Raw genomic sequence first — 60,948 nt, 5'->3', positions numbered from 1 at the left:
TAAGGCCTACTTGGGTCAGTGGGCGGGTCTTTATGAGGGCGTGATCTTTAAGTGGGCGTGGTCACGCGGGGGCGTGGCTTGTCCAGGGTTTGAACCCAAGGATGCAGCACACCCAGGCCACGGGTTGGGGGGCACGGGGGCGGGGCAAGCGGGCGGGCAGTTGGCTGGGGGCGGCGGGTAACGGAGGGCGTGGCCAAAGGGGGTGGAGTTACCGTTGTGGGCGGGATTGCGCAGGCGCACTGCGCCTGTGGTGCTCAGCGGTTTCCCCCCCCAACGGCGCGCCCGCGGTGGCCGGCGCGTCGTCTGCGGAGGCCGCGACCCCGCCTCGCCGCCCGCCCGCGTCTGCGTCGCCGTCCCCGCGCCCGCGCCCGCCGTTGGGCCGCGCCGCTCCGGCATGTCGGGCCCCGGGCCGCGGGAGCCGCCGCCTGAGGCGGGCGCGACGGGCGGCGAGGCGGGCCCCGAGGGCGCGGGCGGCGGGGACGCGGCGCTGGGAGAGCCGGGGCTGAGCTTCACGACCACCGACCTGAGCCTGGTGGAGATGACGGAAGTGGAGTACACGCAGCTGCAGCACATCCTCTACTCGCACATGGAGGCGGCGGACGGCGAGCTCGAGGCGCGCCTGGGCTCCGCGCTGCTGGCCGGCCCGGGCGCGGGCTCGGGCGCGGCAGGCTCGCTGGCGCCGGCGCCGCCTGTGTACCAGTGCTGTGCCCGCCGCTGGCGGCCGACGCGCCGTGCTTGGGCCACGTCGACTTCCAGGAGCTGCGTATGATGCTGCTGGGCGAGGCGGGCGCGGCGGAGAAGACGCCTGGCGGTGCGGACGGGACGCGGACGCGGGCGGACGGCGCGGCCAAAGAAGGCGCGGGCGGCGCGGGGCCCGACGGCGCACCTGAGGCCCGGGCCAAGCCGACCGTACGCGTCCGCCTGGAGGACCGCTTCAACAGTATGCCGGCCGAGCCGCCTGCGCCGCGCGGTGCTGAGCCCGCCGAGTCGGGCGTGGCGCTCAACAAGTGCGTGCGGGGCGCAGGCGCGGGGGCGTCGGGGAAGGAGGGGCCTGATTACAGACCTGGTGCCCGCTTGATGGGGTCCATCTGGGCACCTGCCGGATCTGGGTGGATACGTGAAGGGCTCCAGCAGGGACACCTGTTGGGCCGGGGAGGCTACCAGGACGGGGTCAGCAGGGCTATTTGCGGTGTCTGCGTGGACACAAGGGCCAGGGAAGGCCTTATACTTTCGAGGGCCAGTGTAAAGGGGCAGGCAGTCTGGGTACTTAGGTATAGCTCTCAGGCCAGTCTGCTCTGACTTACCTGAAGGTGATCTGGAAGATGCACTCTATACAAGTGCAGGGTGGCAATTCTAAGGAGTACCGTGGAGGTTGTGAACCTTCAGTCTGTCTCTGCACCCCAAAAAGGAGAGGAAGCATTCTGGGAACTGTTCCCTTTGCTCCTGTCTCCTTCCTGAATGACATGGGTAGCGGCTCTGGCCTCTCGTGCAAATTTGGGGTAGTGGCTTACAAATGTGGACTTGTGTCGAGGAAAGGAGAGAATTTTAAGATTAAGCTAAACTGTGGCAGCTCCTGGCCCACTTAAGTGTCCTCTCAGGTTGTTGAAATCACTGACTCCACAGTTTTCCACTCTGGCTGTCCTGGTCTTGCCCATCCTTGCAAGATTTTAAGGATGACAGATTGGTATCAAGGAGTCCTGCAGGCAGGGAGGAGGCAATGAACTTCACCAGCACCACTGGCCAGTGGATCGTTTGGCCATGTCTGGGACCATTGAGAAACAGGGCAGAGTCTAGCATGACTTGTTAGTGGTGGAATGGGTGATGGCAATGTTTTGGGAGCCTCTCTGCCACTTATTCCTCAGGTTTCTGGGTTTTCTTTTGTCTTGGCAGTTTGGTAACTCTTATTCGACATCCATCTGAATTAATGAATGTTCCTCTTCACCAGCAACAAAACAAATGTACGACCTTAGTGAAAAATAAAACTGCTGCTGCCACTACTGCTTTGCAGTTCACCTACCCACTGTTTACAAGTGCCTGCTCCACTGGTGGGAATGCCAGCCTTGCACAGACGCAGGTAGAGCTTCCTCATTTGTGTTAAAATGCAGAGCTCGTAAGTTAGTGTGATCTTGTCCCAGGATTTTTGTTTTTCAGTACCTCTCGGTGGCCTTTTTAAGTTGAAATGTTCATATTGTTAGGAGCAATTAAGAAACATAATAAAAGGGCTAGAGAGATAGCTCCATGGTTAAGAATGCGTTCTATTGTAGTATAAGATCCTAGGTCGGTTCCCGTCTCACAACTGCTGGTTAACTTCAGCTTTGTGGGGAGCACCTACAGTCATGAGAACAAACTCACACAGATACACAGTGAAAATCTCTTTGTTTTAAAGATGAAAGGAAAGTTTTTCAGAAGGTTTGAGCATAATTCTGTCGAGCATAATTTTACTTGTTCTGTAGAGAGCTGATATTGATAAAATTCCTATTACTTAATTTTTTCCAGAGTTCTAGTAACTCATGTTCTATACTGGAAGCTGCCAAGCACCAGGATATTGGACTGCCTAGAGCATTTTCTTTCTGTTACCAGCAAGAGATTGAGTCCACCAAACAAACAGGAGGTAGTCGAAACAAAGCCTTGCCGGAGCAGGTTTGGATTAAAGTGGGAGGTAAGTGTATTCCGGGTAAACTGTGGCTGCTGGGGGCTTTGGTGGGTGGAGCCGGGACTGGTAAGAAACCTTAGTGTTCTCAGTAATCTCTTTGAACTCTTCTGAGTTTTGAACATCAGAGTTGACCCAAATTTGGACATTTTGAATTTGGAAGATTTTTCTTAACAGTAGAACAAGGACAGACATCTTCCAGTGCCTTAGCCACTGAAAGCACTTTTGTCTGGTTTGTTTCACTTTGAGGGCAGGGTTTCTCTGTGTAGCCAGGCTGGCATGGAACTCTGAGACCCGCCTGCTTCTGCCGCTGGAGTTCTGGGATTAAAGACGTGCATAATTGCTGCCCACCGCTGCCTGGCTGCATCTTATTTTATTTCATACTTTGTGGGCGATGATGGGGTCTGAAATCACCTGAGAGCTCAGAAGAGAAAGAAATGCACTGTGTCATGGGAGTGGCAGGGCTTAGCAGAAGGTCTCTGGTGTACAGAAGCAGTGTAGGTAGACGAACATCGAGATGGGCCTGGTGCCTACTACGGTGGCCAAGGAGGAAAGCACCAGAGAGAGCTTCTGAGTTCTTCTCTGTCTCTCTTAAGATGTTATCTAGAATTGGTGTTAAGGGCCCTTGGCTTTTTGCAAAGTGTGGGAGAGGTTATCACCTGCCCTCTTTTTTGGTCTGATTGAATTTGACTTATTTCTGTACTATGTGCACAATAAAGTGTAAATAAAAGCTGTCTTTTCTTTTTCTTTTTTTCTTTTTTGTGGACTCACTTTAGCCTGAGAACATATTTAACTATGAACCACTTATGTTTTGTTCTCATGTGAGGTAAAGTATCAATTTTCATGTTAGAAAAATTCGATGTGAAGAAAATATTTTTTTTTTGCTGAAAATAATACACCTTTTCCATCCTAAGTTCTAGAAAAAGAAAACAATGTCTTTCTTTATATGTTCATGGGTAATAACAACTGTTGACTAAAACAGGGAGGAATGGGGGTTTTAGTGCAATGGTAGAGCACTTCAGTCCCTGAGCTCCAAATAAAAAAGAGGGAGAAGCTGGCATAGTTGTGTTGGTTGCACGGCACTCAGAAGGGGTGTTTTAATCAAAGTTTGCAGTGTGCTATAGGATTGGAGCTCACTGCCCAGAGTCTCTGTCAGAATATAGGATTGAAATGCAAAGCATGTGTGTGCATGAACAAGCATATACAGACACACAGGGAAAAAACCTAGAACAGAATGGCGCACACCTGTAGTCCCCGTGCTTAGAAGGATCAGGAATTCACAGACATCCTCAGCTACATTGTGAGTTAAGGCAAATTGGGCTTCATGAGACTCTGTCAGAAAAAACAAACCCAAACAAGATGCCAAAGATATTCAACATTAATGGGGATAAGTTAAGAATAAAAAAACTAAATGACCACTTTTTTCTTCTTTTGCAAAGAAGAAGCGCTATGTAAACAAGCAATCAATAAGAGGAATCGGAGTAGAATCCGCCAGCTGGACACAAGTGTGGAACGAAGAGCCCTCGGAGAGATTCAGAATGTGGGCGAAGGCTCTACAGCTTCACAGGGCACCTGGCAGTCTTCAGAGTCCTCACAGTCAAACCTGGGGGAGCAGACGCAGAGCGGGCCCCAGGGAGGAAGGTCTCAGCGTCGGGAGAGGCACAACCGAATGGAACGAGATAGAAGGTAATACAGCGATGGGCTGTCAGCTCCACGCACAGTTGTTTGAGATTTGCTGACCTTTGTATGAGTCATCCTCTGCTTGGAGGGAGGCTTAGGTGTCCCCTAGACTCTGGTGTCTGGTGGGCTCCTGCTCTGACTGACTGCAGTGGCAGAGGCCCTCCTGATTGATTACTCCGGTGGCATGCTCCGAGGCCATCAGACAGGAGGGCCCATCACATGGTGGTCCCTGTCACTGAACCAGGCTCCCAGTGTGAACCATGACCCTGAACAGTTGAGGTCCTCAGTGGGCTGCTGCTCACTAATCTCCCAAAGCCCCAGTTCCCAGACACTAGTAATGCCAGTGGTCAGCAGGCCCGGAAGGGGAGGGGATGGGGCCTTCAGGTTAGTTGGACAGTCGGTAACGTAGCCTTGTTTTGGTTGGGAAGAGTCAGGTGTGGTGGCACACATTTGTGCTGTAGTAGTCAGGAAGCACCACCATGCTGATGAAGTTGGAGAAGATGAAGCCTCGAGGTTGAGGACAGTCTGGGACACAGCGAATTCTACACCAGTCTTACGTAACAAAACCCTGCATTCAGAAAAGGGGGGTGGGGGAGGCGGGAGAAAAGAAAAAAGAATGTTGGGAAAGAGGAGGTTAAAACTGTTACTGAAGTAAGTTTGCTTGCATTTTATTTGTGCTCCTCAGGGTAGTATCAAGGCTGTAAATTTTCTCTGCTGAAGTCAGAGTTGTTTTGCTTGAGATGGGCTCCTTGTGCAGCCCTGGCTGTCATGGAACTAGCTCTGTAGACCAGGCTGGCCTCGAACCCACAGAAATCCACTTGCTTTTTCCTCCTGAGTGCTGGGAGGTGTGCACCACCACCACCCTGATGAAGTGGGGTTTTATTATGATGTTCAATAATAATCAGTTTGGTTACTTATTATTTCATGTCTGTTTTTAACTCAGGAATAATAGTATTTAATTTATTTATTTTTGTTTTATGTATATTGGTGTTCTTCCTGCATGTATGGCTGAATAAGGGTCAGATTCCTTGGAACAAGAGTTACAGACAGTTGTGAGCCACTATGTGGGTGCTGGTAATTGAACCCTGGTCTTCTGGAAGACACCGGGCCTTCTTTCTAGCTGTGTTCTCTCTCTCTTTTTAAATTTAAGATTTATTTATTTACTTTTTTATTTGTATGACTCCAGCCCTGAATAGTAATAGCATTTAATGAGATAGTATTAGGTATGGAAGTCCCATTATTGAATGTTGAGTCAAGATGACTTTTTTGCTTTTTAGAGGGATATATTAAAACTGGGTAGATCCTTTATTTTTATTTAAAATATTTTGACATAGTGTTTTGCCTGCATGTATGTCTGTATACTCCTTGTATGCCTGTGGAGGCCAGATGAGGGCACTGGATTCTAACTGAATCTAGAATTATGAATGTTGTAGGTGCTGGGAATTGAACCTGGGTCCTCTGGAAGAGCAACTAGCCCCTGAGCTTTTCTCCAGCTGGGTTCTCTCGCTCTCTTGCTCTCTCTCTCAGATTTATTTATTTACTTTTTTGTGTGTGTATGAGTGTTTTGCCTACATGTATGTACCTAGTGTACCATGTTGTATGTACCTGGTGCTGCTGTGAAGATCCTGGAACCATTATAAATGGTTGGGAGCCACTGTGGATGTGGTGACCACATCTGGGTCTTCTGCAAAGCATGCTCTTTACTGCTGTGCATCTCTCCAATCTCTCCAGCCCTGTTGTGGTCTCTTCTTTGAGGTAGGGTTTCCTTGTGCAGCCCAGGCATATCTATATGCAGGCCATGTTCTACCTGAGGGACTGACTTCCCTTATCCTGCTTCCTGCTGTGAAGGGTAAAGCAGGCTCTGCTCACCCTGCTGTACTGAGTGAGCACGAGCGAGCGACTGCTCCGTTGAGGTCTCCACAGCTCCTTGTTGAGTGGTTTCCAGTGAGTTCAGTGCTTCTTGAGGTTTCTCATCGGTAGGATAAGGTTGCTGCTACCTGTCGCACAGTCCTGGGGTCAGAACTACCTGATCTCATAGGAAAGGAGTTTGGACTCTCACCTAGAAGTCAGAGTGCATCCAGTGAGTGCCAGTTACCATTTGACTCTAGCTGTGTAGAATGAGCTGTGCTGTTTAACTGTTTGTGTCAGCCCAGTGAGGACTTTGCTTATTACTGGATGTGCTATCCAAAGCTTAAAACAGGGTGTGACAGTTCTCTCAAGAAGTTTCTTTTTGGTGATGGTGATGGAAGCCAGGACCCCAGGGTATAATAGGCAAGCAACCATCCTACCATTGATCAAATGTGTAGTTCATATGAAGGGAGTTCTCCCTGTTGATGTCACTTACTGAAGTCATAGTCACAACCCAGACTTGCTTATGAAATATATGATGGTCAACTCAAGCACTAAATTCTCTTTTTAAAAAAAGGACAAGTTTACTTTATGGGACAGAGTCTCATTACATAGCCCAGGCTGGCCTTGAATTTATGTTTCTTCCGCCTCACTCTGAGGTGCTGTATTAGAGGTGTGCATTATCATGTCCCACTCATTTTGAAAGCTATGTATGCATGTACCTGAGTAGGTGTTTCTAATATATTGTAAACAAGCCACGAGTCCTGAATAACAATATGGCTCTGAGTTCAGTGCCCAGCACTGCAAGAAAAGAAAAAACAATGAAAAAAAATTTATCCAGAAAACATTCACACAGAATTTTGATTCTGAGTTCAGGGATTTGCAGTCATTCCAGATGTAGAGAACTGGGCCATGAGAAGTAAATAGAGAAAGTATAGGGACCCAGAGGCCATCAGGGCTTGCAGGTGCCCTGGGGATCATGGGCAGCAGTAGCCTCAGTGCTTAGTGGCTGTGGCCTTCTGACTCACCCGAGGCTTCCGGACCTCAGAGGGCAGCTCCATGCTTTCTGCTTTATTTGAGTGAACTATGAGCTCTGATGCTCCTGCACTTCACCAGCTTCCCTGTATGATTACTGTGGATTTTGACTGCAGGCGCAGAATCCGCATTTGCTGTGATGAGCTGAATCTTTTAGTTCCATTCTGCAATGCGGAGACAGATAAAGCAACAACCCTTCAGTGGACCACAGCATTCCTGAAGTACATTCAGGAAAGACATGGGGATTCTCTTAAAAAGGTGAGTATTCATGAAGTGGACTTTGGTATTCCTAAGTTTGCTCAGTGAAGATGGGGATTCTCTTGATCTGGTGGCTGAGCAGTGCGCAGAGCTTGAGAATCTTCTGTGTTATTTGTCAGTGTTGCCTCTGATCCCTCCTCCCAGACTGCTCTGGGTATCCTGGGCTCTGAGGTCAAATGTGTAGTTCATATGAAGGGAGTTCTCCCTGTTGATGTCACTTACTGAAGTCATAGTCACAACCCAGAGTTGCTTATGAAATATATGACTGTCAAGTGTCAATTGTCAAATACCAAACTGTACCTATTGTTCACAGTCTGTTATGTTGGGTTTGAACAGCATTCAGGACATGGTTTGTCCTCTCAGGACTTAGTAAGAACAGCAGAAGTAGTTTAGTGGCAGAGTACTTGCCTAGTGTTTGTAAAGCTCTAGGGAAGCTTTCAAAAAAAAGCTCTGAAAGAAATGAAAGCAAGAATAGCAAAAAAGACATTGCGTTTGGGTGCAGATAAATGCCAAGTCAAGAGTCTGGACTTCTGGTTGAGAAAAAAAATTACTAGATTTTTGTAGTATATTTAACGAGGCCAGGCTGAGCCTTCGATGCCCACACGCTTCTGGTTCCTTAGGGACTGCTGACACCGTTCCTTTCTGTCCACACGTGGGGTGTAATAGCAGGCCAGCCCTCCTGGGTTTGCCAGGACAGCTTGGTTTGGGAGTTGGCTTAGCCCTGAGATGCAGTGGAAGAAAGGGAGCAGTCGTGGGTTGGTTCTGTGCTGTGATTAGGAGACCTCAGTGCCAGGTTTTGATCTCAGAATTCTGGTGGTTATAACCACCTTCAGGGATAATAAGGCCTTAGAGAAGTAAGTGAAGCCCTGGTATATTAAGGTTTACTGGAGGATCAGACTGGCAGAAAAAAGGGATTTATTAGAATGGTCCAGCTAATCCAACAAAGGTCCAAGAATCTTGAGTACACACGGGAATCCAAAAGAAGTAGGCTCTCATGCCAGTGAAGAAATGAAGTTGCCAGCCAGAGCAAGCAGGCAAAGAGCAAGCTTCCACCTTCCTTTTACTTTACATAGGCTGCCAGCAGAAGGCTAGCCCATATTAAAGGTGGAGCTTCCCACCTCAAAAGATTCAGATTAAAGATGGGTCTTCCCACGTGAAATAATTTAATTTAGAGAGAGAGGAAAAAAAAACAAAAACAAAAAAACCAACCCTGACAGGTGAGCCCAGCTGCTTGGGTTTTAGTTAATTCCAGATGTAGTCAAGTTGACACCAAGAACAGCCATTACAATTCCACCCTTGTCATATCACCATAGAATCATATCTCCATATGTCATGCTTAACTTCCAAATGAAACGACAACCAGGTCATAATTACACCTAACATTGACACAGCTCTTCCCAAGTACACTTGCAAAGCATTACATATTTAACCAGGTCATAATTACACCTCCCATAATGTAAGTTCTTAAAACAACCACAAACACATTGTAATGGTTTGTAATGTCCTTTAAGGGACATCCTTTTGTATTTCAAACTTAAATATGATAACCACTGATATTCTTTCAATTGATGTTACATTACATGTTAAAGAAATCAAGAAAAGAAAAACATTTCTACTAACATTTTTAACAAAATATGACAAAAACATTCATGTCAGTTATAATCTTTGTTTCTGCAACTGGTCAGAGCCTTAGCTGTGTTTATAATCAGCTTCCTCTGCTACCCATTCTGTATCTCCTCCGCTGTACAGTTCATCTTGTAAAAGGCTGTAAGTTTGTCTGGGAACGATTGAAGAAAAGCTAACAGTAAAACTCAGGTACCTATTTTACCAAGGTCCTTCCTCAGGGGAACCTGGTCATCCTTCATTCAAGGGGCTCTGGGTCTGAGAAGTGGCTCATGTATAGACACTGGTTCATGGGCCAAGAGTTCATTTTGCCACAATCCAGTGTGGCCTTTATTTGAGAATTTTTCCACTTAGGTAGATCAAACAAGAATGTAGTATGTTTCTTACCTATTTCATGCCTAGAAACACTTTGATTGATTAGCCAGTAACAAAGGCCTGTGCTGAGCAGTGCAAGTCAGACCATCATGGACATGGCTTTGTCTCTGCTGCCCATTGATAACTGCGGCCACCCTGCCTTTGGTGGCTCAGTGCTGCCTCCTGGCCCCTGCCGCTTCAGGCCTCAGAGACACTGCATTTGATTCATCCACCTGAGCAGCAGCATCTCCAGCACAGGGAAAGGGCAACAGTGAGGCTCTTGGATCGTGCTGGTGCCTCACCACTGTGCACTAGTGAAGGGCATGCCTTCTGGGCCTTCCATGGTGGAGAATGAGGTTTTACCCAGTATACACACTCTAGCATTGCAAGTTCTCTGAGCCTTAAAATTCTTTCATCAACACTAAGCCAAGGGATATCAAGCATCTCCAAGTCCTTCAACGTTAAACCTAGAATCTTCACTCAGGGCCATATCAGTAAAGTTAGCCTGATCCAGTAAACTAACCACCATTATTCCGCATCCTTAAAATCCATTCCCACATACATTCCCCAGACTTCTGTTGGAGTGAACTAGCAAACTCATTACACCCTCCAGTATTAGCCCACCTCCCTGTGGACTACACACACTCTCCTCTAGGAACCTGCTTAGCCTTAAGTCTGGTTACAGGTCTAGAGGCAGCTGCTGATGGCCCTGAGGGACACCAGTATTGTCTTGCCTGGCATTTTCTTTAGACAAAGTCACTGCTGTTTTTACAATGAACGATTACTTTTTCTCAGTCAAACATGGAAAAGGTGATCTTTCTGGGAGTGGAGGTGTGAGTTCATCGTCTTTGGAGGATAGAGACGACTTCAGGTGAAGATAAACCCCTGAGAATCTGAGGGTTCAAAGTTCTCCGCTTCAGTAGTTTCCTCCCACACATCCCCATCCCAAGTTGCAGGATCTCATTCTTTACCAGTTAATGCCCTTACTTTAATCGCTGACACCCTCTGAGGCTGGGACTTGAATTTTTGCTGAAATTCAGGCAACCTTATAATGAGGACTTGGATTTGATTTTCTGCAACTTGTTCTGTGGCTGCTGGAGAGAAGATTCTCTTCCAGGGCACACTTAGAACCTTTAGACTGTTTATGTGCACATGAAGCCAGTCAATTTTATCACTAAGTTCATTGTTCTCCTCCTCTGTATTCTGAGATGTTAGACGTTGGTTAATCTTATCACAGAGCTCATTCTTTTCCTTTGTCAATTTATCCAGAGATGCTAGGAACAAGCAACCGGCATCCTCATTTTCCTTATTTTCCCACAAATTGTTGAAAGTTTTATATACAGAATCATTAAATCTGTTGCCTCTCACAGTTGGTCAGTCAGGATAATCCAATGCATTTGTCTCCTTCCGTTCATGCCATGGGTTTTCAGTACTCTCTGAGCTTCCAGGAGAGGCTTCAGTAACTTATGCAAATGAGTAGCAATATCGCAACACTAAAGGTTTGGCACAAGAAAAAGGGGGACAGTAAAGGTCTTCAAATGTGCTGTTGCCCCTATGGCTTCAGTTACTGTAGGTGTTGGCAAATTGAGAAGTGTATTCCAGATACTTAAAAAAAAAATCACCCTTATACTTCACCACTTCTGGTACCAAAATCCTGTATTACTCTGGGTTTTCTAGAGGAACAAACTTATAGAATGCATCTGCATATTATGTAGACATATATAAGGGGGATTTATTAGAATGGCTTACACGCTGTGGTCCAGCCAGGCCTACACTGCCTGTCTACCAACAGAAGGTCCAAGATTCCTGTAGTTTTTCAGTCGGTGAGGTCTCAGCTTGTCTCCAGTACACATTGGAAGCCTGAAGAAGTAGGCCGTAATGCCAGTGAAGACATGGACTTGGAAGCGAGAGTGAGAGCAAGCTTCATTCTTTCAAGTCCTTTATGTAGGCAGCAAGCAGAAGGTGTGGCCCAGATCAAAGGTGGATCTTTTCACCTCATGTGATTTAGTTAAGGAAAAAGCCGCTCACAGGTGAGCCCAGGTGCTTGGGTTTACTTAATTCCAGATGTAGTCAAATTGACAACCAATTTGTGCCATGCTGTGTGGGGCCCAGCTGAGTGTGCTGAGAAATAGGTTCAGATTGCACAGCAGACCCGGAGCCTTGACAAGGGCGCCTGTGAGAGGCCTCCAGGGAGCCAGCCACACTGAACTGCACCTTGCCGTCCTTGTCTTTGACCCTTTCTGTCATTTGTGTCTTGAGTGGCGTTTGCATCTGTACAATGTATTGTTACTGAGCTTTCTGTAGGAACACCTGGAGTGCCCGTAGAGCGGTGCCTACTCTAATTGGGTCTTTATGGTTATTGACAACGTTATTTGCAAGAATAGACTGCTGGTCTGTCTTACAATAAAGCTTGACTATTTGTTAAAAAGACTTAGTGTTTGGCTTTGTGTACCTGTTTGTGGTAAATGGTTGATATAATCCAGTCCAAAAAAGTGTTCATAATTTTAAATAAAATCTTAATAATATACTCAAAAAAAATGAAGTTTTTAAAACTAAGGATTTTTTTCTTTTTGAGATTATAACATAATTACATTATTTCCCCCTTACCTTTCCTTCTAAACCCTCCTATTACATCCCTCCTTGTTCTCTTTCAAATTCATGGCCTCTTTTTTATAATTGTTTCATGCATATGTCTATATGTATATATGTATTATGTGAATGTATATGTGTGTATACTATGTAAATTTCTAACTATAACTCACTTAGTCTGTATGACATCATTTGTATCTGTGTTTTCAGGGCTGCCTCTTTGCTATTGGATAACCAATTCATGTCCTTTTCCGTGGGGAAAGCTATTACGTTTCTAGGCTTTTTCTGAGACTTTGTCTCACTGACCTCGTAGACGGTTTCTGGATCAGGTTATTGGCCTGCAGACTCAGGTTTGATTATTTCCACACAACCCTCTCCCTCGTATTTGCATGAATATTCCTATTCTTTAGGGCTCAGTAATGAGAGTTGTGTTTTCCCCAAGTTTTGTTAGTGTCCATTTCACTGCAGACTCTGGGGACCTGATGGAGATGAGGGCTCCTGCTGGGTCAGAGGGAAACAGAAGACAGTACACAGTGAGTGCCGGTCAGATCCTGCCGTGGGCGGAAGCCTCTGGGGGCCAGTAGGACTGCAGGGGAGCTTTGGATTTTAGTCAGGATATGCGGGCCAGGGATCTGCAGTTCACAGGTTTTCAAGTGGGACTGGCACATGTCATGGCTGAGGAGAGAGAGCAGTGTCTGGGTTGAAGGGAACATAGGATTGGCAGCCCGGAGTACAGTGGTTCTGGGATCTTCTGAGAACCAGAACCCCTGAAAGGATTTTGGATTGAGAAGATAGCACAGTCGGACCACATTTCATGCCCATTACTTGTTACTGGGGTCTGGTAGGAGGCTACAGCTGTAGCTCTGGAGACAGATTTGGCAGAGGGCAGGGGAGAGAATAGCCAGCGATATCAGCACTGCTGTGGGTACTGGGCGTGGGACACAATGGGAAGGTTGAGGGATGGATTGTAGCCATCTTGGGCTAGGCATGCTGAGTTTCCAGGTCTGGCCAGCCCCTGATGGAGATGCAGCGGTGCTGGGCGAGCTGATGTAGGTAGAGCAGAGCTAAGTGCACAAGAATAACTGTGCCATTCCCCAGTCCTCAGCTGATGTGTGGTTACTGCATCTATGCACACATTCCATTAAAAACTTTAAAAACTTTATGTGTATGAATATTTTGCATGCATGTGTGTCTGTGAACTCTGTGTTCCCATGGAGGCTAGAAGAGTGCTTTTGAATCTCCTGGAACTGGACTTAAGATGGTTGGGAACAACTATGTCTGGGAATTCAACCTGGGTCCTTTGGAAAAGTAGTCAATGCTCTTAATAACTGAACCCCCCACGCCACACACACACACACACACACACACACACACACACACACACACACACACACACACACTCTTTAGACACAGTTACAGACTTCTATCCTCATCTAGAACTTTGTCTACACAGACCTCTAAAAGACAGATCTTGACTCATATCAGCTCCACAGAGCTGGTGACAAAGTCTGACACCCAGTCTTACTGATGCTTCTGTAAGGATTCTTAAAACGACCTGTCGGCGTTTTTGTTTTGTTCTTCCAGTTTCTTCCTCTGGCCCCACTGTCCAGCCATTACTCATGTCCTGTGTTTGATTCTACCCCTCAGTCTAAGCAACTATAATCCTACCACCCCTGTTTATGGTGGCATTGAGGTTTGAAGAGATTTGCAGAATGTCCCTTTTGGAGTTGGGTCACTGGTGGTGATTTTTTAATTTCAGGCATAGTAATTAGTTTTTTAATTAGTAGTAATTTTTAAATTTTAGACATAGAAATCACAAGAACCCATTTGGGCCTGCTCATTTTCTTAGGTTGCTTATGTGTCTGAATGATTTTTGTAGTGAATTACAGATGCCTAAGTGATGGGCTTTTTCTTTCCCCAGTAGCACAGATATAGACGAGATTAAAAGTAAATAAAGGCAGGTTTATTAGCTGCTGCTCCTGAAGATCAGGACTGAGGAAGTTGTGCACCAGGGCTAGCATGGGGAAGTTTTACAGACTTATGTGTCAGCCATAACCTGGGTCTGTGCCCACATATGGTCAAGAGCCCTTAGGTGGGGATTTGGGTGGCTGACAGCATCAGGAGAGGAGCTTGCGACAGTTGCCTGATTTCTTGGAGCCATTTTCTTTGATTGAGTTTTTTCAGTGTAGGTGGTGTTGGGGAAGGAGGGCAGACAGGGTTTCCCAGTGGTGCATGAAGGGTTCCAGCCTCACATCCCAATCTTTTTGAATATAGGGGTGGTGGTTTAGATCTGGCTACTTCCTGCTGGCAAGGGACAGTGTTTGGGGGTGTCGGTGAGGGGGAGTCAAGAGTCTGTGGGCTGGCGTATGGTGTAGGAGCATCTAGTTAACTGCCATCCTGGAGACGTCAAAAATCCATTCCTGGAGGAAGAAGAGAAGGCAAGGAGCTAGAAGACAAAACAGATTAGTACCATCGGCTCTATGCCTGGAGCTAGCCATGTGAAGAGTGAAGACTGCCAGAAAGAGTGGAATAGAGATGTGCCCAGGTTGCACTGGCAGAGCTCATCAGACAGTTTGTGGAGTGACTCACTATGGGTCCCCACCAGGCCAGACTTGCTTGACGTAGTAGCAGCACCTCTCTCCCAGGAACATGCAGATGCCATCCTTACCAGCCGTGAGGAGGTCAAGGGCTCTGTAGTTTTGCAGGGCCCAAAATCTTAAAGTTTATAAGAAGATAAGTTTTAGACATGTTGGTATTATCACTGTACTCTGTACCAAAACCCACATAGCAGAGAAGGCACTAGACTCACTTTTGTCTCATACTAGAGGCTTGGGAAATGATTTTGGGTTAAAAGCATGAAAATTCTTTTTTTTATAATTCATTTATTTTTATTTTATGTGCGTTGGTGTTTTGACTGCATATATGTCTGTGTGAGGATGTTGGATCCCTCTGGAAAAGGAGTTACAGACAGTTGTGAGCTGCTGTGTAGTTACTGGGAATTGAACGTGGGCCCTCTGGAATTGTAGCCAGTGCTTTTAACCCCTGAGCCATCTCTCCAGCCCCACATGAACATTTTTTAGGGTGAGCTCAGAGAAAACAAATCTTTGGAACAGAAAGGGCAAAATCTTGCTTGATTTTGATTTTTTTTATTTATTTTATTTATTTTATTTTTATTTTTATTTTTTTTGGTTCTTTTTTTCGGAGCTGGGGACCGAACCCAGGGCCTTGCACTTCCTAGGCAAGCGCTCTACCACTGAGCTAAATCCCCAACCCCTTGATTTTGATTTTTAGTATGACTACAAACTGTGAAAAAAGGCTTTTTTTCTGTATCCAGAAGACTGGATGCATATAAATGTACCACAATGAGAAGTCCCTTTTAAGTCTATACTTAAAAGACAACCAAAGGAAATTTAAAATCTTGAGCTTGTGCCTATGATGACAGCAGTACTGTACAAGAGCTAGACTAGTTTATCAGAACTCCATTATCAGTGTTAAAGCTTTGACCCTTGGCAGTCTTGATATACAGTGGTACAGTGAGGGAGAAGTGGGAAGCATTTCCACCCCTTGGCCACCACGTGTCACGTCAGCACCGTTGACGCTGTCACATCCTAACTTGCATCACCAGCCTCGCACTCAGTTCTGCGGCCTTTTGCACACTGTCTTACATAAGAGAGCACTGTGGTCAAGATTGGCTGTGGAGCGTGAGTGACTGTAACCTGGCACTGTTAATGTTTATATTTTGCTTCTTGTCCCAGCAATGCCCATCTGCACAGCTACTTCCCCGGTCACTGGCAACATCGTTGTAGTTAAAAGGCTGTTAGGGATTTGTGGCTGTCAACTTCAGCAAAATGTTAAAGGCTCTCCCTCTGTACTGAAGTCTCTTCCTCATCCCAACACAACACTTGTGCCAGTCCATGGCTCATCCGCTTCCCACTCCTCTTGTCACCAAGGGAGGCCTCTTTGCTGTGAAGTCACACCGTCACCTGGTTACTCCCAGGACCTGACCCCAGGCCTTCTCTCCTCACTGAATAAAAACTGCTGCCATTTCTCCTAGTGTTCCGGGGAACTCTGTGGGTCTGTTGTCCTCTGCTGGCACTGCCCTGTTCCTCGCCCTCCTTGCTGCTAGCTGAAAAACACCCTGTGCACCCTCTCAGCTCAGCTCTCCTCTCAGGTCTTAGGTCTACTTCCAGAAGCCTTTCATTGCTCCTCTCAGTATTTAGCCAGACAGGTGCCCAGGCAGGTCCTGGAGACACCCCTTGGCTTTCTGCACTGGCTTCTAGGACATCACCCTCCTGGGTGTCCTCTAGGTCTGTCTTCTCCTCAATTTAATTATGAGGTGCTCCTGGCTCAGCCTGAGATCCTGGACCTGAAGAGCCAAGGCAGGTGGACAGTGTGCCTTTGTGTGCAGTGTCCCCTGTTTGGGTATACAGTGGTGCACCTTCCTGAGTCTAAAATTCCTCCATTATCCTTTTCAGCCTAGATTCAGCCTTTTGCACCCAGGGTAGGGAAGGATGCACCTTGCCAAGACTGCACCCAGTCTTTTTGAGTACCATCTTCCTTGCAGAGGTTCTGAGGCCCTCATGGCAAGACTTGAGGGTCTTGTCTACCATTGACAGCTAGCAGCTCTTGGTCTGTCTGCCTACCAGTATTACTCCATGCTCTGGTTTGCATAAACCAGAAGCCGTATTATGTATATGATGGAGAATGTCCAATTAACTGCATACTTTATGATCTCATCCAAGTACAGCCCCTGCTGCAAAACAGACCCATACCAGGTAAGTGTCATTCATGCAGCCTGTGGGGTTGCCCTGTCTTGGTCCACTGGGAAGCTGAAGCCTCTCTACCACTGACTTCACCAGATGTTGGTGGGGGTGGGGGGAGTCCAATATGGAGTCGATACAGCAGGTAATAAACACAGCTCTCCCAAGTAGAGGCAAGGCTGCCACCAGCATTAGATGGGCTCTGCAGTGTGTGGATAAAGAACCTAGAAGCTAGAGCTTTTGCTGAGGCTGGTATAGGGCCCTTTGCTACAGCACAACCTGTTCAGGGGTTCTGGGATTGGGACATCAGCTTAGTGACTACAAGTTTCCAAAGGTCCTCGTGGGAGCACGGTTGGCACAGATGCAACAGTAGGAAAGCAAGAGATAGTTACACCTTTCAAACACTCCCGGGGAAACTGCTGTTTGTTGTAGAAGTTTTCCCCCTTTAGAACATGCCACCAGAAATATCTGTCAGCCACCCAGCAAGCACCTGTGGTGTGTATGTCACTGAGTGGCCAAAACTATGTGGCGATTTGTTCTAAAAATAAAGTATCTTACACAAAACATCCCTGTGCTCTTTGTCCTGATCTGTGCCTGCCTCCCCCTTTACTCCTCTAGGTGGCTCCTTGCTAAGGGTCATGCTCCAGCTTCCTTGCTTTATTCTGTGTGCATTAGTTTTTGTTTTTGTCTTTTTTTAGTTGAGTTTGCTTTACCCATTCTTCCTCTGTCCTTCCTGAATTAAAATTTATGTCCCCGATTCTATTCCTAATGGATGCATTTAAAGAAAACATTTCTTTTTTCTCTTTTTATTAGAGACAAGACCTTATAGCACATGTAGCCCAGGCTAACCTCAGACTCTGTGTAGCTGAGGTAGAATTTGAACTTCTGGTCTTCCTGCCTCTAGTTCTCAAGTGCCAGAATTGCAGGCAAATGCCACCACACCCAGTTTATGCTGGGAATTGAACCCAGGACATAACTATCCCCTCAACTCCACCTTTCTCTCAGGTCTATTCCCAGAAGCCTTTAGCTGCTGCTCCCATAGTGTTAAGCCAGAAATGGGCCCAAGTGGGTTCTCAAGACTTCTCTTGGCTTTCTGCACTGACTTCTAGGACATCACCCTCAAGGGGGCAGAGGATATAACTTAGTATTAGAGCCCTTGCAAAGCCCTGGGCTTGATCCCTGGTGCTGGAAAACAAAACTAAACATTGAGATACCACTGTCAATCAAATATCAAGATAGAAAATAACCAGTGTTAGAAAAGATGTGGAGGATTTCTAACAGTTGTGTGTGCCCCTGTTGGTAAAACTTGGTGTAGCTACTGTGGAGAAGAGTTTGACAGTTCTCAGAACGGAATTACCACATGACCCAGCAATTCCCACGCAGAGTATAAACCCAGGAGATTGAAAAGACTCAAACTGACATTTGGCTCTGAGCATTCACAGCAGCAGTGCTTATCAACAGAGTGGACATGCAGAAGCTTATGGATACCCACAGCAGTGTTCCGCCGTGAGGAGGATTGACATTCTGACACCTGCTCTATGGACACCCTGACAAGCTGAATGACATAAGCCAGTCACCAGTGTGAGGTGCCTGGAGAGGTCAGACTCAAGAGATGGAAACTGGTGTGTATCAGGGCAAGCAGTGGGATGCCATGGTTAATGAGGACAGAGGTGCTGCTTGGAATAAGACATTTTGGAAGAAGCTTCTGGTTGTGGTCACAGTGAATGTACTTTATGCCTTAGAATTTGTTAACCTGCAGATGATGAAACAACCATATATTTATTTGGTAAATATAGTTACCAAAGCAAAACATGCAAACCCTGGATTAATTTCTAAATGTACAAAAATGGGGAATGGAGCACTGAAGGCCCACGTCCTTGAGCCCAGCTTTGGACAGGGTTAGTTCACTACCTTCTCACTTCAAGGAGTTAAAGCACATCCTGACATTTTCTCTTTTGTAGATGGCCATCCCCCCATGCCTCTGCACTTAAAGGTCTCTATTGTGTATTTGAATTGAGACAAATATTGGTCTCTTTCCTCTCAGGGTTAGTTATCTTGTAGGAGTTCCCACATTCTGCATTCTACAAAGTTATGGAAATGGTTACCGACTTTTTCCCGTGTCTTCTAGATTAACCTTCCTGAGGTGTCTTCCCCCAATGTTTGGGTCGTCAGACTTGGTAGCTGTCTGATGATCTGGGGCTGGCCTTGCCTAGCCTTTAGACCTAAGGCCTTAAAAAGGCAGAGAGAGCTGGGTTACTGAGCAAAGACTAGCAGCTGGCAGGGAGCTGCTTTTGGTCTATGCAGAGCCACCTCGGGGACTGTACCTAGCCATTGGCTGACCAGGGATTCTCTCCAGTGACGAGATAGCCATCAACCTGGACATTTAACAAATGATGAAAATGGTACATTTTATTTTTTTCTAACCACAAATAAAAAAAATGGCCATTTTGACAATGTGCTTAGTCACTGAGAATTTATTGGAAAACCTAAAAAATAAAAATAACACATACAGTGTAACTGCTACTAGGGAAATTAGAGACCCCTGTTTTCTCATACCTCTCACAAGATGTGTACATTTGTGATACCTTAGAAGACTATACTTTGAGTAGTTCACGATTCCTAATTTCAGTATCTTGTACTTTTGAAACTAGCAGCATTCATATGTTTGAACTCAGTGCATTAACAATCACTTCTTGACTTTAGGAATTTGAGAGCGTGTTTTGCGGTAAAACTGGCAGAAGGCTAAAGCTGACCAGACCCGAATCCCTGGTGACCTGCCCTGCACAGGGCAGTCTGCAGAGCAGCCCTGCCATGGAGATCAAGTGACTGGACTGACCCAGGCCCTGGGAGAGAACCGCCGTTCCTGCGGCATCATGCACATGCCTGCCACCCCGGAGTTCAGCTCTGAGTCCTCGAGAGGGATGTGGCTCCAGTTGGTGGGACTCTAGTAAGGACTTTGAGAGCACATTTTGTGAAAGTATTTATCTAAACAAAATACTTACCCACTAATGTCCGGATGACCATTTGAGGATGAAGACATCTTGATAATTAGTAATTTTTCAATTACCTGTCCGACACCATCATGTGTTCTTAACATGATAACTTAAAAAAAATTAACATCCTTGGTAATTTCTTGAGTCTCGAGACTAAAGAAAACATTGCCGTTTACTTATTTTGTTTACATTTTAAATGTGCCCCTTTAGCAATTGGAAGAAGGTAAATTGTTCTTAACTAGAAGAGGTTTGGAAACTTTATTTCATTTGTTCTGTCCCCCCATTTCCAGTCTCACGGTACTCTATTGGAAACATGCAGTGCCATTTTAAAACTTTGCTAAGATTTTCCAGAGACTTCTTTTAAAGCTCCTTTTGCCCATAAACATTTTCGCAATACATTGCTTTAATGCCCACATTTCCATATTGTGAGGCATTGCTTTATGTGTAATAAACTGTGTGTTTGGAACAAAGGTTTCCAGTGAGTAGCTTTATTTATTGTGACAGATGGTGCAGTGTAGTTCCTTGAATAAATACTGGGCATCAAAGATTATACTAACTTGCAATAGAAAGCAGGTGAAGCAGACATTAAGTTCCTTGCCTTCATCACACTGTAGCCAGTACTAATCTGAAGGGTTAGAAGATCGCTTTATTGGTAGTCTGTCATAGGCTTTATATAAATGTGTAAACAAGTCTCTTGAGTGTTTTTATCTCATGGAATTGTACAAAACTCTTCAATAACACCAATCCTCCCAGATGCTGGGTTTAAAGTCTCCATCCCTAAGGTCTGTGTCTGAGGTATGCTGTCACAGATGAATGGGCTGCCATAAATCCTGAAGATGGGACAGTGACAGTGGCGCCAATAGATGCTCTTGGGGCCAGGCAGCAGGCCAGGAAGGACTAGCTGACTGTAGCCAGCCACTGTCCATAGCCACCACACTGCTCATCCCTGCTGCCTGCTGGAGTGCTCTGTCATTTCCTACTTTAGTTCTTGCTTATGAGCTCCGAGGACCTGACTTTTCCCCACCTCCGCCTAACACAGCTCCTTGGCAGGCTGAGGTGTCGCAAATCCCTGGGGTTCCTTGAGCACCAGCAGCTCCAGGAAGGCCAGGATCACCAGGAAGGCCAGGCTCACCATGAGCACCATCTCGACCATCTTTGCTGATGCCAGGCACACCTTGAGGCCCTAGAAACCAGGAGAGTGCAGTTAGAGGCCACGAGAGCCATTCCTAATCTACTGGAAGATTCTCTCTAGTAGCTTACTTTTCATCCCTGCAAGAGGTCAGAGATGAGGAGCTCAGGCACTGAGCCCAAAAGAACGGGAAAGCCAGGTGGCGGCTGGTCAGAAGGTGGGCAGGCACAGCTGAGGCCAGGCTAGTCCCAAAGCACATGTGTCGTGGAGACATGGTATACTCTGATCTCAGAAGGGCTCGTGGGGTGCATGTCAAGAGCATATTAGGAGGGGCTGGAGAGACAGATGGCTTAGCAGTTAAAGGCACTGCCGCTCTTCCTGAGGTCCTGAGTTCAATTCCCATCACCCACATGGTAACTGTGGTATCGTGTAACTCTCATGGAATCCAATGGCCTTTTCTGGTGGAAGGCTGTACATGTAGACAAAAACACCCACGTACATAAAATATATAAGCAAATCTTTTTTTTTAAAGAGCGTATTTGTTGTTGGCAGGCAGCCTAGGAAGAAGGGAAGAAGAGTTTTACCTAGGGGTAGTGGGCCACAGCTATTCAACATGAGATGCCCCCAAATATGGGGACACATCTGGGAGTGGCAGCTTAAAGGTAGTATTTAAGGCCACACAGGTAAAAAAAAAAAAAAAAAAAAAAATACAGGTAGACACGTATGGCCCAGAATTGCCAACAGGACAGTCAGGAGAGCATATAAACAGGCAGGGGTGCCTCAAAGTTGTGCCTCAGGGAGAGAGAGGACCTCATGAAGGGGGGGGGGTACTACACCTCACAGAGGAAGAAGGGTGCACCTTGTGAACCAAGGAGAGTCACCCAAGCACATCTGGCGGGAGCCTGGCTACAGGAACCTAAAAGAGGAGCACTCCCTGGGATACACAGGGGCAGATGAGATTCCTCAGTGGGCCTGCACGTGGCATGAATTCATCCTAGCTCAGCCTCCTCAATGCCACCACACCTGGCCCAGAGTATTCAGGTTTTACATCAAGACATTGAAACATGGCCATCAGGATGACTCAGCAGGTAGAAGCATTTGCTCAAGTCTGGTAACTCGAATTTAATGTCCAGGACCCACGTAAAATTAGAAGAGAACTGACTCCACAAAGTTGCCCTCTAATCCCTACGTGTGTTCTGTGGCACGTGTACATGCATCCGTGTGTGCACGCAGGCACACAGATAGGCTCACATATGTACCAAGTAAAAATAAAAATCATTCAATGTATATGTGTTCAGTTAAGAGAAAGGTAATTTTCTGGGACAGTGTATTTAGTAGGCTGCAACCTAACCAAATCTACTTAGCTAAAGTTAGATACAGAAAAATTATTTTTACAAACGAGATTATAGAAGCAGTTCCTAACCAGGTCCTTAATGCTTTGCCAAATGGAAAACATTTCCAGCCCTTCCCCAGAACCATGTGCCGACAGTGCCTACCTCGGTAGCCCTGGTCCCCAGCAGGTCCGTCCAACCCTACACCTATTGCTCCCTTGTCTCCTCTGTCACCCTGGCTTCCTGCAATGAGGAAAGAACAGGCAGGTTAGAGCAGGTTAGAGCCCACAGCGCTGGCATTTCCCATCTCATTTCCACAGAGCTTGCTGCTCTTTTAAGCATTTCCTGAAGTGAGGCTGTTCACTGAAATGCAGCTTAGTGGAAGTCTGACCAGAGTTAGCCCGCCTACATCCCCAACACATTAGCCGATACCACCCTGACCTCCAAAATCACTGGTGGAATTTTAGTTTTGTTGAAACTATTTATGCCTCTGAAACAATCACATTACATGGTATACATGTTTTCAAGATGAGTTTGGACCCATGGCTTTTCAAAGAATGCTTTATTTTTTTTTGAGACAAAAGTCTCAGTCTGTGGTCCAGGCCTGTAGCTCACTATGCAGCTCATGCTGACTTCCAACTCAGTGATCCTCCTGCCTCAGTCCTTCAAGTGCTGGGATCACATCGTGCGCTACAGTGTTTTTAAATATCCCCTAAGTGTTCAATTCCTTCACCTCTGTTTTGGTCTAGTTATGGTTACAAGGGTCTGGGGCTACTGCTCCATGATAAAGCACCGGTCTAGTATGCATGAGGCCCCATCTTAAATTCCCAGCACCTTAAGAACAGCAAAAGTAAAAAGCTAACAACCTCCAGTGAGATACAGCTGGGGTGGTTTTGTGGCATCTCTGAGTTCTAGGACAGCAGCACATGCAGGTGTGGTTGTGGTTCGAGTCTTAAGGCGGTTGCTACTTTGTTGCTACTGTTTTCTGCTGCTGTTGGGAGTGGTGCTATTGCCTGGAGAGGCTGCCCCAGTGTGTGAGCTTTAATGCCTGACAGCTCAATGGTTCCGTGGGGTGGGTCTCAATTCTACACTGTGCTTCCAAGGGGATCTTGGTACAGCAGTGACCATACCGCTTGGTGTTTGAAAAGGTCTAATTTACACATCCATTCTCCACAGTGGGCTCTCGGCATCCCGATACACACTTGAAAACAAAGATGCCCAGTGCCTCACACAGACTGGACAGTGAGTGTGAGTGTGGCATGCCCACCTTCAAACAGAAAGCAGGCTTGCATGGCCATCCCAGCAGGCTTCCTGGATCCTTAATCCCCACCATGGCCTTTACTGTCACACTGGTTTCCTCGGAGGATCTATACCAGCACATGAGGCTCTAAGTTTTATTTTTAGCCTAGAAGGATTCAGATGCCCATTTGGAAATCCTACACATTTTTCGAAATGGCAGTCACTCACATGACACCAGATGGCACAGGTTGCCTACGGAGGCCACACTCTGGAGGAGTGGCAGAGAAAACAGTCATTGGAAAGTAGACTTGGGACAGACACTACACTGAGACAAGATGAATTCTCCATGTTTGCTCTCTAGTGTTGAAATTCCTTAATCTCTAAGGATTTTTAAAACGGGTGAAAATGATGTGCAAATTATACCAAGCCCATTTGCATACCAGAGTTTTTAAGTTTAACCTTGAAGAGGATGAGGGACTCAGAGAATCACTTCCCATACAGATTTTTTTTTTCCCTTAAAGCTGCTTTTGGGAAGCAGGAAGCTATTGGCTAATCAATCAGAACCGGGTGGAATCAGGGGCTTCAACCTTGTCTCTGGGGCAACATGAAGCTTGAGAAGTTGCATGAATTCCAACGGGCTTTGGAAAAGGTTGGTGCCCATGGGTTCACACAGTAGGCCATCACAACCCTCAGGTTGTGTCTGATGGATGCCCCAGCGGTCTTTCAGCAGACTGTCCACAGCTTGCACCAATAGCTATGACATCAGCAGATAAGAAACAAGGTCTGACCTGTCTCTGATTCACATCATCCCAAGTACAGCTTAATTAGTTGTTTTCGCCGTTTGCACCTGACATTGTCATGTCCCGCCGAACTTCATTAAATTCTGGGCTCCAGGGTAAAAGTGGATTGCTATTACTTATTGCTTACAACCCAGACAAATTTCGTTCTGGTGGTATTTGAGAAAAACACATTAAAGGTTCTGTGCTTCCCATGGGATGGTAAGAAATTACCTGTGCTGGCCCCAAAAGCACAAAGGCCCAGCCCTCTCCCTGAATGTGTCCTGGAGTGTGTGTGGTATAACCAGATTGTTGACTGTGTCGTTGTAGCATTTCTAGGTGAGCCATGTGGACTGCGGTGTTGCTCTCGGGTCTTATGACCATGAGGTGAATCAAAGGCAGAAATGGTTATCTCTCATTCAGGTGACATTGAACCTGACTGTTCCTTGAATTCTCTCTTCCCTGGACCTCAGGAGGAAGGTATCTCAGCATGAAAGGGCAGGGTTGTGCTGTTCAGTGCTGCAGAAAACTAGGATTTCCTCATGTGCCTGAGACACATAACATCATAACAGAATGACCATGTCTTGCTTGAGTCAACTACTTACCTCTTGGTCCAGGATCTCCTAGTTCCCCAGTGGGACCACGGTATCCAGGAGGACCCCGAGCGCCAGGGTGGCCAATGGAGCCTGGGGGGCCTGGAGGGCCTGGGGGGCCAGCTGGACCAGGCCTGCCAATGGAGCCTGGTGCTAAGGGCTTCCTCAGGTGTGCAGCCAGCTGTGCAATTTGCTCTTTTGGAAAACAGAGTGCCAAGCACATAACATACTTCAGAGAGGATTACCAAAACATCTTCATGCAAAGTATAATACAGCCAGCCCTCTGTCAGAAGGGGATTTTCACTTACTGACCAAAGACAATTGTTTATCTGCTCTAGATTATCCCAGGGGAGACAGGAGGGCCCCTTCTCTTAGACTACCTCTCATGCTGGATTGAGAAGTTCAAAGCCACTCAGGGGAAGTGTCCCTCCCAGCCAAAAGGCACAGTGGTTTCTTCTTTGTAATTGTTTGTTTGTTTGTTTGTTTGTTTGTTTGTTTTTTGAGACAGGGTTTCTCTGTGTAGCCCTGGCTGTCCTGGAACTCTGTGGACCAGGCAGGCTCCCAACTCAGGGATCTGCCTGCCTCTGCCTTTCAAGTGCTGGGATTAAAGGCATGCACCACCACCACCCGGTTTCTTCCTTGTAATTGTTGCCCTCAGTAGTTAGTTGGGGCTCCTCTGAGTACCTTGCATTGTGTCAGACACTGGGAGGAGGGTAGCCCTCCTTGAGGCCAGAGGACAGGTAAGGTAGGGAGAACAGAAAGGGCAGAGCTGTGTGAGGGGTGGAGTATGCACAGGACACTCACCACTGATCATCCCCCCACACAGCTCCCTGATGCGTTGTTCACTGGCTTCCTTGCCCTGAAATTCACCCAGGTTCATCAGCAGGTGGGGCAGTGCACCAGTAACCCTGACTTACCCAGCACCTCACTCCCCAAACCAATGACAGTTCACAAGAAACAAAAAACAAAACAAAATGAAACCACGATCTAAACCCAGCACAAGTCCAAAACCCACAACACGAGAGAAAGAAAAAGCTACGAACCGGAACTCCAGGTTTCCCCGTGATGCCTGGGACACCCTGCACGCCTTGGAAGCCCAATGGACCTGGGGGACCAGGCACACCCTGGACCCCGCTGGTACCATTGGGGCCCTGGATGCCTTTGGGGCCCAGTTCCCCTCGGCTGCCGGACTGCAGAAAAACAAGAGGAAGCAGGTCAGAGTGAGTCCTCCAGGCTTGGACCTCAGGAATGAGTGGCCACCACATCTCAGTATCTGGGATGTACTCACCTCTCCTTTTTGTCCAACGGGGCCATTAGGACCCTGTGAAGAGGAGGTGTATACATCAACTATGGGGTGTGGAAGAAACTCTAAAGGCTGACCTAGCACATGATCAGTGGAGGACAGCACTCTCATGCCTCACACAGGAACACACCACCAAGGGTGTCTTTCCCTCTTGCCTACCAATGCAGTTTTCACCCTCTTTGCCCTGAAGTTTGACTTCAGTGGCTGCGTGGGACTTGCTCTTATGTCGGAACATCTCACTCCCAGTCTCTTCGCTGTGGCGTTATAGATGCTGAGTTGAACACCTCTGCCCTGAGACTCTGTGCCTTTCCCTAGCTGGGGGCCTCATTTTGATCAGGCCCAAGTGTGTAGATTGATTGGGCCCAGCTCTTGGCCCTGCTCGATAGGTACTGTGAGCTATCCACAGCTGAAGCAGGAAAGGGTAGATGGTGAGGTCCCCACCTGGCTCACCACTGTGGTAACTGACACCACATAGATGTTTGTAGCTGGCAGGGGCTCTGTCCCACACAGACACTGCCTAAGCAATCCATCAGTTTAAGGGTGATCAGGTGGGGTTCATTCTAAGGCTCTGTCAATAATTTGCCAAGATAAAGACTGATCAACTGGGATTATTTGCATTAAAGGCATAAAAGGTTTACAGTGGCCAATGGTTGCTACCTAAAAGCAAGATCTCTGGAGCTAGGCTAGCTCAGTGTTACTTGGACAAAAAGGAAACCCATCACTACAGAGCTGAAATTCCTGGTCACCTTGAAGCCAGAAAGGGCTTCCCATCGGAGACTCAAGGTTGCCTTCAGGAGAGCTGCGAGTGGGACTCAGTCAGGGTTCTGTTTTATAATGGGCCTAAGTTCCAGTGGGGTTTTCTCTGCTTAAACCTCAGCAGTAGCTGTTTCAAGCAAGGTGACTTTCCTAGACAGACTGTGACCAGGTCCCCAGAGAGTCCTACACTTCAGCAGGGAACCACCCTGCCTGTGTCTCCTGGACCCCACTCTGTCCTACCACAAAATGGGATGGCAAGGCCTGGGCACGTGGTGGGTGGTAGTCATGGCTTACCTGTCATCCTCGGACACCTCATATGGGACAGTTACCACCCGAACTGACCAGGTGGCTCTCAGTTCACAGTAAGGGGCTCAGCCATACTCACCAGCTCTCCTTTGTCCCCTGGAAGACCATCAGAACCCGCGATGCCCTGGGGACGACACACTAATGTCACCAATAGCTCCTCCCTCACCTGAGGCCACTTGTCTATTACTGATCCTAAGACTGAGACCAGAGTCCAGGCCAAGATCCTGTACTAGATGGAGCTCCCAGAGCAACACAAGAACCCCAGAGCCACTGTCCAAGAGGACCACAAAACTGAAGTCACTTATTTGCACTGTGAGGTGTTCCCGCTAGTAGCACCTTGGTGGCCCTGGATCACTCAGAGAGGAGGAAGCAGTGGCTGTGAGGATGGACAGCAGCCACTGTAGTCCACACTCTGAGCTGTTTCAGGAAGGAAAGGGCTTCAGAGAGAAGCCACACGGCTCTCTAACCTGCTTTTATAACATAAGTCTTAGAGCCCAGACTTCACCCCTTTAACAAAGTCAGTTTCCTCAATCAGCGACAGCTTTTTTTCACCCGGGCTATATAGTGATCATCTGGACAACTACTTGTAGAGAGAACCTCTTGTTAGCATCACCTGTCAATAAAAAAGCCAATGGCCAATGAGATGAGGCAGGAAGTAGGAGGTGGAACAACTCTGGGGAGAGAGGATTCTGGGAAATAAGAGTGTAAAAGGGAGATTGAGGAGATGGGGGTGTTAGTGTGTAAGCCAGCAGGTGGTTCGACTCAGGATAGAATACAGAGACAACAGAGAGAGATTGGAGGGAGACGCTGGGGAGACTCGAAGAAAGAAGCAGGCCGGGACTGAAGAGAGGTAGCGAGGAAAGTGGTAGACATAGAATAGTTTGAATGGGTTAAATAAGTTATGCGCTAGCCAGGGAATGAGCCGCCAAAGCTTGTGGTGAACACGTTTAATAGTTAATAGTCTCAAGAGTCATTATTGTTGGGAACTAAAAGAGGATTAATTTTTATTTTTATAACTTGTACCCAGTAAAGCAGCTGACTTTGCCCCTGCTGACACCCAGGGCTGTGCTAAGCAGGGGTGGCGGGAAAACGGGCAAAATGGGGGGAAGTAAGAGATGAAAACGCCTCTCAAGAGTTTTAAAAGTAAACCCACAGCCAGCTGGCCTAGAGCTGACCTGACCACGCGCTGGATTCTCACCTGGTCTCCCTTAGGACCTGTGGCACCTCCTGGACCCTAGGCAGAGAGGAGGTTCTAGATTAGAGGAACCCTGGGAATCCCCTTGTGTGTGGGGAAGTCACGGCCCTACACGGCAGAGGCAGGAGTCCCACCTACAGTAGGTATAGAAAGTCCTCCTGTAGCAGGGGGCTTAGGAACAGCACCCCAGCCCCAGTTGCCAAACCCAAGTCCATAGATAACAGCATTATACAGCCGTCCATGCCCCACCGGTCCTTCAAGGGTCAGCTTTCCCTGGATAGCAGCTGCCTATCACTCAGTGGACAGTGAATTCTTTAAATCGGCTACTGCAGTCTGCAATTTGTGTATCTGTATCTCTCTCTCTCTCTCTCTCTCTCTCTCTCACACACACACACACACACACACACACACACACACACACACACACACACAAGGGAGAGAGAGAGAGCTACTCGCTGCTCTTGTAGAGAACCCAGGCTTGGTTCCCAGCATTGCATCAGACGGCTCGCATCTGACTGACATCCCCTCTGACATCCTTGGGCTCTTATATGTGTATGGTACACATAACCCATGCAGGCAAGCATCATGTACATGAGATTAAAATAAATAAATCTCTTTTTAAAAGAGAATTAAGTGTGGAAGCAAAGGCAAGAGCTACCCAAAGAAGAAAAAGCCAATAAAGTGTCTCCTCTCTGCTGGGGCTTGGACAGACATTACTGTTACTACCAATCTTTTCCCTCCACTAGCTTAGAGCCCTCAGAGCTATTGGCAAATTCCCTAACCCCTGGAATTTCCTGACTAGAGACTAATAAAGCACCCACTGTCCCTGCTGTGTGGCACTGGTTTCTGTGGCTCCCTGTGTCTGTAGAGGTGCCCTAGAGCCTCCAATGGTTGCATCCACGCCTTTGAAGAGTGCTCTGTCCTTGCCAAGTGGGAATCAAGAAAGCAATCACATAGCCTCTAAAGAGCTGATATATGGTCCAGGCCCCAGACCAGACCCCCAGACTCCTCCCAGGGGGCCCTAGGCCTTATCTACTAACCAGTGAGGACCCGAGTAAGCCACAACTCCCCTGGGCCCTGTCCCTGAAGAACGCCAATGCCACTGGCTACTGTAGGACCATCAGCAAAGGGTCTTAGAAAGTTACATGTTTGAAACACTGGGGTCATTCAGGTCTGAGCTCACATCCAACAGCAGCCCAAGACCTAGAGCCTCAAGTGTCCACTTCTTCCCTTGCCCCAGTGACTGGTTCTTCCAGGCCTGCATGCAGGGCTTGTGATAGGGTAGTGAGAATCCTAGATCCCTTCTTGCCCAAGAAGAAGACCAAGAGAATGAAGAAGAAAAGAGTCAAGGGCACCTGTCCACAGAGTTCCCTGTCCTACAAGGAGTTCCTGGAGGCTCTAGGAGTCTTAGTAACCCAGGAAGCCCAGCTGTGCCTCCATGGGAGGTGGGGAAGCTAAGTGGACAGTGAACAGGGTGCTCCCTCCCCTGCCACCCATGTGGGAAGTCGTGGGCTTCTGCTAGCTTGGGTCATATAGACTGGTTAGAGCAGGGAGGCACAAGAGGAGGACCCTTACCCGGTCACCCACATCTCCCCGTAGGCCTTGGGGGCCTGGAAGGCCAGGGTCTCCTATGCTGCCTTTTTGGCCCTGTGAATTGGATAAGATTCCAGTTAGTCAAGCACCCAGAAGAATCCAACCAGGGTCACTCCTTTCTCCAGCCAACCAGGGCTCAATGGCTCAAACCTTACTCCAACTTTACCCACCTGGAAGCCACGGATGCCAGGAGCCCCAGGAGGACCTTGTGGGCCGAGGGCCCCCTAAAAGACCAAGGTATGAGTAGATATTGTGAGATACAGGGAGTTTCTGGAGGCTCTAAGAGTCTTTGTAACCCAGGAAGCCCAGCTGTGCCTCCGTGGGAGGTGGGGAGGCTAAGTGGACAGTGAACAAGTTTTGAGCCATCTCTCTAAGTTGTTAGGTTTGGAGGCACAAGCACAGACGTGTTCTGGGACAGTTAAGTGCGGGGAACGGATCTCAGGGCTTACATAGTCTATGCCCAATTTGTCAGGCTAGCTGGGTGTCAGGTACTGATGCCCAGTGCCTTCCACAGGCCCTTAGAGAAGGTTAACTCCACAGGTTAGAGTACAAGAGTTATAGCACAATTTTCATCTATACTTGCCAAGGGTCTCAGCCGCATGGTAGCATACAGAATCTGAGGCTAGGGTAGCTTAGCATGGCACCATTATTCCAGAGGGTGAGGGATAAAGAAGGCCAGATTCACCCATCTCCTACCATTCCCAGGCATTGGGGAAATTGGCCCATTTATATACCCCAAAGTGCTATTACCCCTTCCTGCCCATGAACTCTGTCTCTGTGACCTTCCCAAGGGGCTGTGTCCTCCCACTCACCACTGAGCCCCTGTGGCCAGCCTCGCCACGCTCCCCCGGAACACCAACATCTCCCTGTAAGGAAAGGAAAGGTGAGGTCAGGATCCCTGTTGACATATGTGAGAAGGGGCAAGGTCTCTGCATACATATGGAGAGAGCAGAGTCCCTATGTACACATACAGAAGGGGTTGGAGTGTACACATACACGCAGAAGGAAGGATGGAGTTCCTGTGTATGCAATGTGAGGAAGAACAGATCCCCAGCACACATAGGCAAAGCAGAGTCTCCATATACAACAGGGAAAGGGCAGGCTCCCCGTCTACACATAGGGAGGGAGCAAGGTAGCCCTACTCATATGTAGAGAGGGCAGTTTTTCCCTGTACACACACCAGAGGGGTAGAGTCCTTGTGTCCACACACGGGAGGAGGAGAGGGAGGGGCAAGATCCTCCCATGTACAAAGGGAAGGGTTGTGGATACTCACAGGGATACCTGGCTCTCCAGAGGGGCCAGCCTCGCCCAGCTCCCCAGTTCTACCCTATACAAGTGAAGAGACAATGAGTACTATGTCCCCTCCGTCCCCCACACAGCACTGAATGCTGTGCCTCCTCTCTGGGGCAAAGCGGCCACTTACCACTTCTCCCTTCTCGCCTTTGGACCCTGCTCGTCCAGGGAGCCCCTGCCAGAACAGGAATCAGGGGTTAGGGTCAAGATAGGGCCTGGTCAGGTTCAGAGTTAAAGTCAAGGTAAGAATCTGGGTCAAGGCTGGAGTTTGGGTTAGGGATAGTGCTAGGGTTAGGGTCAGGGCTGGGAGCCAGGATCAGAGCCAAGGCTGCTGAGCTCACAGAGGGCGTGCGTGTAGAGAATGTTCACAGTGCAGCTGCTTAGTGTCCACATGGGCAGTGTGCATAGGCTGGGCAGAGTGCTCCCAAAGGGTAAAGCTGACCCCAGGGGTGAAGTTGACTCTCACGGTCTCCCCAGCTTGAGGAGAGACCCTGGGAGCACTCCCAGGCAGCGTCCTCGGGGTGAACCCATAACGTCCAGGAGGAACGCAGGCTCATTTCCACATGTCCCACAGGGAGTACAGATATACTAAAGTAGGCCCCTGACTTCTAGCACCAGGGCTGTGCTAGATCCCAGAGGATCCATTCCTAGGACAAATGCAGAAGCTGACCCCAGAGCAACTAACCTGCCTAGCTTGGGCACTCACCGGCAGCCCATTGGGGCCTTTTTCTCCTGGGGCACCAGTGCGACCAGCCTCTCCCTGCAAGGACAGTGAATAGGGTATAAGTGAACAGTGATGCTGGGGCCTTGGGAAGCTGAACTCCTCCACCTCCTCCCGGCAAGCATCCAGCCAGGCACCGACCTTCTCACCGTCCAGTCCCGGCACACCGTCCTTGCCATCCTTGCCTGGCATGCCCTGAGGACAAGGGACAATGTTAGGCCCTTCAGACAGAGAAACGCCTTGTCCCCCTGAGAACCCCCTTCCTTACCCTCTAAATTAAAAATGTCTCTTGAGTTCCTGACAGTGGCTGTGTTTTCCTGGCTAGGGGGCTGTATGCCACTCTCAGAGACCTTGCAAGGGAGTGCGTGGACAGGGTGCTCAGGACCCTCATCTGTGTGTGCTGGCCCGACCTGTCACCCTGTCTTCTCAGGGGTCAGACAAGCCTGATCTTAGGGAGATAGATGATTGCTGCTGTGGGATGGTGTCCAGGCTGCTGGCAGCTGTTAGGTGCTATTGTGTAGTTTTCTGGGAACGTCTGGGCTGCTGGAGGTATTGGAAGCTGCTGGGGAGGCCTTGGGCTCCTGGGGCTGCTAGAGTAGTCAGTGGACACTGTTTGGGAGAACTGGAGTAGGGGTGGGCACTGGGGCTGCTAGGTGCTGGCTGCTCTGGGTTTCTGGGAGCTCCTGGGAGTGCTGGGGGTGGGGATGTGCTGGTGCTTCTGGGAGCTGAAGAACCACAGGGGTTTGAATGGCAAGGAGGTATTTGAAGGTTAGACTGTATACAACACAGGCACTTTCGAGTAGGGTCTGTGACCTATCGTAGGTCACACACTTGTGAAGCAGGGCCCCGTGAATGGGAAGGACTGTGGGAAGAGAACCCAAGGAGGATAGGTACAACTGGCCGTAGCTCAGCCAAGAGGAGTAGCAATGCTGGGGGCAGTTTGTGTGGCCATAAACTGGACCCCACATATGTCCGAGATACTCACTGGTTCTCCGCCTGGCCCAGCCACTCCAGGGATTCCTTTGGGACCAGGCCTGCCCTAAAGGAAACATGGGACAGAAGCAGCTATAGTTGAGACCCCAAGGGACATCCCATCCTGCCTCACCATGTCCCCACAGGCTCAGCCGCATGGGCCCAGCTTTTGGTACATCAGGTATACTGTGCTTCCCCTGGGGAAAGCGTCATGGCTCATCCCAACCCAGAGCTAGGTTCCATCACCAGGGCCTGTTGAGGACCCTACTCATGGGGCAATCTTATGAGTTGTGGTCACTGTGGCACTGCTCAGCCACTGGTCTTGGGTGGGGAAGAAGAGGTTTGGAGGCTGCATGTTTGGTGATAGCCACTTCTGTTCAGGAGAAACCTGGGTGTCTACTTAGCTCCTGTCCCCGTGCCTCACTGCAGAGCCTCCGTCTGTAGCAGGGCAGTTCGAGACAGTGAGGTGCAGGAAAGAAATGTCTGCCTAGCACCCAGGGCTGGACTAGAGTTAGGATTTGAGCTCAGTAGCCCATTTCTCCTCAGAGCTCTTCACTGCTGGCTGCTCTGGAGAGGCCCAAAGTCTTCCAGATGAGCTTTGGGTGTTTGTGGGGGACAGGGAGAGGGCCTTCATGCCCCTAGCAGGGACCTCTAAGTATCCTCCACCCCCAGCTACAGAAGTTAGATCAGCCTCTTCATAGAAAGGTCCAGAGAACCAAGCTCCCTCTCACTTACCAGGTCACCCTTAGGGCCACGGAACCCTTCTGGTCCCCTTTCACCCCTGTCACCCTAAAAAATAACAGGGTGGGGTAGGGACAGGGTTAACAACACAGAGAAGTCAGGGTCTTGACTGAAGCCCCTCCAGGTTGTGCCTGGCTTAGCTCTCTAGACCTGGTCACAGGCAGCCCCCTGCTGCAGAAGGTCACATGGGACAGTGACGTGCCACCAGGCCAGATGCCCCATGCCCATGCTCCAGCTGTCTGTCACCAGCATGCCACAGTGTCCTGTGCTACTTCTTGTGTGCCCTGGGCCTCATGGATATACCACCCCTTGCTATGTTCCAAGTCCCCCATGTATCTATGGGCAGCTCATCCTGGGACAGAGTAGGGGCAGCCCAGTGGGACAAAGGGTGGCATGTATGTGAGTCAGCGACAGAGGGTCTGGGCTGGTGCGAAGTCCACCTTCCAGCCTAGATAGGTGATACATACCGCTTTCCCAGGTGCTCCTGGGATCCCTGGGGGGCCCCGAAACCCAATGGGACCCTGTAAAGAAGAGAAGGCATATGAAGTCCTCTCACAGGAGGAGATATCCAGAGGGAGGCTCCAGCATAGCCTCGAGTTCCCAGCCAGGAAGAGCTCTGATGCTGGCTGCTGAGGCTTTTTTATCCTGAGCCTGAGCAGAGTCAGGGTTTGAACCATTCCAGGTACCCAATGACCGGGCCTGGCCTAGGAAGACCTACAGTCCCCCATGGAGCCACCAGCACTTACCCGGTCCCCAGGGGGTCCAAGTGGCCCTGGAAGTCCTTGCAATCCTCTTGGGCCCTGAGGGGATAGAATCAGAGTTAAGGGGGCCAGACAACACATTTACCTAAACAGCCACCATAAGTCTTGTCTCTGAGTCTCCCATCAAAGGGGCCCCCACCTCACCACCCTGATCCCTCCCTAGCCTCACCTGTAGCCCCACAGTGCCTGGGATTCCTGGAGGCCCAGGGGGACCAGGATTACCCTACAACAGAGAAAGCAGTAGTCAGACAATTCACCCTAGTTCTAGCATCTTCTACTGCCCACTGGTCCCTCCTGTAAGCCTGACCCCTCCTACTTCAGAGCTGAGTCACGGAGGCTGAATGAGGTAGGGGTACTTGCCTATAGCTGTAAAAAGGCTATGTAAGTCATGGTGACCTCACCACTCCCTGGGCAGGAAAAGGGGTCTCAGCTCAAGCAAAGCCCCTCCCACCCGAGTCTTCTGAGCATCTCGTCCTGGTGCCCACCCTACACCCAGCAGTCTGTTCTCTGACACTCCTGCCATCAGAAGGGCATCCCAGATCTCTTCCCAACATGCAGTAAGGACAGGCAGGGGCCTTCTAGGACAGTGGCCGCTAGTTGAGAGTGGCAGAGACTTCCATGAACACTTTAGGCACAGAGCCAAGTGTCCTCAGGGACCCTCGGGGTCCCAGGAGCTTCCACACGAGGTCAGATAGCAGAGAGAGGAATTTGTTTACATGAAAGGTTCCAGGTCACCCAGCTCTGACTAGCCAGGCCCCACTGAGGAAATACCTCAGCAGCAGGTACCTACCCAGAACAAGTACATGAGGTTCTAGGCCTTTCCCCTAGCCACCGTCCCTACCATGGTCAGTTAACCACACCCGGACAGCGTTTTTACCTTCTCACCATCTTTGCCGACTTCTCCTTGTTCCCCTTTGTAGCCAGTAGGCCCCTGAAAACAAACACAGAAATCACAGTCCCCAGACCCAAGCACCACCTCCCCATCTGTTTATGCAGAATCAAGGTCTGTTGCAGCCTGTCAGTGAGAACAGCAGCATGTCATTCAGAGTCCAAGGCCAGGAACTAGACAGGGAAACTGAGGCCCAAGAGGGTTTGTGACTATGCTTCCCAAGGGCCCTATCTGCTATCTGTCTCTGTCTCCTCCGATCTCTTAGGCCAGGCTTAGCCTGGTCACAGCAGCTTCTAGTGTGTTACTGAGGTAGAGAAGAAGGGACAAGTCGATGGCCAATTCTGTCCCCCACTAACAATACTGAGTCTAGGCTCAAACTCTGTAAAAGCTCTAACTGCATAGCCTATGGGGACCCAACGGCCTCTGTCAGTGGAGACCATGCTCAGTCTATCACACACAGCCACCCACTCACCTTGAACCCCGGCATTCCTGGGGGCCCTGGAGGGCCTGGAGGGCAGATGGCAGGACACTGTGAAAAAGCAGAAGGATCAGACCCTTCCAAGACAAATGAGGCGGGGTTGGGGATTTAGCTCAGTGGTAGAGCGCTTGCCTAGCAAGCGCAAGGCCCTGGGTTGGTCCCCAGCTCCAAAAAAAAAAAAAAAAAAAGAAAAGAAAAAAAAAAAAAAAAAAAAAAGACAAATGAGGCAGGCTCCCATGAGAGACCAGCAGCAGGGAGTAGGGGAACTGTGAGGGACCATCCCTCTGGTGACGGAGACAAGCCTACACAGGGCCCCATTCAGTGCTGGGCATGAGGTGAGGTGACCGTGAAGAGCTGGCAGGCAGCCAGGCAGCCAGTCACCTTCCTGCACAGCACAGACTTCTCTACAGACAGCCTCAGCCTCAAGGCAGCTATTTTCATCCTGGCTTCGGGCTCCACAAAGGGGCCTTCATCTTGCGACCACCAGGCACCCGGTGGCTGTTAGGAGGAATGCCACGTGAACTCAACCAATGGGGCTAATCTCTGGTTCCTTCGGTAGCATATCCCACACCACACGCCGCCAGGAAACATTTCTAGCTCGCTTCACACTGAACTGGCCAGGTCGAGTCTGGGTGCACAGTGGAACTATTGACTTCTACCCAGCAGCCCATCCCAGAGGCTCGACCCTGGCCTCCTTTAGAAGAGCCCTGCTTTCCCCTTCTAGAGCAAACGCCAGGGATGCTGAGGAAGGGTGAAGAGCGGTGGACAGATGACCATCGGTGTTAAATGATACTGCATTCAGACGAGGATGAAACCAGACACAAACTCCCTCTCCAGAACTAGAAACTTCCTGCAACAGACTAGGCCTGTTAGTCACCTAGCACAGTGGCTACGAACCACCTACGACTGAGGGTAGCTAAGAAGTGGGTCTGCAGGAAACAGGGTTGCCACCTGAGGGAAGTGTTCTGTCTCGGTGTCACCTCCCTGTGCCTAGCAGCTTTGTAAGGGACAATACAGATGTAGGCAGTGAGCAAGGAAGATGAGGCCAGGCTCAAAGCTCCCGCTCAGGCCTTCTTGCTAAGCAAGCATGTCCCTCTAGGAATAGAAATGCCGTCTTGGAAGACACCCCCCCACACACACACACACTCCTCCACCCCTGACAAGCAGCAGCCTCGGGCAAGACTCATCTCCAAAGCAGGAACATCCCATAAGCCCTCCATAATCACCACAAATGCATACCTGCAGATCAGTAGCACCTTCAGGGAGGACTCCAGGGTTTCCCTTCAACAGACAGAGAGGTAGCTGGTGTGTATCCACCCTCCCACACCCTGTCCTTGACTTTAATCTAACAGGGGACTTGAAATCCTCAATCCTTTCTCCCCAGTGGCCAGTGCAAGGCACTGCTGACCTTGGGGCGAGGTGACCTTGCTACAGCAGTTCCTGTATCCCACCTGCTTCTGGGGAATGGCACAGAACCTGGGCAGGGATTAGGGTAGGGCCCAGCCCAGTTAGTCTAGGATGCCTGATAGGGTCCCCTCCAGTACTTACAGGAGGTCCAGGAGGTCCTGGGGGGCCAGGCAGGCCTGGAAGTCCAGAGGGTCCCTACAGAGGATTCATGACTCAGAATAGAGCCTGCCCCACTGAGTGAGGTCACTGGCTTCCCCCAAAATGGAGGACACTATAGCTCCCTTTAATCCTCTCTGGATGAAGCCATGCAGGTATCTGTCTGTCTGCCACCCTGAGTCATGGGTGGCTCTCTGCCTGGGCTTCTGTCAGTGCCCACCAGGACAGGAGGGTTGGTGGGCAGAGGGAGCAGTGAGGAGAGAGTGCACAGGAGGAAGGAAGGGACAGGGAGAAGGTAACTAGGAGGAGGAACAGGGAGCCTCTGGTTAAGTGTGGTACCATGCAGTGGTGGTACAGGGAGTAGTCACTCACCGGGGGGCCACGTAGACCAATCCCACCTGGGAGGCCACTCACTCCTGCCTCTCCCTGGAGGAGGTAAAAGAGAGGGAGATGGGCAACCTGTGACCCATCTGCCCTTTGAAAAGCCAGGACTCTGTATGTGAAGTAGTCAGGATGAGTCCTAAGAAGACCACTCCCCATGATCTAGGATATCCCAGAGAAAATGGGCTTCAGTGAGAGCTTCTCTGGGAATGTACACGCTTGGGAGGGGCCAGAGGGTGGTAAATACTCACAGGAGGTCCAGGGAGGCCTTTGCCCTGCAAAGCCAAGAATGAGGTCAGAACACAGATGGGGCAGGTAGGATAGGGGTCCAAGGAAAGTAAGGTACCTGATTGAGGAGAACCACCCCCCATGACCACAGAGGTCATAGCCCAGACAAAACTCCAGGAGCCCAGGCCAAAGCCTAGGCCATAGGAGAGGCTTCAAGGAACCTCAGGGATGCCACACCACAATAAACACCCCACGGGGAGGAGAGGATGGTACTTACCCCAAGTCCTGGTGGCCCTGGAGGTCCTAGACTTCCCTGAAAAGGAAAACAAGGGTCAGAGTACACAGGGAAGACACTCTGGCCTTCGCTTGCATTTTCTTTCCTTTGGAGCCTAAGTCATAACTCTGTCAAGGTGGGGGGATCAGGGAGAGAACAGAAGCCATGTGAAGTTCTGTTGTCCTAGAAACCTCTGTGAGTGTGGAGGAAAAGCATGGGCCAAGAAAGTTGCTAGTGGGTGGGCAGAGTCAACAGGAGGGGCGAGACACAAAGGTGAGCATGAGTCACACAGTTAGGGACCCTAGCCTGCCTTCCGGGAAGCTGTGTCAACACCAACCTGCAAAGGTTCCTCAGAATCCAGGCCTCGGTTTATGTGAGACAACTACCGGCTTGGTAGACAGGTTCGGAACGATTGGCTTACCAAGAAGCGGGTACATGCTGGTCCTTATACTGTAGTCACAGTATCCCCCAGACAGCCTGGGACCTGCCCGTCCCAAGTAGCAGTTCAACCGGTCACCAGCTTGCTGTTTTCATTCAGGTGTTCCACACATCTTAGTCCCCATGCTAGCTCTGTCCTTGTGCCCCGCCCACCCCTCTTGCTCTCTGGGTCTCTGGGGGTTCTCTGTGCTCCTGAGGTGAAGGAGAATGGTGGACACAGCCCTGCCCTCAGGAACTCTGGGGAGAGAGAGCCAGTTCGCTAGGGCATGGGGGATTCAGTGAAGATGGCCGGACTCAGGGATGTGAAGTGGCTCCTGTGCTGAGAGGAAGGACACCTGTGCTCCCGTCAGTGCCACGCAGCTCCGCCTGCTCTGAGTGCTAAGATCACACTGACCAGGTGTAGCTGTGAGGTTTCTGGTGAGGAGGACCCAGGGGCTGTGCACTCAGCATCCCCCCCATGCCCCGTGGAAACGGAGCAATGGGACAGGGCCCAGCAAGTACAGCCGTGGACACCATCCACAGAACGTCTACCCTGACATCCTTGTGAGCCACCTGGGAACCCAACCCCTGGACCACAGCCACTGGAACTGAGACGCTTACCCGTTCTCCCGGGGCACCTTTGGGTCCTGCGGGTCCATCTCTCCCTGTCAGACCCTGGAGAGGGAGGCAGAGGGCAGGCTCAAGAAGCCACCAGATGAGCCTCACATGCCGTGCCACAGGAAGAATGAGCCATAGGCACAGACCAGTACACACGGTACACCCAAAGCTCTGGGAGGGGGCCGGCATGTGGAAAATCTGCTACCAAGCCCCATTATGACTAAACATAGGTCCCGCAGCTCAGTCCTAAGTCCTGCTGGCCAGTACCAGAGCCAGGGCCTTGAGGACACCGCTGTCCATCAAGGCATCGGGGGCTCAGAGGGACACCGGTGTGGCCAGCATGGGGCAGGAAGCCTGACAATGGGCCCTTGTTCTTAGATCGGCAAGAGCTGATGGGACTGCAGGCTACAGGAAACTGGTTCTGTCTCAGCCAGGAGCTGGCAGAGTCTGGGATAAAGGCCAAGGACCCCCGTTGGGAACGACTGCAACTTCTGTCAAGACAAGGTTTCCTGCCTGAATAAACCCAGCTGCAGAATGGCAGCTTGAATGCCTGACCCTTGGCTGGGCTGGGACAGGGGTGAGGTGAGGCAGGGATGCAGACGGAGGGTGCACTCACATCTACACCAGGCAGTCCTGGCAGTCCTGCCTCTCCCGGCTTCCCCGGCTTCCCTGAGGTCCCTTTGGGTCCCTGGGTGGGAGGAAAGGACAGAGTTATGCAACAGGTACCCGGCTCTAAGCTTTAGCCTCCAACAGGGAAGATAAGTCCTTTCCATGTTGGGTATCAGCCAAACTTGGATGGCTCCTTACCCTGCTACTCTGCTGGAACCCCGGAAGACTGCCCCAGTCCCACTGCATCAACTGGATCTTCACCAAACAGATCCAGCATTCCCAGCAAAAGACCAACAGGGTTACTGCTCAGACTGGATCAGGGTCTTTAGCCAAGGTGAGGGGCCCACACAGGCACAGTGGGGAGACACTATAGAGCTCTACTGTCTCTTCCCTGGGTCGTCTGAACACTGGCACAAAGAGCTTCTGGTCAGACTGAGCAGAGTCCCATAGGCTCCCCTCCCTCCCCTTCCCTACCCTCCTACTTCTAGGCTCTGCCCTCAGGCCTCTCTCCTAGGGCAACACAGGCAGAAAAGGGCATCAGGGACCTTTTGTTTTCTGCGTCCACCCCTCCCCGTTCCAATCAGGAACACTTACTGGAGGGCCAGGCAGACCTGGAGGGCCAGCTTCTCCCTGCAGAAATGGAAGTGAGCACTTATAAGCCCTGAAAACAGGAAACCCACCCTAGAGCTTGGCCGTTGTGGGGTCCCCAGAACCTCTCATCTATACCTGGGGACCTCTCCTCTGCAAGCTAACCAGGGATGGAGTGAGCTAGAAATCGGCCCAGCCACGCAGCATTTGGGCACCATCTAGGAGCACAGTGGCACAGTAGCCTCCAAGAAACACTCCATATGGTCCCCCTGCACGGACCTAAGTAAGAGCTTTACAGAGTGGCAGTGCCTAGCTGAGCAGCCTCCTGACTCCATTCTTCAGAAAGGTGTCCCTCCAGCTCTATCCTCCATGGACACTTGCCGGTGAGTGACCTCATATGAGGCTTTAAGAGCCTCAGAGCCTGGGTGCTCAACTCCAGCAGAGAGGGTAAGGTCCCGGGCCACCCAAGTCTAACATGGTGACCCAGGAGGGGTGTGAAGGAGCCTGTGGCCATTACAGCTGAGCTAGGTTCTGGGACTCTTGGGAGTCTGAGAAGAGCTCAGGGCATTCTTAGTGCAGCTTCTTTCCCATAGCCCTCTATGGAGTCCCTAGGGAACACATGAGTGACTAGAGACTGGCCTCCCTGGAGAAGCCTTCCACTCCAAAGGATGGGACCAGGTGTGGTGGAGCTGCAAGACTTCAGCTACCTTTCCAAACTGTTTGGACCATCTCTGGATGGATGGTATACCCCAAAGACATCTCAGGACAAGCTGGATCCCACTCCCACCAAAACTGGCTCTATTCTCAGTCCCAGCAAGACCCACAGGTCTCCACAGTAACACGTCACACACCCCCGAAATACAGGAGCACATTTGTCTCAGGGCCCAGGTTTCTAGCTCAAGGATCACCCTGTCATCTGTACCCCAGGATCTGCCCCAAAAAGGAACGAGGTCCTTTTAGTTCCACTAGGGTACCCTGTGCCACTCTAACTCTCAAGGAAAGGGCTTCAGTTTGTGGTCACAAGGTCAGGAGTCTCAGGGCACCTTCTCCATTCCTCTCCCAACTCACATCGATGCCATCCTTGCCGGGTTTTCCAGGAGGCCCTTGGGGACCAGGGGGGCCTCGAGGTCCCACTTTCTGAAATGGAGATAAGTTATTAGGTAGGCCTCTTTCCCAACATGTCAGCCCTTCTGTCCCAACTTCCCTAGCCCAAGAAACTCTGGGGCCTGTGACAGTGGCTCATGACCCTCCTCCCTGCCTGCCTTAAAAAACCCCAAAGTCTCCTGCGCTGGAGCCTGGCGCCTAGGCAGTTTATCCTCGTTCGCGCCAGGAGTGGCTGTGCGGCGGGCCCCGCAGGGAGTCTCCAGGAACAAAGGCAACATTGTGTGTTCTGAGCGTGGTGGCAGTGGTGGCAGCGCTTGGCAGCGGCCTGACCCGGTTGGGTGAAGACAAGTGGAAGCCCAGGATCATGGCTGACATGTCCTGGTGTCCGTGGGGCTCAGCTGCATCACCAGAACTCGTCAACTGGAGCGAAGCGACGAAGAGGCTGCCACAGATGTCCTCGAGGGTCCTTAGCGGCCGGACTCAAGGGCTGGCCCAAGGGGCTTGAGTTGTCTGTCCCAGGCTGTACGGTTCGACGTCCGGCCCTATCCCCGACCCCATAAGCACCCGCGGGCCCGCGCTCACCTGCGCGGAGGTGGCCGTCAGGAGCTGCCCCAGCAGCAGCAGGGCTAGGGCAGGCGCTCCGGTCATGGCTGGCAGGCGCTCTGAGCGGCTGGCGCCGAGCAGCGGGCAGCAGGGTGGGGAGAGGGGCTGGGGGCGGCGCGAGGCTGTGCGCCCCGCCATGCCCCGCCCCACCCGCGCACAAGCCCCTCATTCAACCGGGCCCACCTGAGCCGGCCGGGCGCCGCGTGGGCTGGAAAGAAAAAAACCCAGCAACATTTTTCTGGACCTCCTCTTGAGTTAAAATTATCCCAGGACCGCGCGTTACACACGCACCTTTCAGCGCACAAGAAAGACTCTTTTCTCTCCCACTCCTCTCCTGGAAGAACCTCCACAGTGAAGAACATCTTTTAAGAACTGCGAAGGGCACACCCAAGCTGCCTAAATCCCAGGAGGATCCCTGTGGGTAGATCTCCCTTTCCAAAGCCTACCATGACAAGAATTCTGTATAATAGTCCAGCACTTCTTGCTAGCCACCCCAGCCATTTCTCTAGAACTTGGCACCACGTTCTGGTTGCCTCTTTTCAGCCACCACTAGAAAGCCTCTTAAGCTTGCACCCTGTTTCCAGGAGGGAAGAAAGAACAGCCTGAAGATCAAGACTGCTGGAGGAGATAAGAGCCCAATGTTAAGACCTGGAAGCAGGCCTCCAGTAGTAGTAATCTCTCCGTTAACCCGCCTTCTTCAGATTATTTTACTAGGTTATGTGTATGAGTATTTTGCCTGCATGTATGTGCATGCCTGGTGCCCAGAAGTCAGATAGTTAGGAGCCTCCAGGTGGATGCTGAGAATGGAGTATGGGTCCTCTGCAGGAGTAACAAAGGCTCTTAACTGCTCATCTAACACCCTAGCTAGCCCCTTCCCTTCAATCTTTCAAACACTGAAATCACCTGAGGCTGCAGGATCCCAGCCTACCTGACTTTTCTGCAAATCTGAGTCTCCATAACGCTGCTCTGGGCTTATAGGACGTGGTAAAAGTTTTGTGTCTGCAGGTAGGGATTAACACAAACAGGGTGGATAAGGGTAATGGTTCGTATATAAGCAAAATGGCCCCATTGGAAAGCTGTGGCGTTCACCTGCCAAGTGAGGTAATAGGAGGTTCTCACTCCACTACTTGCTCTGCTCTGTGGACGTACACAGTAGTGGAACAAGGAGAGGTTCAGAAAGCCTTGCCCCCAAGCAGTCTGAGACACACCATAACACCTCTTCAGAAAAATGTATTGTGATAAGGGAAGCAGTTTAGACAGCAGAGGTTACAGTTGGGGACTCTCAACAGCCCATCCCACGGGCTGGGACAGGTGACTCTAATTCAATTGACTAGGGTGTCACGCCCCTGTGACCAGGTTCCTCTGGCCACGTCAGCACCTAGTATGTGGAATATTGGATAACTGGTGGACACCACTCAGATGAAGCACAGATCCTTTAGAGTGTGTCTGGGGAGCAGTTTAGCACCGAGACAGACTTGGCCTTCAGCTCCCTCATACCCCCAGCACCTGCCTTTGAGCTGGGCAGGACTGAAGCTTTGTCTACCTATTTTGGTACATCTGAAGGTCGGGGGTCAAGTGAGCTAGAAGAGCCAGCCATTCCTAGAGCCTCTCCTCACTTTCAAGTGTTGATATTCCCGTTCAACTTGAATCTGAGTTATCTAGTCAAAGGTGCCTGGGCACTTGGGATCAGAGGACCGTTACTGAGGTTACCAGAGCCTTCTGTGCATTTCAGAGCATCTACTTCCATGTCATGATGGAAGCCTTACCAATGAGCCAAGAAACAGCTAAGGTGCCAGGGGCTCATAGCCTCCCTGAGGTAGCCTTAGGAGGGCCCTGTACCTCCACTTTGTCAAAAAATGGCACTCAGGAGCAACTGTAATCTTCCTCAGAACACCCAGGACTGTGGTTGACTGCTACCTCATTTGCACAAAGACGTGCATGGATCCCTCCCCTCCGAGGTCTGCATTGGGGAATCAGAAGCAGGAAAAGCCAGGACAGAGAGAAGCTATAGTGGGATTCTAGTCAGATGGCTTCATAACTGCCTTGAAGATAGCACCTCTGGAAGGCCAATTAGTAGAGAGGAGCAAGACAGAAAGCAATGGTCTAGACATGTAGACAAGCAAACCCAGCACTGTTCCCAGACCCCCCCCCCCACACACACACAGGGTTTCTCTGTACAACAGTCCTGTCTGTCCTGAAACTTGATTTGTAGACCAAGCCGACACTGGGACTAAAAGCATAGGCCACCACACCCAGTTCCTGAAGGCTGTATATTTAGGAGAGGCCTGTGTGGGGTACTTGTGCTTGGAACCTGTTCCCAGCAAGAGCTGTGTAGACAAAGTACTGAGTGGCACTGGCCACGATGCTCTCAACTGGGGACAAGAGAGAAGAAGGCTAGAGGTCGCAGGCAACCAAACAGAACATGGGCCACGCCAAAAGACAAAGTCTAAAGAGTTTATTCAGAAAAGGCCTCACTTGGCACCAGACTAATGAAGAGGCCCCTCCCTCTAGACCCTTAGGGTCTGATCACAACGCAGGGCTCAGAGGGCAGTGGAGGAGGACACAGTGAGGTAAGGAGGGTTCTGAAGGCCTTGGCCTTCCCTGAGGGCAGGGCCTCAGTCCCTCTGGTGGCCACTTCAGTGACCACTAGGGAGAGGCCAGCACTGTGGGGCACCAAGAAGAGCCTATGACAGAGCTCTGGACTCAGAAACCCCCTGCAGTGGGCTGAGTAGGACTGAGATGCACCTCTAAGGCTTTGGGGGTTCAGCAGAGGCCTCAATCCTTGCCAACTCCTCTGACTCATCCACTGAGGTTCCCACAGTGTCAGAGTCAGGGTCCTCCACAGGGCTCTTAGAGGCAGCTTGCTCCGGCCCCACCACCTGGCTGTTTGGGTCCTCCGGCCCCACCTGGCTGTTTGGGTCCTCCGGCCCCACCTGGCTTTTGGAATCCTCTGCCCCCACCTGGCTATTTGGGTCCTCTGCCCCTACCTGGCTTTTGGAATCCTCTGCCCCCACCTGGCTGTTTGGGTCCTCCGTCCCCACCTGGCTGTTTGGGTCCTCCGGCCCCACCTGGTTGTTTGGGTCCTCTGGCCCATTCCCATCCTTTTGGGCCTCAGGACACTCTGAAGGGGTAGGAGGCAGGGCACTGGCCTGCATTTGAGTGTTACTGACTACTCCATCACCCTCAGCCCCTTCCTCCACCTTCCTCCGCTTCCTTACCTCATTAGCCACCCTGGCCACAGGACAGGGCGGTTCAGCCTCCCTGGGCTCCTGGCTGATAGGGCTAAGGGCACATTCCTCAAGGTTAAGGGCAATTTTCTCTACCTCAGAGACACCCTGGGGATCTGCCTCCCCTGGGACCTGCTCCTGCCTGTTCCCCTCCAACTTCCTTTTCTTGCTCTCCTTGGGACTCAGGGACTTAGCTTCATCCCTCTGGTCCCCATCCAAGGTTCCCCCATCTGAGGGCTTTGTGTTCAGCAGTGAGGGATCCTCAGCTGTTCCACTGTCCCCACTCAGGTCCCTTCCAGATCCACAGGTCCGACCCTGGGTGCCAGCCTCTTGGGAGGGGTCCCTGGAGCCCTCATCTTTATCTGCCTGCCCTGGTCCCGTCAGTGGCTGGGGTATGGTCTGGGGCTTGAATCTCCGCAGCTTGTCACGGGGCCCCCAGACAAACTCTCGGCGAGGCTTGAAGTGCTCCCAGGCAAAGTGCACAAGCTCCCGGCGCTGGTGCCGGCAGCGCACAGCGAACAGGAAGTAGTCCAGGGCACTCTGGCGCACGCTGGGCAGTTTGTGCTGTACAAGGGTCTCCTCCAGGAAGAAGCGGACCAGGGGTGCCTGGTAGTGTTCTAAGCCCAGCTCACCCAGTGACTTGAGGATGCGTGTAATACGCAGGTTGTTGTGGCTGTGGCTGTGAAGGTAAGTAAGAAGAGGTTGGATGGACCCGGCTCTAGGGATGCACATCTGGCAAAGGCACCCCCGGTTGGCTCCATCTCAGAGTTTCCAGGGTCTTCTCAGAGCCCCACCTAGGAAAATGATCTGGGTACCCTTGACCTGTGGACTGCATTTGCAAGTCCTGGGAGATGCTCCAGTCCATGGACTCCTGTCTGGGAAATGTTGCTGAAAGCCAGAAAAGGCTGACATCCTGGCAGACCCAGAGTGACTGTGCTATCTGTCGACCTCCCTCGCCCCTGCTTTCTGGGTATATGGAAGGGAATTAAACACTCCCAAACCAAGGAACTCCACAACTCCTGCCACGTGGCAACACCTGTGGGTGAAGCAGGCATGAGAGCCTGTATTAGGCCTCTCTGTTTGAAACCCAGCCCCAGATACTAACGGGGAGCAACAGGGATGGGTGATACCAGCAGGGACCTGTCCTTACCTGTTCAGATTGTGGAAGCGCGGCTGGAAGTTCTGTGCACGGCATACAGCACCCGTGTCCCGGTCCTCAAGGTGGATCCCATAGAAGCCCAGCATGAGCTCATAGGCCCGGACAAGACGCTCTCTGACTTCCTTGGAGCTTTTAAATGCCTAGAAAACAATCCCCTGGGACTCAGGTGCCCCTCTCACTGATCACTGTTCCCAAGGAGCACTGGGTGGGCCCCTGGGCAATGCTTCCCTTAGACCCTGACTCAGCCTGAGGGTAAGACAACACCAATACATTTCCAGCTTTCTTCTCCGAGAGGCCAAGAGGTCACCTCTGTCCTGAGTCACCTGCCATAAGGTGTTCCTTGCTTTTGCCCCCTGACCTCCCAGCCCTCATCTCTACTCCTTAGTCTCTTAGAGCAGCCTCTTTTCTCTGAGGTCCCCACGAGTGGGACCATGGGACTCTTTTGGCCTGAGACAGCACAGACGCTATCTCAGAATGACTGCAAGCAGGGGTAGCTCTCCCCCTTTCTGGCCTAGGAGGAATCCTTACCTCAACCTCCTTCAGTGTGAGGGGCTTGGCGTGCCAGTTCACTCCTGGTTCCCGCAGAGGAAACAGCCTGAGAAGAAGGTAAGGATACAAACTCTGTAGTGCCCCGCAGCAGCTCCGTTATTTTGTTTTGAACTCAGTGTCTCTCTTTCATCTCTGGGAGGAGCTAGCTGGCCTTTCTTACCCACCGAACTAGAGTCTAGCCTATGGGCTTGGTGGGCTATGTGGTAGAAATCAAAATGGCGGAGACCAGTGTGCCTTTCACCTTTCGGGGGCAGAGTTTTCGTTCCTAGGGTTTCACAGCTTGTTCTTTCTTGTCATTAACCCTGCAGAACTATTCCTACAATGGACTCCATGACAAGAGGATACTGAGAACAGCCCAGTGGGCTGTCCTCAAGCAGGGGATGTTATAGTTGCCAGGAAATGGCATTATTTCTGAGTCTACTGTGTGATATCTCTCTTAAGTCCTGCTAACCTCCAGATGAGGTCCAGCTCCAACTCCCCCTGGGGACATATACTCCTGCCCACAGACCTGTCACAACAGCCCCCATAGTGCCCAAGAACAGGGATGCTGACTAAGGTACATAGGCAGGAGAGGAAGGAGTATTTCACTACACACCTGGACCTGGACATGGCATGAAAGCTCGCGCCTAAGTGTCCCGCCCCTTTCCTAAGGCTCATCTCACTCACCACTGGATGTAGGAGTGATTCTCTTCCAGGAGGTCATAGTTGTCTTTCCAGTTCTGAAGAATGTCCTCGATGAGAGCCCCTAGACACCCCATGGAGAGAAGTCAGGTACAGAGCTATCAAACCACTGCCTACCCTCAAGTCCTTTAGGGTCCTCAGCTCGGCAGAGCTCTCGGTAGCTCATCTGATATAAGAACACCCTGGTTTTAGGTAACCGGCCCACTTCTGTAGGTAAGAGGTGTGATACTTCCTCTCTGGGACATATACCCTCTCAGCCAGGAAGCTGTGCGCAGGAGGAATCTCCATAGAGACTGAGTGTGGAGCATGATCTAGGGAGATGCCTTTGTCAGGCCAGGCAACAAACATCTCAGCTGTGTGGACACATGGTCTTTTCCAGGCTCTGTCAAAATCTGACTACATAAATGGATGGCTGTGACAAACACCAACAGAACTCTACTCACTGTTTAACTTCAGTGTTTGTGCCATGAAACATATATGGTGGCTCAGGCCTGCCTACAGCCTCAGCACTTGAGAGGCCGAGATGGAAGATCCTGAGTTTGAGGCCAACCTGGGCTACACAGAAAGACCATTTAAAACCTCAAAGGCTTACTCTCTGGCCCTTCAACCTAATATCCTAAGATCCAAGCTCCAATCCCCTTGGCAGCCTAAAGCGGGTATTGCATGGCCATGTGAAAGCCTTAACTGGATTGATGACAACAGGCAGCCTGAACCAGGGTCCTAACAGACTAGATAACCGGTTGAGAGCAGAGGTGCTGGGACGGAGAGGACAGGTACCATTTGGCTGGAAGCAGATCTCATTTTTGTAGAAGCTCAGGTTGCACATGTCACCATTGCAGTCTTGATCTGTCAAATCCTGAAGAGCCAGAGAAAGGGAGGCTGAGGACTCTCTGAGGGCCCCTCAGCCTCACGCAGCCAGGAGTGGGACAGCTGTTTAAGATCCCAAAGCTCGGCCTGGGATCCTTTCTGTGAGCAAGGGTAGGTTTGGAGGAAAACACTACCTCCTTCTCTCCACCAATAGAGGCCATACATGGTAGACCTCCCCTTCTGTACCTCAAAAATACCACAGGGATTGCCAGTAACTAACGCATGGGCACAGAGGAGAGGGTCTGGAGATGCTCCCATGTCCCAGCCAGGGAGCCCTGTGTGAGGCACTGAGCCACATGTTCTGTCAGGGGGCTGAAGCTAGCCCCTCGTTTTAAACCTATGCTCTGAGGCCCAGGTCGGGCAACATGCTCTACCACCCCATAACTGGAAGGGTATGGATCTGAACTGACAGTGCACTTGTCTTCCAGACAACGAGGAACACACCCAAGAACCCAAAACTGGATTTTCATCAGGCCGGGGGATGCTCTATTTGGGGAGAGGGCTGTGTCTTTCGGCAGGGGCCGCAGGAACCTACCGGGTAGTTGTGCCGGTATCTTTGCATGTCCTGCATAGCACGCCAGTTTCGGTACCCTGTCATCCTGGACTGGGGAGAGAATACAAGGGATGAGGTTCTGGGAAGTGTCCAGGATGAAGGCAGCCTGGTTTGGGCCAACCACCACAGAGCTCCACACAAGAGGAATGGGTGTTTCTGTTTCTTTTTCTTCTGGTCCCCACCCAGGGTTCTGAGAAGACAGATCTAGAAACCTAGAGAAACATCCCTCCGTTTGAACACAGACAGTGGGACTAGAATACTCAGCAAACACCTCTGCCCCTTTCAATACTCGATTTCCCCCTGTAGGAAGCCCTGGCCCAGGCTAGCCTGCGCACTGCCAAAGTGTGGCTGATGCTTTTCTGTCCTCAAGTCCCAGCTGCATCTCCTCTTTGGTCTGCTGGTCAACCACACTTTGGTCCAAGCTCTATAGTGCCCCGCCCCTCCAACCCCAGACCTCTTGAGTACTGTAGTATTTCTACAGTACTCCCCAAGAGGAGCTACTCTGCCAGTCACAGCATCAAGAAAAAAACCCTAGATGCCTCCAGGTGGGTCTGATGGATGGATGAATGAGGCCTCCTCGTCTTTGTAAACCTCTGTTTTTCCCTGACCCGATGTGACAAAGACACTGCGTCGGCAGGCCTGGGATTGGCTCTTAAGTGACTGCTTCAGGTGGGACCTAAGAGCTTTTGTGGAGAAACGGCAATTCTATCAGAGCTTTTGGGAGGCATTACAACCCATAGGAGGAGCCTGGGCCTGCACTGTAAACCTGACCACCAGCCTCAGCTTCATCCCAATGTGGTCAGGCAGAGGCCAGCTCTGGCTTGCCTGAGAGCTTCTCCAGATTCTGGGCCGCTTTCCCATAAATATCAGACAACTAGAGATGGTAGCAATGGGGAAAATGGATTCTGGGGTCATAGCCCTCACTCTCGTTTTTTCTAGGCTCTCCATCACACCTGAAAACACAGCTATAAGCAGGTTAGTGCGTCTTACAGAATGCCACTGAGGCTTACACGATGCTTGCTACAAAAGTATACCGGGAACAAGCTCCTGGTAGCAACAAAAAGTTACCAGCGCTAAGGGGCAGACAGACAGACCCCTGCTCCTGGCCTCTTAGGCCCGGTTCACTGCTATCTGCAGTGGGGTGGGGGCTGAGTGTGGAGCGGAGGGAGGGCAACCCGAGGGAGGGCCACCTACGCAGGATGAGGCCCTGGGGCGCGTTCTGACGTCACCCACGTACGACCCCCATCAGTCGCTTCCCTGACGTCACCAGCGCTCGGTCAGGCACGGCCTGGGCCCGGCGACCCCCTAGGGGATAGCGGCCTGGGCCGGGCGATCGCGGCCTGGAGTCGTCCTATCGCCCTCCCGTCCTCCTGCGCCGCACCTGGAACAGGCTTGGCCGTGCCTCCTCCGCGTCGCCGTCATCGTCGCCCGTGTCCTCATCGGTCGTATCATCCGCCTGGCCATCCTCGCCGTCCTCCTCGCTCTCCTCCTCCCAGGTGGAATCACAGTCCGGGTCGTCCATACTCGACAAGCAGGAGGACCCGCTTTCTGCGGAAAGGAAAGTGAAAGAGGAGGAAGCGCGGGGGCGGGGCGGCGCCAGGTCCCGCCCACCGCTCAGTTTCCGCCGTTGCGCGGAGTCCCCCAGCAAAGGCAGCTACGCTTGGAGCTAGGCGGGAAGCGGTGTCCAGGAGAAGGCATTTCCCCAACCCCCCCATACAGTCCTACACCCCAGAAGGACAACCCCTGGAGCCTGTGCACCGGGATTCCTGCCCCTATCCCCTTCCGGAAGATGCACCACCTCGGACTCAGTCCCAAGTCCTCCACCTAGAGATTTCACTTCCCCTGCAGACTATCCCTTCCCTCCAGAGAGGAGGCTAGGGAGGATTCTCCTCAGTCCTTTTCTGCCAGAGAGGACTGCTGGTGCAGGTTCCTAATCTTCGTGAATCTGTCTAACAGCAGTCATCCCTGGCTGGCCTTCTGTGTCCATACTAGCTCATTTTGTATCTGTATGTGTTTGTGTGTATGTATTTGGCTGCCCATGGACACCAGAGGTCGGTGTTGAGAATTTCCTCACTCAGTAGCTTGTCCACTTACATTCTGAGAGTTTTCACTTACCTGGAGTTCATAGGTTACATGAGGCTGGCTATCCAGGAAATCCCTGGGCTACTACTGTCTCAGCGCTGGAATTACAGGTACACACCACCAAGCCCAGCTTCTAGGTGGTGATCTAACACAGGCTCTCCCACTAGCAAGGATTTTTTTTTTTTAAAGCAATTGAACCATCTCCACATTCCCTCTGTGAGTTCTGTCCCACTCCTGTGCACTGCAAATTTCCTGGACTCATGTGGCTAAGTAGCCTTTGAATTTAGGTGGACTTTACTGATGACTGTGGCCATGTGCCTGGGCTTGTTATGTAACATACTGTTTGAAGCAAGATAGCAATGGAAAGGAGACATGGGTGGGTAGCAGGGTTGGGGTGGAGTGGGGTAAGGACTGGCATTCCACCATGGTTGAAGTTTCTCATCAGTTGAGAGTTCTGAATTCTGGGACAGTTGACAAAATGTGCTTGAAGGCTGCCTACATAGAGAAATTAATCCTTTTATATAGCTGTATTCCAAATAATGTTAATCAGGGTTATGTGTATGTGTGTATTTGATCTTCAAGTGTGGCCTTACTTCTTGACTAGATAGGAACCTGTAATATTCTGGGAATCTCATAGTAAAAATATATTGTCTCTAGCAACAGTCCAGTATGTAAGAGACTACAGTATGACCTGTTGAACTTCCCTAGAGTTGGAAACTCAAAAACCACCAAAATCAGACTGATGGGCTACTGTAGAGACTTAGACGTCCCTCAATCCCTGGGACCCAGATAGTAGAAGGCAAGAAGTGACTTCTGAACGTTCTCTGATTTCCACATGCACCCACACAAATACATATGTTCATTAAGTAAAAATGTAAACTCGGGGGGTTGGGGATTTAGCTCAGTGGTAGAGCACTTGCCTAGCAAGCGCAAGGCCCTGGGTTCAGTCCCCAGCTCCGAAAAAAAGAAAAAAGAAAAAAACAATGTAAACTCGGGCTGTCTTTGATCTTTGCCCCAGTGCTTCTGACACCGACCATGCTCAGGCTGGCACCTGGTTAAAATGCCATTAGATAGGGAAGCTGTACATGGGATGTTAGTGGGTCCCTTGGGTGAATGCCCCCTCTCCCACAACTGTCCTAGAAAGCTGAAAGATGGACATGCCATGGGCTGACAGTAATATTTGCAAGAGGCAGTGTGCCATGCTGCTTGGACCCAGTTGTGACATTTCGTAGGGATGAAGGGCCATGCCTGTGAATCACAAGGTCAGAATAGCTCAGGAAGGCAGCAGGTTTCACTTCAGATTGGGACACTGGGCTGTTGGGGAACAAACAGAAAATAATCCTCAAGGCAAATGCCTTGACCAGGCCTAGTGGCATGCTCTCATGGCCCTAGATTGTTCTTTCAGATGGGTTTAGAAGAGTGAGCCTGACCAGAGAGGACCTCTGTCCTGATCGTCACATACGTCTCGTCAGGTTGTCACCATCTGCCCTCCGTTTCTCCTGCTAGTAGTGGATTCAACAGCTAGGCTTCTTCCACAGAACAGGCCTCTAGTAGTGGACACTGGGGAGGGACAGGCCATTTCCCCAAACATGCTGTAACACCTCTTTCCCTGTCTCTTGCACTGAACACACAAGCACTGGTCCAGGTCTGAATGCAGTGTACAGGGCTGCCACTTCATCTAGCTAGCTCACCTGTGTCAACTCAGGATGCTCCCTATGCCAGGGAGCTGGGTCTAGTGGTACGTTTATGGTGACCCAACTGCCCTGACTAGAAGTGGCTGATGTAGGCCAGCTTGGAGTGCCACAGCAGGCCAGCTCTCATTGCCTGGGACCCTGCAGATGGCAGGGGGGGTTTCAGCCACAGGCAGTAGTCAAGATGGTCTGACAGTTCACTGTGCTCATCCACCCAACAGCTGGACTTGGCTATGGAGGACAATAGGCAGCGGCCAGGTAGGCAGGAGTTGGGGGTGGGTGTCCTATGAGTCTCTGATGAAGGCTCATAACCTTACTGCATCCAGCGATGCCAAGAAGTCATCTTAAGTGTACCCTATGGTTATGAGTCCTAGAGTGGGGGACCCTTTCCTCTGTAGGAAGAATTTAAAAACCAACTTGTTTTAGTAGCAAATCACACAACTCCCAAGATAGTTTTTTTAATGCTTTAATATCCTGCAAATGAAAATGTACTTCAGCCATCAGGCCACTGGCTTTTCAGCCTGATGGCTATTCCTTTGTTCCACCCCCTTATTTGGTCTTTTCCAAGATACTAAAATTACAAAAATAACCGCTAAAAATTCTCTGTATCTGGCATATAAAAACAGCCAGACGTATCTCAGTAGTTACCTTAAAACAAAACAGCTCAAAAAAACACATCACAGGTTTAACTTCTGCAGTATTTTTCTTCATACAAAACACTAGTAAAATAGGCTTCTTAAAAATTAAATAGTGAAATACCAACTAAATTATATACACTATTACAGTACAAGTGAATGAGGCAAAATATCCAGTTCTATTTCCCAGATGGGGGAGGCCTTCTGTGCACAGTGTGTGCTGTGTGAACTCCAAATACACCTTCTCTGGATGCCAGTGCACAATGGAGTCTTACAGGAAAAGCAGATGCAAAGAGTGGGCACCCAGGGAGGATGCGTGGCTCCTGAGGACAGTGAGGGTGACGTCTTATTGCTTGCTGACTCTTGGTCCTCTGGCCCACGCACCTGCTCTTCTCCACACACTGTGGGCATAAGGGAACTGACCAGGAGAAAGCAAGAGGCTGGCTCAGAGGCTTCGCCATCCAGCAGAGTGGACACCGGTCTTGCTGGCCTTTTGGACCAATCAGGTGCTCTGGAGGTCTGATGACACAGCGGAAGCCCCACTAGCATCTCTGCTGGATGGCCACATTCACCCAGGGACCTGAGGACAGGCAGCTGGAGCATCTCTTGGCCACCTGGGGCTGAGGTGTCTATGTGCGGCGCCTCTTGGCAGCACTGGGGCTGGAGGGATTGCTGTTGGCAGTCAGGACCTTGTCAGTGACCCGGCTGCGTTTCCGCTTGTCTGCCCCTTCTTTGCACCCCAAGTCTGAGGAGTTCTTCTCTTTGTCTTTGCTGGATTTTTCTAATGCTTTCCCCAAGCTCCCTGAAGATGAAAAAACTGGGAAACAAAATCATTTGGCTGAAAACAGAATATCCAGAAACTCATCTCATTTTCCTCTTCAGCTAGAGAAACCAGACTTACATCAGGCGTTCAGACCCAGTATGTTCCCCGGGTAAGTGCCCTTTACAGCTGGGCTCGAAGAGAAACCGAGTCTCTCAGGGGGTCTCCTGTCTGAGCCCACCCGATGCCCCAACCTTGGCCTTGGTTCCTTCCTCATGGCACTCAAGAGGCCCCCAGCCTTGGCCTTGGCCCCTTCCTTCATGGCTCTCAAAGGCCCCCAGCCTTGGCCTCGGCTCCTTCCTCATGGCTCTCAGAGGCCCTCCTGCACTGAGTTCATCTGTAAGTGATGCTTCGATCCTGACTCTTGGCTTCCTGACCTCACTCTGCCTGAGGCTGGCCCGTGGTGAGGAGACTGGGGGTGGTGACTGCTCCAATAGGCACTTCCCACTCACCATCATCAGCCCCACTGTGGGGGTCCACATCCTCCTTCATCTCCTCCTTCATTTCTTCTTCAATGACCACTTTTCCTGTGGAGGAGACAGCTGCCGTTCACTGGAAACCCACGGTGGTGGCCAGCGCTGGGGGACGGTCTGGCCAGGACTGCTTCCGACTCTCGCTGCCCACACAGGCCTCGGCGTCCATCGTAAGACGGCATCCATCAGGAGACTGCCTTTGAGCACCGCTCGCCCCAGCCCTTGGCTCCCCAAACCTCCCAGGCGCCACTGGAGGCGTGGTCTGAGCAGGGTCCTTACACCTCCCTGGAGGCCCCAGACCTCCCCACCTTTGGCCTGGTGAGGCTTTTTTTATTCCCAGCCCTGGTGGTGGCTGAGTCTCACCTTCTCGGACTTCCTGAATGATCTCATCGGGAAGGACAAAGTTCCTCTCTGGATTTGGGAATGGCAGAATCTCAGACTCGTGCTGCCGGCACAAAGCGTTTTGTATTTTCAAGAAACAGAAAACAGGGTCTCCGCTCACTAAGCTGTACGGAGGAGCAGGCTGGAGGCTGTGAGCTGGTGGGGCTCCTTGCTCCAGCTTGCAGAGTCCACCTCAGCTGGGCTTCTCAGATGACTAGGGAGGGCCAGGCTAGCACCAGCCAAACCAAACCAGAGGAGAGGACCAGGTTCATGCCACCGAGAGAGCCCTGGAGTCATAGCAGCTCCCCTGATGTGCTCACAAGGACCTGACCATTGTAACACTCCCACCAGGACAATGTATCCAGGGGCATCATGACCAACCACAAGCCCCTACAGCCCCACCCATCCTGGTTACGTAGTCTCACTGCCTGCCAGACACTGCAGACAAACCTGACTAGCAAGGTTACTAGTTACCTGCATACGAGTCAGACACTGCCAGCTCTCCAAACCAGTTACCTAGCTACCCTCTCCGCTCTCAGAAGAGGAACAGTCTGGCTCCCACAGTATACAGATTCTCAAAGGACTCTAATACCGACACTGCACCCTATTACTGCTTTTTACGGTGGCTGAGGCTTCTCTGTCATCTCAGCGCCCAACTATCTCCTTGACACTTTGTGCCACCCAATCTAAAGTAGGTGCCCTGAGAAAGTGGTCAGTGAATCCCTCGTTTGTGCTTTTCACAGCAGGATTGAGGAAGGAGCCTCATCTTTTGAGATCTTTGCATACCAAACCCCAAGTGAGAAGTGGGCTCTGTCCTGTACCACAGAGGACTCTGGGAAGGCAGCATCCGGGACTTGACTCCACCTTCAGCCCCCAAATGAGTGGGCCAGGGTCCAACTCACCAGTGCCTGCATGTCGTACATAGTGCTCAAATGGTCCCAGATCACCTTGGATGGAACCTGGCGCCCAATATTCTGGCTGAACTTGTCTCGGATACAAATCATGTGGAAGTGTCGATTCACCCCTGAGAGGCAGGACAGTGGGTTGAGGGTTAGGATAGCACCTCTGTGCAGAGGACATGGGTGTAGGAGGGGCAGGAGTGTGCAAACCGCAGGTGCAAGTGTTGCAGGAGTCAAGTGTCAAAGGGGACGAAGGGTGCCACAAGGCAGGTGGTTAGGGTGTATAGTAGGCGGGTCCTGGGCATAGGGGCTGCAGAGGCGGGGAGAATGGAGGCGTTCCCTGGGGTAGGAGTGTCTCAAGGGCAGGGAAGTCAGGAGTGTCCCCTGGGAGAGGGCTTCTCGGGAAGGAAAGTCATGGGCTCTTGGACTAACAGGGCACCCTAGAGTGGGAGGTCCCGCCCGTGCGGGGTCGCAGGCTCCGCCAGCCCGCCCGACGGTTTATCCCGCCCCACCCCCACGCCGGTGCGCGGCGCGGCGCTCACCGACAGGCTTGTGGCCCAGCATGGCGTGGAAGAGGCACACTTCCACTTCAGGGCTCCACACCACCGTCTCCTCAGCAGGGCTCGGGGCTGCCTCGCCTGGGCCCTTATCGCCTGGGGCGCCCGTGCCGCCTACCTCGGCCTCCCCCATGGCCGCCGGCGAGCGACGAGCGCCCGGCGCGAGAAGGGCTACTACAGGCTCCGCGCAGGCGCACTTGGTGTGGAGGGCGCGCACTCGCAGGGCTCGGGAACGCCGCGTGCCCGGGTCCGCGCAGGCGCAACGAAGGCTGGCTTCCGGTGCAGCAGCGACTCCTGGTGGTTGACCCTTTTACTGCCTATGACTCTGTCCCGAGACGGAGCAGGAACAAACCTCATGCTTTAAAAATGCACCAGCTGGGCCTTCAGAGAGGGAGAGGCGAGCGGATCTCTCTGAGTTCTGAGTCAGCCAATTCGGCATAGCATGACACGGCCCAAAAAAATCTGGGCTTCACCTGAGTAGATAACTTGGAAAAGACTCAGGCTGCACAGCTAGAAGTGTGTCTCCCTTTGCCAGTGATAAATTGTGCAGTATGTAAATTACACCTCACTAAAACTGTTTAAGAAAAAATAGCTAAAAAGCAACAAACAAACAAACAAACAAACAAAAACCCAGGGGCTAGTGAGATGGTCCGTCCATAGAGATTCTTGTGCACAGACTTAGTAACTGGAGCTCCACCCCTGGATCCTAGAGGGGGCAGGAGAGAAGCAATTCTTAAGAGTTCTACTCTAGGGCTGGAGAGATGGCTTGGCAGAATGCTGACTGCTCTTTCAGAGGTCCTGAGTTCAATTCCCCGCAACCACATGGTGGCTCACGACCATCTATAATGGGATCGGATGCCCTCTTCTGGTGTGTCTGAAGATAGCTACAGTGTATTCATATAAATAAGTTTTTTTTTAAAGTTGTATCTAACCTTTACATGTATACCATGGTATACTCACACTTTTGCACGCGTGCGCACACAGACACACACACACACACACACACACACACACACACACACATAATTAAAGACTTTAAAGCCCAACAACCACATTTAGTAGCCCTGGCCTGGGTGCAAATGACAGTTTCAGAATTAAGTGCTTCATTGGCATCAAAAGACAGAAACCTGGGCTCTGTTGGCCTTACCACCCCCATCGTGTCCCTACAGTGGAGGCTGTCAGAATTTCAGGCAGGTGTTAGTATCTCTACATGGGATTGGGTAGGGTCAAGTGCTAGGCACAGCAGCCTTAAGAACATGGTCCCTACTGGTCTGAGTCACCCCAGTCAGCTGTACCATGACCCCTACCCTGCCACCCATCCAAGCTTTTTTTTACTCACCTGACCCTCAGCCACGGGCAGGCATCAGAATCCCTTTCCTGACTAATGTCTCTCAGCTGTGTGACTAAGGTGTGAAGAACCTTTGTAAGACCACGTTCTTCTCTGTGCTATGGGGCCACTGTAGCTCTGAGCTCTGGGGTATTGATAAGAGCCATCTGCTGGCTACCACAAGCTTTGAATCCAGTCCTGGCCCTCCACTTGCCCCTCACTCAGGCCTGCAACCAGATAATGCTCACAACAGGGGACCGTGGAGGGTTCGGGCTCTGGGTCAGCTCAGAGCTCAGAGCCAATCAGCAGTCTGTCACCAGGCCTCAGTTTTCCCACTGTGGAGCTGTAGCTGGTGGGAAAGTTCCCACAGTACCATGGGGGAGATATGACCCAATAAAACTTCATGTGGAGTCAACGCTACCACATGGAGGTGTGACGCAGCTGGGAGTTATGAGCTCACAGGGCCTGGGCCCTTGCCTCTGCCTGACTGGCGTGCAGAACTTGGCTTAGTCACCATAAAGCTGGGTAAAGCGTAATCTACCACCTTGGATTTGCCATAAAGCAAGTTCCCAGCCTACGAGCTGCCACACAGTAAGTGCCCAGGAGCTGGTGTTCAGAATAATATCCTCACTATTCTCTGGGTACCTGGGGCATGGTGGACTCTGCTGCTGACTGCTTCTGGTTCTGGTTCTCCCTTAGTCTCACCCCTACCAGTTTTCAGTTTGGAGCACTTCCTTCCACAGGGAGTTTCCCTTGTGTAACCCTCAGCCTCATCCATCCTAGCCAGTTATCTCTGTTCTGTGTGACCTCCGTACATCAGCATGCCGTTTGCAAACATCTGTCCGTCATTTCAGAGATCTCTTGGGAACGTGTGGCTGGCAATCAGACTTGATGCCTATGGACAGGTTGGATGGTATAGGAGAGAAGAATGGCTTCATTCTTTCCACGAGGCCACAGCCCGTCTCTCTGCCAGGTAATAGGAAGTGTCTGAGCACGGAGGTCAGGAGCTAAGACTCTGCTTACTATCTCATGCCAACTGTAGCATGACACTGTTCATTTTCACGAGCATGTAGGCTCTACAGTCCAAACCCATGAATTAAGAGGAAGCTTACTTGTTCATTTTGTAGCTCTCCTGCGATTGTCGCTCTCTAACAAGGAGCTGTAGAGAAACCACTGGCCCATGTTCATGTGTGTGCTCCTGCAGCTTCAAACTGAATTCACACCTGCTGGGAGCTGAGAGATTCCTTCGAACCTGACAGAAGGGTTTCTTTGGTCTGGGGCAGGTGTCTGTGAGGCACACCACCAACTTGTTGTAGAAGTCGCTGGTGACTGGTGACGTTTGCTCAGATCTGTCTTCCCTGAGAGGTCTTCAGGTTGGTTCCAGGCGGCCAGGATAGGATTGGCTTCGCAGCAAGGTTTCCTACTTCCCAGATACAAAGTGGACAGTGATATCCACTAGCCAACTGGTCAACTCTTTCCTCATTTGTTGGGACTTCTGCTGCATGAGTCTTTTATACAAGAAGTGCTAGGATTCTTGATCCCAGGGTGAAGACTGGGCCCCGGTGAGAAAGCTCTAGAAAAGCTCTCCCTCATTTAACGAATACACAAGCCTTATATTTTACTTTGGCCAGTATGAACTATTCCCCAGACATTCTCAACCAACTGTTATTTCTTTTTATTTACTCAGTTGCTTATTCAGGGTCTTATGTATCCCAGGTTGGCCTCAAACTCACTCTGTAGCCAAAGATTGCCTTGAACTCCCATCCCCAGTCCTCCACCTCCTAAGTGCTTGGATAACAGATATCTGCTAGTACATATGCTGGGGACTGAACCCAGGACTCCATACATGCTAGGGAAGAGCCCTACCAATTGAGGTGCGTCTCCGGCCTCCTAAACAGTATTGCTTGTCTGAGGACCTGATGTCTCGGGAAGGAGATGGTCACTACTAACTAGAAGGAGCCCATTCCCACTCCAGAAGGAACATTTAGCTCTTGGTCACAAGAACTGGATCCAATGGGAGGCGTATCTGTTAAGGCTCTGGTTAGGTGCCATCCTGAGACCTTTGGTCACATTGTCTCTTTGCAGACTGCATCTCTGCAGTGGTGAAATTTCCCACAGTGTGACTGGCCCCACGTTGCTCCCTTAGCACGTGTGGGGGACCGAGGGCTCTGGACAACAAGTTCTGCTTTGGAGTCAGCCTGCTGTGGATCCTGTTCAACTGTGTTCACCCGATGGTAACAGGCCATCCTCCGGACAACATCCGAACACCGAGAACAGCTCTGCTGTCTTCTCCTGTGGGCTGTCGAGCATTAGAATCTGGGAGCCTAGAACTAAGCAGCCGTCAGGCAGGACCCTTGGGTTTCCAATTCAGGCCCAGTATTTCCCTACAAGGATTGCGGCTAGGTTGGACGCCCATGCCCTGACTAACATAGCTTAGCTCCACCCCCTCTGCCTTCCTGTTTGTGGTAAGTTGGTGTGATTAAGGACCTTGGTGATTATCTCCATTTTCCTTAAGGCTACTTGATGTCTTCTAAAGTTATGGGCTTCGCTGGACCTACAAAGGCCTCCGGGTGAGGACCTGCTGCAGCCAGGCTGCTAAGTCTTGCCTGTAGGGGGCAGTGCTCACCAACTCTTCGGATGCAAACCTGCATTCAGCTGTGAAATCCACACCAGCAAGACCCGAGGGAAGGCGCACTCCTGAGCCACTTCAGGGTTTTCACAGGAGCCAGCTCTTCAGAAGGGGCCTCGGAAGGATTGCTGTGATACCCAGAAGGCAAGTGTTTCTTTCTGGGCTCT

The 60,948-nt window shown here is 50.7% G+C and overlaps 4 protein-coding genes across 6 annotated transcripts; 1 reads left to right on the top strand and 3 right to left on the bottom strand.

Annotated features, from left to right (window-relative positions):
* The first annotated feature begins 394 nt into the window (after positions 1 to 394).
* Positions 395 to 20,260, top strand: Tcfl5 (transcription factor like 5). The gene is given in 7 exon segments (XM_032904945.1): positions 395 to 692; positions 695 to 1,007; positions 1,891 to 2,074; positions 2,497 to 2,659; positions 4,090 to 4,336; positions 7,330 to 7,471; positions 19,501 to 20,260. Coding segments are annotated over 7 exon segments (1,470 nt in total). The 3' UTR covers positions 19,624 to 20,260.
* Positions 20,261 to 20,262: 2 nt separating this feature from the next.
* Col9a3 (collagen type IX alpha 3 chain) lies at positions 20,263 to 42,334 on the bottom strand. The gene is made up of 32 exons (XM_032904946.1): positions 42,231 to 42,334; positions 41,613 to 41,681; positions 40,551 to 40,586; positions 39,964 to 40,035; positions 39,351 to 39,404; positions 38,316 to 38,351; positions 38,062 to 38,085; positions 37,802 to 37,855; positions 37,415 to 37,468; positions 37,106 to 37,147; positions 35,861 to 35,917; positions 35,377 to 35,430; positions 34,669 to 34,722; positions 34,485 to 34,538; positions 34,206 to 34,259; positions 33,733 to 33,786; positions 33,011 to 33,064; positions 32,167 to 32,220; positions 32,011 to 32,064; positions 31,435 to 31,479; positions 31,285 to 31,338; positions 30,824 to 30,877; positions 30,182 to 30,235; positions 29,994 to 30,065; positions 28,422 to 28,457; positions 27,303 to 27,347; positions 26,147 to 26,179; positions 25,902 to 26,048; positions 25,663 to 25,717; positions 24,871 to 25,053; positions 22,416 to 22,493; positions 20,263 to 20,973 (listed from the first exon to the last, which is right to left on the bottom strand). Exons 1-32 carry the CDS (start codon positions 42,294 to 42,296, stop codon positions 20,783 to 20,785), a joined length of 2,043 nt encoding a protein of 680 aa, XP_032760837.1. The 5' UTR covers positions 42,297 to 42,334; the 3' UTR covers positions 20,263 to 20,782.
* Positions 42,335 to 44,690: 2,356 nt separating this feature from the next.
* Ogfr (opioid growth factor receptor) lies at positions 44,691 to 50,907 on the bottom strand. 2 transcript variants are annotated; one of them, XM_032904943.1, is made up of 7 exons: positions 50,669 to 50,907; positions 49,270 to 49,338; positions 48,645 to 48,723; positions 47,853 to 47,931; positions 47,166 to 47,232; positions 46,629 to 46,777; positions 44,691 to 46,157 (listed from the first exon to the last, which is right to left on the bottom strand). In XM_032904943.1, exons 1-7 carry the CDS (start codon positions 50,807 to 50,809, stop codon positions 44,999 to 45,001), a joined length of 1,743 nt encoding a protein of 580 aa, XP_032760834.1. In that variant the 5' UTR covers positions 50,810 to 50,907; the 3' UTR covers positions 44,691 to 44,998. The 2 variants fall into 2 exon arrangements, with proteins under 2 accessions (XP_032760834.1, XP_032760835.1); XM_032904944.1 differs by having other exon boundaries at positions 49,270 to 49,333; positions 50,669 to 50,825.
* A 2,607-nt stretch (positions 50,908 to 53,514) lies between these two features.
* Positions 53,515 to 57,039, bottom strand: Mrgbp (MRG domain binding protein). Of its 2 annotated transcripts, XM_032904942.1 has the most exons (5): positions 56,811 to 57,035; positions 56,272 to 56,393; positions 55,352 to 55,433; positions 54,968 to 55,042; positions 53,515 to 54,512 (listed from the first exon to the last, which is right to left on the bottom strand). In XM_032904942.1, the coding sequence occupies exons 1-5, from the start codon at positions 56,956 to 56,958 to the stop codon at positions 54,325 to 54,327; spliced, it is 615 nt and encodes a 204-aa protein (XP_032760833.1). In that variant the 5' UTR covers positions 56,959 to 57,035; the 3' UTR covers positions 53,515 to 54,324. The 2 variants fall into 2 exon arrangements, 1 of the variants encoding a protein (XP_032760833.1); XR_004388067.1 differs by having other exon boundaries at positions 54,968 to 55,433; positions 56,811 to 57,039.
* Positions 57,040 to 60,948: the final 3,909 nt, after the last annotated feature.

The sequence above is a fragment of the Rattus rattus genome, chromosome 5, assembly GCF_011064425.1.
Source record: "Rattus rattus isolate New Zealand chromosome 5, Rrattus_CSIRO_v1, whole genome shotgun sequence".
In the NCBI taxonomy this organism is placed as follows: domain Eukaryota; kingdom Metazoa; phylum Chordata; class Mammalia; order Rodentia; family Muridae; genus Rattus; species Rattus rattus.
Note: the sequence above shows the minus strand (reverse complement) of the source record. Positions and strands in the feature narration are given on the sequence as shown.

Excerpts from the sequence above, each read along its gene's own strand:
- Mrgbp (XM_032904942.1), bottom strand. The coding sequence starts at position 56,958 with ATGGGGGAGGCCGAGGTAGGCGGCACGGGCGCCCCAGGCGATAAGGGC. Across the intron at positions 56,394-56,810 it reads GCTGGGCCACAAGCCTGTCG|GGGTGAATCGACACTTCCAC; the intron begins GTGAGCGCCGCG and ends CCTGCCTCTCAG. Across the intron at positions 55,043-55,351 it reads CATTCAGGAAGTCCGAGAAG|GAAAAGTGGTCATTGAAGAA; the intron begins GTGAGACTCAGC and ends TCTCCTCCACAG.
- Col9a3 (XM_032904946.1), bottom strand. The coding sequence starts at position 42,296 with ATGACCGGAGCGCCTGCCCTAGCCCTGCTGCTGCTGGGGCAGCTCCTG. Across the intron at positions 40,587-41,612 it reads CCGGCAAGGATGGCATCGAT|GGAGAAGCTGGCCCTCCAGG; the intron begins GTGAGTTGGGAG and ends CCATTTCTGCAG. Across the intron at positions 25,718-25,901 it reads CGGGGAAACCTGGAGTTCCG|GGCAAGGAAGCCAGTGAACA; the intron begins GTTCGTAGCTTT and ends GGTGAATTTCAG.
- Ogfr (XM_032904943.1), bottom strand. The coding sequence starts at position 50,809 with ATGGACGACCCGGACTGTGATTCCACCTGGGAGGAGGAGAGCGAGGAG. Across the intron at positions 48,724-49,269 it reads GATACCGGCACAACTACCCG|GATTTGACAGATCAAGACTG; the intron begins GTAGGTTCCTGC and ends CTGGCTCTTCAG. Across the intron at positions 47,932-48,644 it reads GATCTGCTTCCAGCCAAATG|GGGCTCTCATCGAGGACATT; the intron begins GTACCTGTCCTC and ends TGGGGTGTCTAG.